Source organism: Lolium perenne, chromosome 7, assembly GCF_019359855.2.
Source record: "Lolium perenne isolate Kyuss_39 chromosome 7, Kyuss_2.0, whole genome shotgun sequence".
Lineage (NCBI taxonomy): Eukaryota > Viridiplantae > Streptophyta > Magnoliopsida > Poales > Poaceae > Lolium > Lolium perenne.
In genome coordinates this window covers 216,276,407-216,347,197 of record NC_067250.2, presented here as the reverse complement: position 1 = coordinate 216,347,197, position 70,791 = coordinate 216,276,407, and the positions used below count along the sequence as shown (strand labels likewise).

At 44.6% G+C, this 70,791-nt stretch overlaps 5 protein-coding genes, 1 non-coding gene and 1 pseudogene across 9 annotated transcripts; 3 read left to right on the top strand and 4 right to left on the bottom strand.

Moving 5' to 3' along the window:
• Positions 1-5,307: 5,307 nt before the first annotated feature.
• LOC127314196 (uncharacterized) lies at positions 5,308-9,662 on the bottom strand. Of its 4 annotated transcripts, none has more exons than XM_051344651.2 (7): positions 9,419-9,662; positions 7,773-8,136; positions 7,353-7,483; positions 7,123-7,273; positions 6,719-7,019; positions 6,541-6,641; positions 5,308-5,785 (listed from the first exon to the last, which is right to left on the bottom strand). In XM_051344651.2, the coding sequence occupies exons 1-6, from the start codon at positions 9,618-9,620 to the stop codon at positions 6,552-6,554; spliced, it is 1,239 nt and encodes a 412-aa protein (XP_051200611.1). In that variant the 5' UTR covers positions 9,621-9,662; the 3' UTR covers positions 5,308-5,785; positions 6,541-6,551. The 4 variants fall into 4 exon arrangements, with proteins under 4 accessions (XP_051200611.1, XP_051200612.1, XP_051200613.1 ...); XM_051344652.2 differs by having other exon boundaries at positions 5,308-5,759; XM_051344653.2 differs by having other exon boundaries at positions 5,308-5,756.
• A 27,923-nt stretch (positions 9,663-37,585) lies between these two features.
• Positions 37,586-41,460, bottom strand: LOC127315568 (protein CYPRO4-like; annotated as a pseudogene).
• Positions 41,461-44,092: 2,632 nt separating this feature from the next.
• On the bottom strand, positions 44,093-44,165 carry TRNAF-GAA (transfer RNA phenylalanine (anticodon GAA)). The gene has a single exon. It is a non-coding gene; the product is annotated as a tRNA-Phe (tRNA).
• Positions 44,166-48,884: 4,719 nt separating this feature from the next.
• Positions 48,885-52,515, bottom strand: LOC127314198 (GDP-mannose transporter GONST1). Its single transcript, XM_051344655.2, has 9 exons — positions 52,359-52,515; positions 51,405-51,630; positions 51,113-51,252; positions 50,487-50,616; positions 50,208-50,306; positions 49,919-50,073; positions 49,520-49,636; positions 49,334-49,431; positions 48,885-49,240 (listed from the first exon to the last, which is right to left on the bottom strand). The coding sequence occupies exons 1-9, from the start codon at positions 52,367-52,369 to the stop codon at positions 49,182-49,184; spliced, it is 1,035 nt and encodes a 344-aa protein (XP_051200615.1). The 5' UTR covers positions 52,370-52,515; the 3' UTR covers positions 48,885-49,181.
• Positions 52,516-57,700: 5,185 nt separating this feature from the next.
• Positions 57,701-59,383, top strand: LOC139833850 (putative F-box/LRR-repeat protein 23). Its single transcript, XM_071824206.1, has 2 exons — positions 57,701-58,026; positions 58,954-59,383. The coding sequence occupies exons 1-2, from the start codon at positions 57,701-57,703 to the stop codon at positions 59,381-59,383; spliced, it is 756 nt and encodes a 251-aa protein (XP_071680307.1).
• A 1,304-nt stretch (positions 59,384-60,687) lies between these two features.
• Positions 60,688-63,171, top strand: LOC127314199 (uncharacterized). Its single transcript, XM_051344656.2, has 4 exons — positions 60,688-60,925; positions 61,029-61,134; positions 61,226-61,452; positions 61,541-63,171. The coding sequence occupies exons 1-4, from the start codon at positions 60,734-60,736 to the stop codon at positions 63,032-63,034; spliced, it is 2,019 nt and encodes a 672-aa protein (XP_051200616.2). The 5' UTR covers positions 60,688-60,733; the 3' UTR covers positions 63,035-63,171.
• A 1,337-nt stretch (positions 63,172-64,508) lies between these two features.
• On the top strand, positions 64,509-67,295 carry LOC127314200 (protein mago nashi homolog 2). Its single transcript, XM_051344657.2, has 3 exons — positions 64,509-64,830; positions 64,929-65,105; positions 67,032-67,295. Exons 1-3 carry the CDS (start codon positions 64,591-64,593, stop codon positions 67,095-67,097), a joined length of 483 nt encoding a protein of 160 aa, XP_051200617.1. The 5' UTR covers positions 64,509-64,590; the 3' UTR covers positions 67,098-67,295.
• Positions 67,296-70,791: the final 3,496 nt, after the last annotated feature.

The following is a 70,791-nucleotide window of genomic DNA, read 5'->3' as shown; positions in this document are numbered from 1 at the left end:
TGGACCCGGATCAATGTCATCTCCATTCTTTTAGTTAGATTTTTTCCATGAACATGCAATGGAATCCCATGGTACTACTAATTATGATTGGTGGTGTATGTGCCAAATCAAATACTCCGTACATTATTAAAACAATAAAAGCAAATGTGTACATGTAATCGGCCTGTTGTAGAGGGGGCTGAAGCCTCCACGACGCGGAAACGTAGTCGGGCTGTATTAGAGGGGGCTGAAGCCTCATCTGAAGTTCATATTGACATGATCAAAGGTAATGAGCATCTCTTATATATGAAATCAAAACTCCAAGGGATGTCGTACGGTGCACTTTATGTGCTTGCCTCTTTTAATTCTTGATAGAACTCAAGGTTGTCCTTTCTGGCCTGAGCTATTTTTCTCTCTGCATGGCATTGGCTGAAGATTCATCCTTGCTTAAGCTATTAATCTCTCTACGTGAAATGCTATTTTTCATCGTTTTGACTGAAGAAAATAGTTTCCACCATCATGCCATGATTTCTGATTTTATGCTCGACAAATATTTTGTATGTTCACATGTGCTTTACAGGTTTAGATTAATAATCCAAACCAAAGGTAAAGCAACAACAATTTAGAATTAGGAACCATTTTGAACCAAAGTTTGATACCGCAGTCCCATTTCGAGAACTCTTGGCAGACAAGAATGGATGCTTGCTCAGGCTGTCATCTACATGATCTGAATTTTTTCAGTTAAGTAGAATGTCCTCAGGTTTTTATTTAACTCTGCAATCTTCATAGAGGCTAAGTCTCCTAACATGGTGTCACCAATTCCAATTTGTTGATAAGTTATTATTCATTGGTTCAGTTTCGCTCATTTTTTAGACAAAATGTTCATTGTTTGCTTCCATATCTGCTACTAAAAATTACGGAGTTGACAAGCTGACAATCTTCTCCATAAATCAATATGGTAAGTGTTACCACATATCCACACAAAACGAAAAAAGGGCACAATACGCCTTCCTTAGTTTCTTTCTTGGTAAATGTCATATGCTAATCAATACTTACATGCAAACTGAAGTCATGGTTCGTATGACCCTGCATTTTTTTTCATCTCTTTCCCTATATACACTATTTCATAGCGGTGTAGATAATAAGTTCGCATCCATTGTTGCTGAATAAGACAATCTACTGTTAAGCATGCATTTAGGTCCAAATGTTCTCATTCTCACTAATACGAGTGAGTTTTTGACAACCGGCTTACTAAGCATGTTTTTGTGTGGCAGTTTCCCTTTACTCTACGACCCACTTGTGAATTTCTGATTGTACTGACTGTTGAAGTTAAATGTCATAAGCATGCTGCATCCCTACACCAGTTTGATTGGGAACATTTGCAGCGCCAGGAGAATGCAAAGCTTCTATCGTATCTTACAAGTTTCTCATCCGAAACCTTTGAAGGCAATGGTTTCTTGTTTGGTACATGTAGAATTTTTTTTTTGCATGTTGGTACATGTAGGATTGTTGCTCGATGTAACTATATGTTACAAAATAGATTAACATTACTTGTCTTTCATGAATTTTTATCAGGGATTTTTTAAATGTTTGATTGTGAATTTTCTGGAATAGGTTAACATCAGTTCATCAATGAGGACCAGGCTTTACAGAAAATCAGTTGATAAACTACAAATCAGATAAGCACTACAAAAAAATATGTTGACCTACGATGTCCTGCTGGCCGGAGTCAGCTCCCATTATCAGTCAAAACATAAAGAACCAAAGGATGTCCTGCTGGCCGGACTCAGCTCCCAACCTCCAGGCATATATGCCTCCAGGTCCCCTTCTTGCTGCTACGTGATTGGGACCTCTCATGTCCACCAACGCCATGACAACCTGCCAACTTCTCCCTGTGTGCACAAGTATAAGGCTCTGTTGTATGCTCGTCCATCCATGCTGCATGACAACAACAATGCAAAGGAAAATTAGTCCACAAGTATATGCTTAACTGGTCAAGCAAACAATCAAAATCTTCAGGAAACAGAGACAGTTTCACGGTTCACACAACATTCATGCTTTCAAACAAAAAAAATATGCACCAGATTGCACTACATGTGTGCCTCTATCAGAGAAATGAGATCGTGACATAAAGTGAAATAAAGGAATGTCAGTTATGTAAATGTTATTCCTGGATAACATCATGCAGCCAATAAATTCAAAATAGAGAACTGTAGTACAGTATTTTCCGTTTAACAGAGATCATTACGACTTATCACTTATATCATAAACTCGAAAATAAAGCAACACGTACATCAGTAACCATGAAATAACATAATAGAGAATTGACCAGATCCTAATGCATGGCTATTCATAGCCTAGGTTCCATATTGTATAGGTACTTCACGCAAAAAATTGCATGGCGTCATGGCCCATCAACCAAGTAACAATGAGGTGTATGGCACTGTCGGCCGGAGCACCCCGGCACTGCTGGCCAGGATACCCCGGCACTGCCGCCCGAAATCTCTGAAGCCAAGTGTCGACCAGGGCCGGCACTGCCGCCCCAATACCACCGGCACTGCCGGCCACCCCAAAGTCAACTACATCTGAACCGTTCATTTGAATCCTATGGCTGTATTTATTTCACAAATGTCTAAGTTGCCCCTCTCCAGATCTAGACTATATATAGGGCTCCTCCAGCCACGAATTAGGGTTAAACAAGATTTGGCTTAAACTACTTTGAGCTTTGTCTTCCTAGAACTATGTTCTTTGTATCAAGGCACTCTTGAGGGATTTCTACTCTTCATGGATGATTCAAGGCTTCCCCTCTTTCATCCAAGTTCTAGTTGGATCTCCATCATCAATCTCTCACTTCTTAGATTCTACCCAAGGGTCTCTCTAAGAAGTGGTTCTATTGGCTTGGTCTAACCTACCAAGGGAGTAAATTTGGTTTGTGTTGGGTTGTGTGTGTTTTGATTTGTGTGTGTTCTTCCCCTTTCCCATCTTTCCCATCCACACATTTGGTCAAATTCGTGAGATCTGGGCACTCCCTAGCCCTTAGGCCTCATCAGGTTTCATGTCTTGGGTTTGATGTCTAAACCAAATACAAATCCATGAATATCAACCATCACATCTAGGATTTCACGTCTAGGATTTCATGTCTAAATCTAATAAAATCAATGAAAATCTTGGATGAAAAGAAGGGGATCAGAGGAGAATACTTAAGAAATGGGTTGGGAATGGAATGCACATATCTGTAGAAATCCATCAAAAAGAGAGAGGGATTTGAGTGGGGGAGAGAGGAGAGAGGTGTCGGGCTCAAGCTGGAGGATAAGGAGAAAAGAAAGAGGAAGAGTGGTGCCTAGGTCGGAATGGGCGGACTCAGGCGCCACACATAAGTGGATGCGTGGCGTCTATGCGAGCGACGACACACATTGCTGCCACGACAGCTATGCAAGCCACACATGCACGTCAGGGTGGGCATTCGGTTTTAACCGAAATTTCGGTTCGTTTTTGCGGGTTTTGAACAAATTCGGTTTTCAAAAATGGTAACCGAAATTGGCATGAAAATTTAGGAAACCGAAGATTCGGTTAACTGAGAAATTCGGTTCGGTTTTCGGTTAAAACAGAATGAACCTACTCACTTGAACAAATAGTAGGCATCACCGAAGAAAGCAAATAGTGATTGACATATCAACACAAAAAGCATCAACTGCAGAAGAAATCGACAAATGAGCACCAATCATGGAGGGATGCTATTTGGTAGGCTGCGGCACTCGTAGTACAGGTGCATCACTCGTGAGCGATTAAAAGGGGTAGCTAAGACTTCGAGCGACGTGTTCTATTATGCAGGCTTCACGCTATATTCAGAAAAAACTAGTACATCAAAAACCAAAGTCATACATTGAATGAACAATTTTTGGAACAACAAACGCAATTGGGCTTCTATGGAATGATCGGTTTATGCACAAATTGATGGTAGGTTACTCTATTCGGTCTTGTTCGGTTGGTGAGGCTAAAAACCGAATTCTAACAAATTTAATTCGGCTAGTTTAAATGGAAACCGAAAAAATAGCGGTTAATGGAAAAAAACCGAGATTTCGGTTAGTTTGGTTTCGGCTTCAGTTCGGTTTTCGGTTTCACGGTTTTTATGCCCACCCTGACATGCACGTACATGCCACTACACCTGGGCAAAACTTGGGCCAGGCCGGGTTTCGGGCCAAGCCCGAAAAAGCCCGAAACTAAAATGTCAAGCCCGAACCCGGCCCGAACTGGCAAAAGCATGGCGCGGCCCGACAAGCCCGGCCCAAACCTTGCCTAAATTGCAAAAACTGCAAGCCCAAACTGTACATGCCACGCATGCCACGGTGTGGCCCCGCTTGCACATGCGCCACACAAAAGGGTATCCATCGATGTGGGTTATTTCGTGCAATAATTTAGCTAAAGATTATTCTTATCAAAATCGCTAGCGAGAATAGCTGAGTTTAGAAAGCGTCAGACTGAAGATACGAAGGTCGCGTGTTCGATCCATGCTCACCGCATTATTTATTTTCGATCTGAAAACATACTTTTTCTATACTACCATGCTACCAATACATGCGGTCTATCTCATAGCATTGATTCTGAACATTACTTATTTATAAAAATTTGGCCGAAGTATCATATCTGTAAATCGAATGTGTGAATTTGTCCTGAAACATACTTTTACAATGTACTACCGAAGTACCTGTCGAACTTTTCTCTCTCTTACCACTGACTGATAAAAGAATATTTTGTAACTGTTGGATCCTGTTGGATCTATATTGTACCAATAATTGTGTTATTATAAATCACAAATGCTATTACTTTTATAAAATGTTGATTTACATGTTCATCCTGAACCTCCATCCTAAAATACGTGACATTCTAAAATGCTTCGTCCCAAACTTCTCCATCTCCAACCACTAATTAATCGGAATCACTTGGGATTTTAGTAAAACAAAATTGCAAGAAATTGTCAAAATTTCTCATTCCAAGCTATGCAAAATCTAAAAATTGGTATTAAATGGCATATCTAAAAACCAAATGCAGAGTTAGTTTTTGGCCATTTTGGTACTGTCGTTCCAATCTCGACTAGTCGGGCTAGCCTTGCCCCATAAGTGGCATCTATCAAATTAACCCTTTAAAATTAGAAACCCAGAAATCTGAGATGAAAACTATTGATGGGTGTAACATATAATCTCAGTAGTCAGTAACAAACTGACAAGTAATCCCAAGCATGTCGGCATCGACATAATGCATGAATACAGTCTCAGCAACATTCAGGATATTTGCCTACGTTGTTGATTTTTCCTGTAGTATCATGAATAATTAACCTCCAAAAGAAAATGATCTTTCGGTCAAAATGCTGCCTTGCTAGCAAGGAAAATTGAGTTTTGTGAGGCTGATGTTTCGTAATATGGCCACCCTAGTAAACACTCGCCTAACCTATTTTAATTAGTATCATTCTCCAACACAACCAGAAGAGTCTCCTGCTCACTTGGTTCATTGTGTAGGAAGTAATTGTTGAGGAACAGGGGAAGAAATACTTAAGACTAGGTATGTTCAAACTTCACACAGAAGAAACATCCATGTGAAATTCACTTCTCTTGAGGTGGAAGTGGCGCCGGCTTTGGAGTTGGCTGGGACTTGCACGACCTGAACTCAGCCGATGGTGGAGCTGCTTTGACGTCTGGAACTGTTACCCTTATTGTTTGACGCTTCCCATCTTTGGTGGAAACATCAAGGAGAGCATCCATTATGAGTATATACCCCTCACTCTGCTTAAGAAATGAAAACCAAGATTCAACTGCAAGGGAAAGATGCAAGACAAAATAAGAATTATGTTGTCTGGTAAATCAAAATCCATGACCACTCAATAAGCATGAATCAATATATAGAAATATATATATTTCAAAAAAAAGCATGAATCAATTACTAGTAAAAATATTTAGTAAGTTTGCTGGTGCTTCTGAATCTACTTGATGTCCCAAAAGAAAATCATGCATAAAATAGAAAGAGGAATCAACATTCTTTATCTACAAACATATGCAGGAGCACAGTACACTGCAATACAAAATTGGCCCCAGTTGTAGTCGTGGACCAATGAATGTAAAAGCTAAAGTTAAAGAGTAAACAAGGCCCAAGAATACAATCTCTGCCAACCAATTTTTACCTTTATTCACCCATATGCTGTCCAGAAATATAAATCTACCACATTATGCTGATGTGGAGTCATGTCAGCTTTCAACGATGAAATAAGGCAGTTTTATTTTGAACATAAAAATAACTGATGTGCCCTTCATCTTTCCATATAATAATAGTGCAACAATGTTTCAAAGATGTATAATTACTATCTATTGGCTGCGTACCGTAACATTGCTAACCATGTACTGAACTTGGTGTGAAAAAGTTAATAAAACATGGCAGCACGCATGACTCATAAAATCATAAGAAGTTTTGTCATAATTAATGTAATCTTCCAATTTTGACCATTCTAAACTTGTATTGCAGATTTATAATTCAAGTTAGGCAGATTTAAGTTTCTGAAATGAAGAAACTTACATGAGAACCACCTAAGATAGAAGCTTGTGTGCTTCGAGAAAGATCATGAGGTCACACAATTGGATGATATCATCTACCGATAGCTTGTTAGGTAGGGCGTCCTGCAAATAATATTGACATCAGTGCACAATTAAATAACTTTTTTAGATTATATTTTGCAAATGTTGTATTTGTTAACCTGAATTTGTTCCTCGTGCGTATAAGCGCCGCTAGCAAATCTGAAATGGTGGACCTTATTTTTACCATTGTATTTACTTTTAAACTTCCTGAACTGGTAATCATTCATGGCATCTTTCAAGCCATGAAAATGAGAACTGTCCCATGGGATGTTACAATTGTGGAACTGGATAACCTTCTTTTGAAATGTAGGGTCATTTAGTCTATTTGGAACAGTACAGGTAAAGAAGGCAGTTCGTTTCTTCTTGTCCCAGAAGAATACATAATCCAGAATCTTTTCTCGGAAGTTAGGTACAAGTTCACTAGACAAATAGAGAAAAAAAACGGATATCATCAGTAAATAAAGTAATGATCCAGTTTGAAAAAAATGGATATGATGCAATTCGAAATGTGAGATACACTTACAGAGTGAAAGACTTCAATTTGTCCACCAAATCCTGAAGTAAAAGGCACTGATATTGCTTGTTTTCAGATCTTATACGATTTAATATCACCTCAAGTTCAAACCCCAGACCATTTAAGTCTAACATCAAACCTTCATCAACATTTTTCAAATCTGAAGACACACTTATGTTACATTATTTATGGTAAATATATTTCTTGTAAATAGCAGTCCAAAACAATATATATCTTACCTTTCCGGGTAAATCCTGCAAGTTTCACGACAAAATCGTCCCCCACAATCTGATAATAAGTGTTCTCCAGTCGCAAATTCCCATGATATTCACCATTTGCTGCCAACTCGGCGAGCCCATTCACAATTTGCCTAAGATTATAAGTTATCAATACACAATACAATAACCAATATAAATTCACATAATCCTTTGAACTATTATTGCACTTTGATTTGAAAGTATAAACATGGTAGCGTAGGACTGTGTCCTATAATCAGTCAGATTAAAGTTTAATCCTAAGTGACATGTCAAAGATGGAACTAACCCTAGCCATAGGAATACAAGTCTCAAAACTGATTTACTTCAACTTTCAACGTAAACACACACAATGATTCAATGGGCAATGTGCAATAGTGTAACAGCATGACTGAAAAAACTTACCTTACTATATGCTGGAATCCCTGTGAAGGCACAATGTCAAGCTTATTCGCCAAAGAAAATCTGGTCATAAGGTAATCAAAGAGCCGACCAGAAAGTGGTTCCAAAAAAACTCCAGGTATCTTGTCGGATTTGTTTGTAACATAACCTTCGAGACGTAGAATATTTGGGTGGCAAATCCTCCGCATAATCTGCAAACAATGCGACGACGGGATGTCCAGATCCAAGATCACATCCACATTGTAGGATGGATTGATATTGCTGGGTTTCTTCATTATGAACTTTCCTCTCTGTCCCAAGTCTTTAACTTCCACTATTTGCACCTTTTGAATCAGGAAGGGGATGGAGAAAGTCCGTGTTCTCTTGCCTGGAAAAAAAGTTAATAATCCAGTATAAATACCTGCCCAAACAATTCTCTTTCTTCCATCCTCTTACTTCTAAAAAAAACACAAAACCTCGCAGATATCCAATTGTTCGAGGTCAACGGTAAACAATCGCAGCACACTGTTACAACTTAGGTACCTTAGAATGTACTAGTGCAAAACCTAAGCCTTGCTACAGCACCACATTAGATCAAATGAAAACCTTTTCAGAAAATGACAAATAATACATGTGATTTTTTTTGTTTTTGTTTCAGAACCTCCCAATTCTATCAAAAAGTTAAGAAGAATATTTATGTATTTGCAAAAAACGGAGTTGTGTTCTGCTATGTCCAGGTTATTTAACACTTACATCATGTAGAAGTCATATCTACATACCACAGCAACAAGGATATAAATACATAATTAGGCTCTTACTTGTATACTCGATTACTCGCTTGGATCGAGAGGCCCTGAAGGCATAAGGGATGCTTAGAACATTGAATTAACCAGGTGCACTAACACAATTTGCACCAAATATCTTGCACAAGAATCAAACCGAAATGGAATTACTGTCAACAATATACATAGCAAAATAACTCGCACCAGCAAACGCCAAGTGAGAGTAGAACGAAAATTACTATTAATTTCTCAAAGAATGCAATATATGTGCTGGACACACCCACCTTGGGCTCATGGACCAGGATACGTGGTTTCAGAATATGTTGCAAGGACCAATCAACACTTGATATAAAACAAGTTTTCTGAAGGTATTTCCATTTACGCGCAAGTGCAATCTATCGCCCTGTGCTATGCATGCCAAACGAAACTAGCTTGTACAAGACCTGCCAAGCGACAAACAAGTAACCTGGAGGTATATTGGTTTAGTAAAATTACGCAAGTCTATCCCTATCAAACAAAGAAGTAGCTGAAAGAGGCACTCAACTCAAACTATGCTCAATCAATTCAAGCTGTGGTTACTGAAGCTTCCAACCAGAAAGAATACCAAGAAGGGGCGGGCCTCTTGAGTATGTCAAGAACATAAGAAGAAAACATGGGATGGTCTGGCACTCAAGAGGACATGAACACGAACAGAGATAGCATCAAGAATTTCTTTACCCGCCCCAAACAAGTCTCCTACTTACATCCTGTTGCTTCTATTTCGCGTGTGTGCAACTCGAGAAAACGCAAAACCTCACATAGTCAATCGTCGGAGATCAAGAGTAAACGATCTCACCACGCAGTTACAACTTAGAACTTATTTTCCAATTTATTACGGCAACAACTTACCGAGGGATTGCGCTCCAATGGCGGCTCCGCCCCGCCCGCCCCTTCCCGCTCCCGCCCCTTCCGCCCCGCCATGACCGTGCGGCACCGGAGATCCGCTTTGCCCTCCGCCACGACCCCCGCTTCTACCACCTCGTCCCCCGACGGCTCCTCCGGTTGGGGCGCCTCCGCCTCTCGCTCGTCGTCGACCGCCGCCACGGGGCATTGCAGCGCCGCCGTGTATTTTTTTTTTTCTTCCTTTCGAGATGGTCGGGCAGGGGAAGGAAAAATAATGTAGCCGGCTCGATATATGGGACTCAGGCCCAGCGCAGCGACCCTGAGTTCCGTTAGCGGATGGACGCTCACGTCCGGCATGAGCTGGGCCGGTTTTAGGCAGTTCACGGCCAGGCTATTCTTCGGGACCTCCTTTAGCGAGCTGGTGAGCCTGCGTTGCTCACTTGGGCCGGCCCACAAAACCGCAACCTCGCCTCACCGCGTTTTGAAGTTTTTCTTTTCAGTTAACAACGGCCAGCCGTGGAGCAGAACAAAAATAGCCTCATCACTAACTGAAACGTGTTCGTCTCCAATACAAGCAAATCTAATCAAGTCCGAATTTAAACCATAAGGATCAGCTTATTCTAGGCCCGGAGCGAAGCTCTGCCCCTATCACCGCCGCTATAGTAAAGGGTTGGCTGGCCATCTAGGCTGAGCTCCATTAGAATCTAACGGCATGCACTGGAGGAAATGTCCTCGACAGCACCTTTGCCCTCCTTTGGCTACTCCATCTACCCCTATTCGACAGTTCCTTCCGCCTCTCGTACGTCCTCCTCTTCCTCTTCTGACCCCTTAGAATCACCCAATATCCTTACCGTTAGGGGTGTGGACCGAACATATATTAAGCAAACTAAAGAACATTTATTTCATACAAGCGAAAGAAATATTAAATAGAATAGCAAACATTTATCAAGCAAAGTAACAAAAGAGATGTTGATTTTATACATATACATTCAACCATTTTTCTTACTCAGTGAATAGTCGTGGCAGCAAGTACAAACTAATTTATACATAAATAAAGTAGACCAGCAATATCATGGGTACAAAACATTACTTAAGGATACTACTACCATAGGTACATTATAGAACTCAAATGATGGTACTTTATGTGTGCATTCTTTGAAAATGTTCTCAAATTTATAATGGAACATTGAAGCCCTTCTCGAACGATTCTGCAGGAATTTGCTAATCATCCACTCCAGATTAACACCTCTGTTGTAGCGTTCCATCACTGTGAATGGCCCAAACTCTTCTGCCTCTGGATCCATCACCGGTTAACAAAAGGCTGGAGCTACATACAATAATAGTTGAAGGAACAGATCTTTTTTGGCGAGTCCAAATAACACTTCTATACTCAGACGTCTGCCGACGATCCTGGATGGTAACCACCTGTATCAAATATGCCGAAAGGGGTAAGCAAATCTTCAAGCAGGCAAACAAACAACTATATCCATCAACTTACGAAGAGGTCACACTTGACAGAAACTACAAAATGACAAGAAGAATAGAGTTCACATTTCACATTGACTATACTATGTCCGGGAAAGGAAAAGCAAATGATCCTCGCCAAATGAAACATAAGAACCAGGTCTAGTAGAACCTGTCATCTCATTCCTACTAAAGCATTGGCATAATCAGCCATACACTCTGAAGAATTGAAGGTCATTCACATCGCACAAGTTTTGAGTGACAGGAGCTTACTTTGGAGTCCGCCCCCGCCGTTTTTCTGAACTGCTGCACTGCACCCTGCGCTCGCCGGTGCTCAATATCATCCCACATCGCTCGAGCCACTGCCAGCATACTCGATGTTCACCGGGGTATTCTCTCCCTCCTCCAAATCCAAGCCCTACCGAAACATATCAAGAAATAAAGTTTCTGCAATTTATGCACACTACAACAATATTAAACCTCTGAACAATCTATTCTTACCCAAGCCTTACCTAGACGGTGAGGCCATGGGCGTGAGCTGCATATGCAGGCAGCATGGGGAAGGGGCACAAGTTACTTTCGCCCCATGCTTCAGCTTAACATCAAATCTTAAGTTTCTGATTGCTCCGCCATGCTGTGGCCACACCTTAATATTAATTGTTCATGCCTGCAGTAGATATTCACATTATCTATCCTGGGGAAGGGGAGCAACACCAATATTCACACATTGTATTTCGTGAGCTTTATACTGAACCATAACACACTCAATCAACACTCAATCAATCATAGATGTATAATCATGTAGATGATCCTTAATTAATTTTCAAAATATGTCATTTCTGCACTTTTAAGGAAGCTATACCATTATCAACACCATGAGCCAGTGCATCACTAATCAGGGCATTCGCTTGCAGCTCACCGACATACGCAGATTAAAAAGGTATACTGTATCCCAAATATTACACCGGCAGCATTTTGGGTCTCCTGAATGTGGGACATTATTATTAATTTTTCAGTTGAATAGGTCCTTCCAAACGATCAGCAGAAAGCAGAAGCAAATGTAAAGAAAGAAGCTGCCAACATCGGTAAAAGCTAGTTTCATCTTTATAAATTATCCAACTACCGGGTAAAATATTTTTATAGCTCGGAGTGCTTTATGAAACAATAGGAACACAGATCTAGAATGAAAAGGAAACACAATGGAAGGACAAAACTACCTGACAAATGAGAGAAACTCAGAGAGGAGTACTGATTGGGTTCATCAAAGTCCAATCTTGTTCAGAGGGGCAGCATCTACTGCCAAAAATCAGCCATCAACGAATTATCTTAAGAAAACAAAGCCAGTTAGTAAAAACAATATATTCTAATTCCAATCTCGCTTACAAATCTAGATAGTTACGCAAATTCTTAATAGTACTTTTTTACGAAAACAACTTGGTTGATTCATTAATTAAGCTTAATACTGAGATACCAATCCAGAAATCGCCATAATCTTATCGAGAGTGATATTTTCCACACCTTGATGGAGGGCCTGATCTGGAGCATGAAGGAGGTCATGGATCAGAGCTGAAGTGCTGAACCCGCCTCACCCAGACTACCTCGAGACCGAGCAGTGCTGCAGCAAACCCTCTGCAAGTGGGAAACAAATGACAAAAGTCAACAAACCTACAAAATTGATTGGGAAAAATAGAGAAGGCTCTCATGCTTTGATTATTTGTAGAACGGGAACATTTCATCAGTTATATAGATTTCATTGGCCTCTTCTAAATGTAAGTCTAAGCTACAACCGCATACTACAGCAATGTTCTGGAAAATCCAGATCTGTGGCGTTTGGATAACCACTTCACAACTCAGAGATATCCCACGCAATGCAAGCACCTGTACAGATTACTTTCATGCACTACCTAAATGTACAAACGAGACCAGGAGCATATGAGGAGAAGGGTCGGGAGATGCTCACCTTGACGTTATAGGCATCAGCCGAGCTCGCCCTCAAGCGAGTGCATGTGGTCGCATGTGGACGCGTCACATGCTCCGTCCCCAACACCGTGGTGCCTAGGAGAAGCGTGCGGCAGGCCGGCGGCGAGGGTCAAGCTACGGGACGACGACGGAGGCCGTGTAGTGGCGCGTGGAGGCGTTCCCGTGAGCGCAGAGACCCGCACAAGGATGCCGTCCTCCAAGAGAACGAGGACGAGCTTACGAGCGTCGCCGAGACCACCATCGTCCAGCCGTCGCGCGCGCGGCCGGCCACCATCATCCACGCGAGGAGTGCCGAGGACGAAATCGAGCGCGCGCGACCGCGCGTCCAGCCGCCGCCGCTCTTTTGCTCCCTCCTGCCGCCGCCGCCGCTGGACGCCTGGACGAAATCGAGGGTGCGCGTGGCCGGCAGCCGCCGCCGCTCGGTTGCTGCCTTCCGCCACCGGCATGCGCGGCCAGCCGCTGCTGGATGAAATCGAGGGCTCGCGGGCAACCGCGGCTGGACGAACTCGAGGGCGCGCACGGTCAGCCGCCGCGGCGGCTTGGGGAAAGTGTAACACCCCGTCCTACTGAGATCGACGTGGCATTACACAAGTAATAGACCTGGTCGTCCTGGCCCACTTGTAAGGCGGTAGCGTGTGCTGGTTGTTGTCCATCTAGTCGAGCATTGTTATAAGCTCAAGGACATCCTGTAATCCGCATGTGATCTGAAATCAAAGGGAAACTCTGTCTTCTTCGTCGTGTGCTTCCTCTCATCCCCTTCTGTCAGCGGTCCAGCCATACACGAGGGGAAGTCCACTTCGTCTGAAGACGGAGGTCCAGCTATACACGAGGAGAAGTCCACTTCGTCAGAAGACGGTGGTCCAGCACAGGCCCGGCCCAAGCGCGACAAGCGGGCCCCTTCCTGGCTGGCAGATGGCCATTGGGTCACGTGAACAGTAGTGTAGCTATATAAGGAGGATCGCTAGATCCCAGGAACCTTGTCGAGTATTATCCTGATTGTAATTAAGCGGCGATGCCGTGGAGCACTGGCTGAAGGGGTGGTTGGTTGCAGCCAGCCTCCTAACAATCCATCGTTGAACTCCGAATCTCGCTACTACTTGAGAAGATCTAGTTAGTTGTTCACAATTGGTAATCAGAGCCATACGATCTACGGATCTGGAGATTCCCTCCCACCCACACCACACCCGGTTCGCCGGCCGACGTAGAGCACAAGCCATGGAGAACCTCTCGCCGGAATCCAAGGCCTTGTACCAGCTCCTCCGATCGGAGACGAAGGAGGAGTACGAGATCCGCTTCGCCTCGTACAAGAAGGAATTGCTCGATGCGGTCAAGGTGTTCGTCGACGACACTACGGAGCAGATCACGGACGTCCGCACCACCGTCGACGGCGTTCGCACGGCGGTGAGCACAGATCTTCAGGCGGCGAAGGAGTCCCTCGGCGCCGAGCTCGACGCCGTCAAGACCTCCCTCAGCTCCGAGATCGCCGGACTCGCGGCTGCTGTGGATCGAGCGATGCGCTGCGATCCAGGAGCCGTGGCGGGAAGGCCGTCGTCATCCGCATCCAAGGAGATCGACGCTCGTACCGCCGGCCCTGAAGGGCGCCACTGGGATCCACAAAACCGGGGAACGAATTGTGCCCAGCACACGAATTCCCCGGAAGGAGGTACAAATTTCGACCGCAACTTTTTTCCCAGCGCCACTACAACAACTCGCGTTTGCCTGGCAGTTATTCTCATAATTTTGCTTCTGGTTTCCGTTCCGATCTGCCTCACTTCGATGGAGCCAACCCTAAACTGTGGCAACGGCGTTGTGAGGAACAATTTCGGAGGAACCTGACGACATCCAACCTCTGGGTCACCCTTGCGGCTGATCAATTCATGGGCGCAGCAGCAACTTGGCTAGAGGCATTCTTACATCAATATCCGCAACCCAGTTGGATGCAGTTCACAGAAGCAGTCCTGGCTCGATTCAGTAGAAACCAACATCCGATACTCTGTCGGCGTTTGTTCCACATCAGGCAGGAAACTACTATCGAGGATTATGTATCTCGCTTCTCCGAGTTGATGGATCAGATCTCTGTATATGAGGGTAAGCCAGATCCAGTTCATTACATAACCAAGTTCATCGATGGTTTACATTCTTCAGTACGGGTTCTCGTGGCAATTCAGCAGCCGAAAACATTGGAAGTGGCTTATTCCTTGGCTCTTCTGTATGAGGAATTGGGCGATGACAATCAGCAACGATTTCAGCCAATAGATGCATCTGCTTCGAGAAGGTCCATCTCTGCACCACCACCTCCACCGCCACCACCTTCCAAGTGGGTTTCTCGAACAGTGGAGGAGAAGAAGGTTGTCGACAGTCAGAAGCCTGCTAGTGTCGACAAATGGAACAGCCTCAGAGCCTACCGCCGCTCTAAGAATTTGTGTTTCACTTGTGGAGAGAAGTACAGTCGTGAACATCAGTGCAAGTCAGCTATTCAGTTACATGTGGTGCAGGAAATGATTGATTACATGAGATCATGCACAGATAGTGATGAAGATACTCTAGAAGCTGATCAAGAGCCTGTAAATCAGCAGGTGATGATGCTTTCTGTGGCAGCCGTTAGCCCAGAGGTTAGTGCGCCAAGAACTATGCAGTTAAAGGTACACATTCAGGGACACGATTTCCTATTCCTTGTTGATTCTAGGAGTTCAGCTTGTTGCATCGATGAGGAGAAGGCCAAGCTTCTGACAGGCCTGCACCGTTTACCTATCCCAGTGTCAGTTAAGGTAGCGGGGGGTGCTGTGTTACAGAGTACCACTTTTTTCCCTGATCTCCAGTGGTCAGCTGATGGTGCCAAGTTCTCGTATACCTTCCGGGTGCTGCGTTTGGGTAGCTATGATGGTATCATAGGCTTGGATTGGCTGGGCAAGTACAGTCCTATGACGACTCATTGGGAGCAAGGATGGCTTGGCATTCAACATGAAGGGCGACAGGTCATCCTGCATGGTGAAGGGGAAATTCTGTCGACACATGCCTTGATTGAATTGCATCTCATCAGGGAAGGCCAAACAGATCAGCCAGTTGAGCTACCTCGTGAAGTACAGTCAGTCCTGGATCAGTACTCGACAGTTTTTGATGCACCTACTGGCCTGCCACCGCGCCGCCTCTATGATCATCATATTCCATTGATTCCAGGGGCACGTCCTGTCTCGGTTCGACCCTACCGCGTGGCACCTGAACTCAAGACAGAAATTGAGAGGAAAATCAAGGAGCTACTCGATCAAGGTGTTATCACACACAGCAACAACGCTTTTGGTTCTCCCATCTTGTTGGTTAAAAAGGCAGACCATACTTGGAGCCTGGTGGTGGATTACCGTCACCTCAATGCACTGACGGTGAAGGGAAAGTATCCACTACCAATAATTGATGAGTTACTGGATGAGCTCGCCGGCGCGCATTGGTTTTCTAAGCTCGATCTCAGGGCTGGCTACCATCAGATTCGACTGGCGCCTGGTGAAGAGTATAAAACGGCTTTCCAATCGCACAATGGCCACTATGAGTTCAAAGTCATGGCGTTTGGACTGACAGGCGCCCCAGCCACCTTCCAGCACGCCATGAACGCGTCCCTTGCCCCTGTTCTCAGGAAATTTGCCCTCGTCTTCTTTGACGATATATTGATCTACAGCGCTACCTATGAGGAGCACCTGCAACATCTATCAACAGTACTGGGAATATTGAAGCGTGATCAGTGGCAAGTAAAGCGTTCCAAGTGCGCTTTTGCTCAGCAGCGAGTTGCTTATCTGGGACATGTTATCTCCGGCGAAGGTGTCGCAACAGATGACACTAAAATTCAGACGATCAAAGAGTGGCCGACGCCTACAACACTCAAGGAACTAAGGGGGTTCCTAGGCCTAGCTGGGTATTACCGCAAGTTTATCAAGCATTATGCTAGCCTGAGTCAACCTTTAACCAATCTCCTGAAAAAAGGTGTGCTGTTTATTTGGACAGAGGATACTGAAACTGCTTTTCAAGTTCTGAAGTCTGTGCTTATGTCGGCACCAGTCTTGGCACTTCCCAACTTCTCGCTGCAGTTCACCATTGACACAGACGCCTGTGATGTGGGTATTGGAGCAGTACTCTCTCAGCAAGGTCATCCATTGGCTTATGTGAGCAGGGCATTGGGTCCACGGAATCGCACACTCTCAGTGTATGAAAAGGAGTACCTGGCTATTCTCTTAGCAGTACAACAGTGGCGCTCCTATCTGCAAGTTAGAGAGTTTATTATCAGAACCGACCACAAAAGCTTGACTCACCTCACTGATCAGCGCTTGCACACCGAGTGGCAGCAGAAGGCTCTGACCAAGTTAATGGGGTTACAGTACAAGGTGCAGTACAAAAAAGGAATTCACAATGGTGCAGCTGATGCTTTGTCGCGCAGACCAAATTCAGATTCCCAGCTGTTCTCTGTTACGACAATCCAGCCTAGTTGGTTGTCCAAGGTACAAGCAAGCTACAGCTCTGATGCCACAGCTCAGAAAATTTTGCAGAAACTGGCGGTCGACCCCGAGTTGGATGAACATTATACTTTGAAGCACGGTATCCTGCGCCACAAGGGAAGGATTTGGGTGGGCAACGACTTGGTGCTTCAGCAACAGATTATCTCTGCCTTCCATGACAGTCCGCAAGGGGGTCACTCTGGGTTTCCAGTTACCTATCGTCGGCTCATTTCCCTCTTCAGCTGGCCAGCAATGAAAACCATGACTAAGGATTATGTCTGCTGCTGTCGCATCTGTCAGCAAGCAAAACCTGAACGATTGCCACCTGCTGGTTTACTGCAACCGCTCCCTGTTCCATCTGCACCATGGGAGGTAGCTACTATGGATTTCATTGATGGACTGCCCAAGTCCCGGGGCTACAACTGCATCTTGGTAGTCATTGACAAGTTCAGTAAGTATGCACATTTTATTCCTCTCAGCCACCCTTACACAGCTAGCAAAGTTGCAGAGCTGTTCGTTGACAATGTTTATCGTCTGCACGGCATGCCTAAGTCCCTGGTATCTGATCGTGATCCCATTTTTACAAGCATTTTCTGGCAGTCCGTTTTCCGAGCAACTGGAACACAACTCAAAATGAGTACTGCTAATCATCCTGAGACTGATGGCCAGACAGAGCGAGTGAATCAATCGCTGGAATGTTACCTGAGGTGCTTCATCAGTTCACAACCACATCACTGGAGCAAGTGGATTGCCTTGAGTGAGTTCTGGTATAATACAAATTGGCATTCCTCGCTTGGTAAAACTCCCTTCGAGCTGTTGTATGGGCGGCAGCCTCGTTACTTTGGCGTTACCGCGACCGACAAGATAGCTTCCCAGGATGTGCAAGAATGGCTCCAGGAGCGTTCCCTGATCATTGCGTCCGTGCGTCAGCACCTACTCCGGATGCAGCAGAGGATGAAAGCGCAGGCTGACAAGCATCGCACCGAGAGGACATTCGATGTGGGTGCTATGGTTTTCTTGCGACTCCAGTCGGTTGCTCGCCGCGCAAATCACAAGTTAGCATTCAAGTTCTTCGGTCCCTTCCGTGTTCTGGAACGTGTAGGGCAAGTGGCGTACAAGTTGGAGCTGCCTAGTACGAGCAAGATCCATCCCGTCTTCCATGTGTCCCAGCTGAAGCAGTGCATTGGACCGGCGCAACAAGTATCTCCGGTCCTTCCTCCACCTGACGCTTTGTTTCAGATTCCAGTCAGAATTCTGCAGCAGCGCGTGCGCCAGAAGGGAATTCGGACGGTCGCTCAAGCTCGCGTACAATGGAGCGGTGGCACTGAGGATCAAGCAACCTGGGAGGACATGGACGCTCTTCGTCAGCAGTTCCCGTATGCACCTGCTTGGGGACAAGCAGGTTTTCAAGAGGAGGGGATTGTCAGCGGTCCAGCCATACACGAGGGGAAGTCCACTTCGTCTGAAGACGGAGGTCCAGCTATACACGAGGAGAAGTCCACTTCGTCAGAAGACGGTGGTCCAGCACAGGCCCGGCCCAAGCGCGACAAGCGGGCCCCTTCCTGGCTGGCAGATGGCCATTGGGTCACGTGAACAGTAGTGTAGCTATATAAGGAGGATTGCTAGATCCCAGGAACCTTGTCGAGTATTATCCTGATTGTAATTAAGCGGCGATGTCGTGGAGCACTGGCTGAAGGGGTGGTTGGTTGCAGCCAGCCTCCTAACAATCCATCGTTGAACTCCGAATCTCGCTACTACTTGAGAAGATCTAGTTAGTTGTTCACACCTTCTCTATTTCTCCGTTTCCTCATCCAAATTCTCCCGTGATTGTGCTCCAAATCAGGGGTCATCACAAATTGGTATCAGACTTTGTTTCGATCCGGCTCGCTTCTCCTCTCGGTGCTCATCGCGGTAATATCGCCCAGTCCCTGATTGGCGTTCGCGTGCTCTCGAGGAAGTTGCCACGGCTCCGCGACAAGTCAAGCCCGCGGCACAGACGAGGTTCGTCCTTGAGGCCATGGATGAGGTCCAGAAGGCCATCGCGGATTTGGCGGCGCAAGTCACAGAGAAGTTCGACTCCATTACCACCGACGTCAAGCGGCTGGCGACCCACGTCGTTGACGTCCAGGACGGCATCGACAGCGTCAAGCGCGCCCAGGTGGAGCTGACGTCAGGCGCGGTGCCGCTCCGCAACATCACCAACACGGTGAGTGGTATCAGTGCGATCGGAGGTCACGTCGCGGCTGCAGGCCATGGCGCGGCTGCAAGCCACGGCGCGGGTGCACGTCCAGGGGGCGGGCCAGGGAGCATCGTGGGTGGCCAACGCCCTGCTCTGGCCAACAACGGGCCGCCTCTCCTGCATCGACCCGGCGACGTTGACGAGGTGCTCGACGAAATGGGTGAACGGGCTCCACCCAGGTATGCAGCAAAATTACCGAAGCATCACTTTCCACGTTTCTCTGGTGAGAATCCCTCCCTGTGGCTGGACCTATGCGATACATATTTTACCATGTATCAGACTCCTTTGCATCAGCGTGTGAGTTCAGCTGTGCTATACATGGAGGGGCATGCAGCCTTGTGGTTGCAGGCGTATAAGCGCCGTACAGTTCTGGGCACTTGGGAACAGTTTTGTGATGCTGTTTTGACAGAGTTTGGAGAGGACGAGTATGATGGTCAGATGAGTAAGCTATTGCAGATCAAGCAGACTGGTTCTGTGACTGAATATCGCAAAGAGTTTGAAACTTGCATGTACCACCTGATTTCTCTTGATCCTTCCTTGAACACAAAGTTTTTTGTCTCCAAATTTGTTCTCGGCTTGCGGTCAGATATCCGTGCTGTGGTCCGCATTCAAGCACCTACTAGTGTTTCTCGTGTGCTTCCTCTCATCCCCTTCTCTATTTCTCTGTTTCCTCATCCAAATTCTCCCGTGATTGTGCTCCAAATCAGGGGTCATCACAAATTCTCCAAACTTGATTTGAGAGCGGGCTACCACCAAATTCGCATGTGTGACCACGATGAGGTGAAGACTGCCTTTAAAACTCACCATGGTCATTTTCAATTTCGTGTCATGCCTTTTGGATTGACAAATGCCCCTGCTATCTTCCAGTGCATCATGAATGACATATTTGCTCCTTATATCCGCAAATTTGTCATTGTGTTTTTGGATGACATATTGATTTACAGTAAGTCTTGGCCTGAGCATTTGTTGCATTTGAAGGCTGTGTTGTGTACACTCAGGGAGAAGCAATTCCTTGCTAAGAGCTCGAAGTGCAGTTTTGCTCAAACTTCCATCAGCTATTTGGGCCATGTTATTTCTGCAGAAGGGGTATCTACTGAGCCTGAAAAGACTATCGCTATTGCAAAATGGCCCATCCCTGCTACAATCACTGAATTGAGGGGTTTCTTGGGATTAACAGGCTACTACCGCAGATTTGTCAAGCACTATGGTCTGCTAGCCAAGCCTTTGACTAATCTACTCACTAAGAAGGGATTTACTTGGTCCGAGCATGCTACCCAAGCTTTCAACCTTTTGAAGCAAGCTTTGATGACTACCCCAGTGCTGGCTCTTCCTAATTTTAACCTTACATTCACTATCGAAACTGATGCATGTGACACTGGTATTGGTGCTGTTTTAGTTCAGCAGGGACACCCAGTTGCTTACTTAAGCAAAGCTCTTGGACAACAAAATAGTAAACTTTCTATCTACGAAAAAGAGTTTCTCACGGTGATGATGGCCATTGAACGTTGGCGTCCTTATCTGCAACGGGGCCAGTTTACTATTCTGACCGACCATAAGAGTTTATGCAACGTAACGGACCAACAATTGCATTCTGATTTTCAACGCAAAGCTATGTCAAAATTGATGGGATTGCAGTACACTTTCCAGTACAGACGTGGTGCAGATAATAACGCTGCAGATTCCTTGTCCCGCGTTGCACATGTTCCGCAAATGGAGGCACTCACTACTTGTCGTCCTGACTGGGTTAAAGAGGTGTACCACTCTTATGAGTTGGATCCACATGCTCAAGCTCTTCTAACTGAATTGGCTGTTTGCAGCCCAAATGATAAAGGCTATGCACTTGAGCAAGGATTGATCAAGTATCAAGGACGTGTTTACATTGGTGCTCACTTAGCCCTACAAACTAAGTTGATCTCCAATTTACATGACAGTGCAGCCGGTGGTCATTCAGGGATTCATGCTACTTACCTGCGTGTCCGGAAGTTGTTCTTTTGGCCAGGTCTCAAAGCTGCTGTAGAGGATTATGTCAAGCAGTGTCTTACCTGCCAACAAGCCAAACATGAGCATACTCATCCTGCTGGCTTGCTGCAACCACTCCCGGTTCCATCAGAAATTTGGCAACATCTTACCATGGATTTTATTGAAGGCTCGCCACTATCTGATGGTGCTGATGTTATTCTGGTAGTGGTTGATCGTCTTACCAAATATGCTCATTTTCTTGCACTTCGCCATCCTTATACTGCTCAGCAAGTGGCCCATTTGTTCTTGGATAATGTTGTCAGGCTACATGGTGTACCTACTTCAATTGTTTCTGACCATGATGCTATATTCACCTCCACCATGTGGAGAGAGATTATGAAAGCTTTGGGCACTACTCTCAATTACAGCACGGCTCACCATCCTCAAACGGACGGTCAGAGTTAGCGAGTTAACCAATGTCTGGAGCAATATCTTCGTTGTGCAGTGCAAGATCGACCAACAAAATGGCGACGGTGCTTGGCTATGGCTGAGTTCTGAACGGCAGTCTTTAACTGAACTACTCCGTTCACAACTGGCACGTGCGCAGTCAAGATTGAAACGCCAAGCCGACAAACAACGCACTGATCGTGAGTTTAGTGTGGGGGATTCAGTCCTGTTGAAGCTACAACCATATGCTCAATCAAGTGTGGTGAACCGTCCTTGTCACAAGCTTGCCTTCAAGTTTTTCGGGCCTTTCAAGATCATGGACAGAATTGGTGCAGTGGCATACAAATTGGATTTGCCAGCAGGTTCTAAGGTGCATCCAGTCTTCCACATTTCTCAATTGAAGCCTTTTATTCCAAAGTATTCTCTGGTATTCACTCAACTACCTGTGGCGGATTTGCAATCGGAGCTGATGGTACCTGAGTGTATCCTGGAACGTAGAATGGTGAAAAAGGATAATGCTGCTGTTGTGCAAGTTCTGGTCAAATGGTCTGCCTTCCCTGCAACTGAGGCTACCTGGGAGGACTACTATGGTCTCCGTGATCGCTATCCTGAAACACCATGCTGGGAGGGGGCTTCCAACTCAGGGGGGGCAAGTGTAACACCCCGTCCTACTGAGATCGACGTGGCATTACACAAGTAATAGACTTGGTCGTCCTGGCCCACTTGTAAGGCGGTAGCGTGTGCTGGTTGTTGTCCATCTAATCGAGCGTTGTTATAAGCTCAAGGACATCCTGTAATCCGCATGTGATCTGTGTAAGGGTATTTTACCCTTATCCATTATTTTGGTATCTATGACACCGTGCTAGAGTATTTGGACTAATACATGCCTACAAGATGACTTTCAGGTATTAGCCAAAGAGGTATGATGGTGTTGCAATGGAACAAAAGGCAACGGGAGACCCCCCCAATTCGACGAAAAATCAGCTAGTTTTTACGAGCCAGGGCCGGTCACAGATCCGGTTGGACCGGCCCTGGCACCGGGCAGCCCGGTCGCCAACCGGACCACTGAACCGGTGCCATCCGGGCGACATCCGGTAAGAAAGCAGAAGCCATCCGGCGCGCGTCCGGTCACCAGCCCGGTTTCGGACCGGCTGCTCCGGTCCACGGCCCGGTCTGACCGGGCGCCTGACCGAGCGGCCCGGTCAGCAACCGGGTTCTGCGCCTGTGACATCCGGGCCACATCCAGTAAGCACAGAAGTCTGCCCAGTCAAGTCCCGGTCCCAGCTCCGGTTGGAAACCGGCCGGCCCGGTCTGTGGCCCGGTCTGACCGGGCTGTGGACCGGCCTGTCCGGCGCAAAATCCGGTTGACCGGGTTTCTCGAAGAATCTGCTGATGTGGCAAGTGACCAACGGCCGTATTTAGAAGAACACTATAAATAGGTCTTCTCCTACCTCTGAACAGTTGGGCACTACACTACAAGCTGTTCTTGAGCTCTCTCTCTCATACTCCATTGCTAGAAACACCAAAAGCCTCAGATCTCCCTCCTCCTCCACCCAAACTCAAATCCCTCCGGGGAATCATTAGAGGAGGACCCGATCTACCGTTCTACCAAGCCAAATCTCATTCCCCCTTGTATTCATTGAGAAGCTTGCTTCCTAGGGTTCCTAGGAAACCCTAGGTAGGCAAGAGGAGTCCGGAAGCATCCGGGCTGTGGATTTGCTCCGGGCAAGATTGTGAAGGTTTGGAGGCTACCTCAAAGTCTACCACAAGTGAGTGAGCTATTCCTTCGTGGGATAGGCTCCGGAGAATAGGGTGAGCCTTCGTGGCGCGGGGAATCCTTCGTGGGACCTCCACTCCTCCAAACGTGACGTACCTTGTTGCAAAGCAAGGGAACACGGGAATACATCCTCGTCTCCGCGTGCTATCGGTTATCTCTAACCGAACTACTTCTTGTGATTTAACTGCCTGTGAGAGCCTTCGTGCTCGAGTTGGTTGTATTCTCATATAGGTTGCTTCACCTAGTTTGCATTAGGCTCATCTTTATATTCCGCAAAGCCTAATATTGCAAAGAAAGAATTAAAATTTGTAGAAACCTATTCACCCCCCCCCCTCTAGGTTTACCATCTCTATACTTTCAATTGGTATCAGAGCCTGGACTCTTATTAAGGGCTTCACCGCCTTAAGAGTAAGATGGATAAACTCTTCGAGGGTCTAGATGAAGACTCTAACCTTTCGGTTAAAGAGATGAAATCTAGATTCTTGGCATATGAGGCCGAGAAGAAGAAAAAGGAGGATGAGCTACAAAACCAAATGGCAGAAATGACTGCCATGCTTAAGAACCTAACTGCGGGTGGAACTTCTAGTGGGGCTTCGGTCTCTAAGGAGTCCTACCATGATGTTAACTATAACTATCCTAGAAACACTTCACCCATGCCTCATATAAACCATAGTGGGACCGTTCCCCATTACGATGGAACTCACTTTCCACATTGGAAATCTGCTATGGAATCTCATATTCGCAGCTGCAGTGTGGAGCTATGGGAGCTCATTGTTCATGGATATCCGGAGCCACAAGATCCCACTCGGTTGACATCCACCGAGTTCTACAACCGTCAACTCAATGCATCCGCACGTGACAAGATTAGAAGTGGCATCAACCGCAAGCTTCTTGATCAAGTCGATGACATTGTCTCCGCTAAAGAGTTGTGGGATCGGATCGTAGTACTACAAGAGGGAACCGATTTGATCCAATCAGCTCTCTATGAGACCGCAAAGCAAGAGGCCTACCAATTCATGATTCGGGATGGAGAATCCATATTTGATGCCTATGCTAGGCTTGGTGCTCTGAAAGTAAGGGTCAAGGGACTTGGTGTTGAGAAGTACAATGACGGATTTGAGATGAACGAAGCCTTCATAAAATCCAAGGTCATTGCTATGATTGCCGTCAAACAAGAAGACACCAACCTTGGACTCAACTTGCAAATCATGACCAAGAGTGCCGATCTCAACTCCGATGATCTAGTCTCCTATGTGGCCGCCAATGAAAGCATGGCCAAAGCCGGGAAGAGGCTCAAGGCAATGAACCGTGTTGATGAAGCCTCACACAACCATGAAGCGTCACACAACCTTGCTCTCAAAGCTAGAGCCGACCATGAAAGCAACGAAGACTATGAGATTGAAGAAGATGAAGAGATGACTTCAACTAGTGACATTGCTACCGACTTTGCTTTCTTTGCCAAGAAGTACAAGGCAAAGTTCCCAATGCTCCTCAATGACAAGAAGAAGAAGAGAACTTGCTACAATTGTGATGAAGATAACCACTTTGCAAATGAGTGCCCTTATGAGAAAAGGGTAGACAAGCCAAAGTTCATCAAAGGGGTCAAACCAAGATTGAAGCCGAACCCAATCAACGATCGGTACAAGAAGAGCAAGGGAAGAGCTTTTGTTGGGGCCGAGTACTTGTCCGATGAAGAAGAGGAAGATGAGGAGAAGGAGGCGGAGTGGCCGGTTTAGCATACTCTAAGCCCGGGTCACTCTTCACATATGACTACTCCAAAGATTACTCCACGGAGAATGATGTTGGCTCTTCCTTCATGGCAAGAACAACTCAAGATGATGACTCCGATGACTCTCCCTCCTCTTCAATCATTGGCTCTTGTCTTATGGCAAGGGAAACCAAGGTAATGGAACCTCCACCTTCCCTATCTAGTGTTCTTGATGATGAAAACGAAGATCAAGAAGAATTAACTATGCTTAAGGAACTCTATGATGTTAGATGCACCCTTCGTGGTGAAGCTCTTGTCAAGTTTGATTTCTTGATGGACTCACTCAAAGAGAAGGATGAGTCCATTGAGGAATTAGAATATCAATTGAATGAGAAGGAACGGAGATTCAATCTCCTAAGACAAGAGCTAAAAACCGAAAGGTGCATATCTCAAGGCCTTAAGCAACAAATTGAAACTTATGAACTTGATAAAGTTAAGGACCTAGAAACTATTGATAGGGCTCAATTATTGACCCAAGAGCTCAATGCTTCAAAGGAGGAACTTGAAGTTGCTCATGCTTCTCTCACTAGGGATCTTGACCACCTTGAAAGAGCTAACAAGCTTGTCAAGGATGAGCTCAAGAAACTTGGAGAGAATCATGATCTACTTCAAGAATCCTACAAAAGGCTCTTGGATCAATGAAGGATCCCTTTGATGTTGAAAAGCTTGCTTGTTCCTCCATTTCCTTTACTAGTGAGCATGCTAAACTTGTTGAGGAACATGTTCGTTTACAAGAGGAACTTTCTTTGCATGTTGAGACCAATGCATATCTTGAGTCCTTGGTGACCAAATATGGTCTTGACTATCATCCTAATGAATCTTCTTGTGAGCAAGCATCTATTCTTGAGGAAAATGTTAGGCTAACAAAGGAACTTGCAAAGTTCACCACCGCCAAGAACAAGATGGGATTGGATGACCTCTTGAGTAAGCAAAGGTCAAACAATCAAAAGTATGGACTTGGATATACTCCCAAGTCTCACAAGAAGAACAACTACAAGAAGGAGAAACCCGCTCAAGATAAGAACAAGAAGGTCACTAACAATGGCAAAGCCTCAAAGGGCAAAGCCACTAGTGGTGCCCACACGGGGCCAAACGATCACTATGCATTATTTGTTGATTATTATGGTGATGTCTATGCTAACTATGTTGGCCCTCCTAATGGCTATGCTTATAGAGAGTACTCAATTTGGGTACCAAAAGATATTGTTGCCATTGCAAAGGAACCCATTAATCGATGGGTTCCTAAATCCTCTACTTGATCTTGTAGGGGTATTCCTCCGGTGGTCCAAAATGGGTGTTTGATAGTGGATGCACCAATCATATGACCGGAGGAAAAGGTGTGCTTGATCAATTCATTGAAGATATCCACAAGAAGTCAAGCATTACCTTTGGTGACAACTCAAAGGGAAAGGTACTTGGGTATGGCAAGGTAGCAATCTCTAAGGACTTGTGCCTTGAGACGGTTATGCTTGTTGAACACCTTGGCTATAACTTACTTTCTATATATCATCTTGCCGATGCCGGTTACAATTCATATTTCACTAAATATTATGTGCAAGTCTTTAGGAGTGACAATCTCAAATTGGTCCTTGTTGGATTTGTGGAGAACAACCTTTATGTGGTTGACCTCTCGAAAGAGAGTCCCTCCTTCTCCACATGTCTAATGGCGTCCAAGCATGACGAAGGATGGTTGTGGCATCGCCGCCTTGGTCATGTTAACATGAGGAATCTTAAACAACTCCTAAAGGGTGAGCATATTGTGGGACTAACCGGTGTTTCTTTTGAGAAAGATCGTGTTTGTAGTGCATGTGTAGCCGGAAAGCAACTCAAGAAGAAGCATCCCATCAAGAGTATTGTTACCACATCTAGGCCTTTGGAGCTCCTTCATTTGGACCTCTTTGGGCCATCACACTATGATACTCTTGGTGGAAGCAAGTATGGACTTGTCATTGTTGATGATTACTCAAGATACTCTTGGGTCTTTCTCCTTAAGTCTAAGGACGAGACCCATAGAGAGTTCATCACCTTCGCCAAGAAAGCTCAACGTATGTATGAATCCGAGATCAAGGCAATTAGGACCGACAATGGCACCGAGTTCAAGAACTACACTATGCAAGAGTTTGTGGATGATGAGGGCATCAAGCATGAGTTTCGGCGCCATACACCCCTCAACAAAATGGTGTTGTTGAAAGGAAGAACCGGACTATCATTGAGATGGCAAGAACCATGTTGAGTGAATTCAACTCACCCCACAACTTTTGGGGAGAAGCCATCTCTACGGCCGTCCACTACTCCAACCGGCTCTTCCTCCGTCCCTCCACAACAAAACCCCATACGAGCTCCTTACCGGTAACAAGCCTAATGTCATGTATATTCGTGTCTTTGGATGCAAATGCCTTGTTAAGAACAACAAAGGAAAGCTCGGTAAATTTGAAACTAGAACTATAGAGGGGATATTTGTTGGATATGCGGAGAACTCTCACGCCTATAGATACTACAACCGGTCCTGCGGGACTATTGAAGTATCTTGTGACGTGGTGTTCTTGGAGGATAATGGCTCCCAAGTGGAGCAAGTTGTTCCATGTGTTGCAGGGTAATGATGTTGATCCATCTAGTGCCATCAAGCATATGGGCATTGGACACATCCGGCCCATGGAGGTTCATAACGATGATCAAGATGATGGAGTAGATGTCTCAAGCACGCCACAAGTAGAGCCTAGCTCAACTCAAGCCGAACCATCAAGTGCAACTCAAGAACCATCCTCCACTCAAGATGAGTCTCAATCCGAAGAACAAGAAGAAGATCCTCATTCCATGGAGCAAGATCATGATGACGATCAAGAAACATCATCTACTCATGACCTAGCTCAAGTGGTCCCTCATGATCAAGTACTTGCAAGAGATGAATTCATTGATCATGAAGGAACCATTCGGAAGATCAAGGCCGCTACAAGGGCTAGTGACATGAAAGTGGATCAAGTCCTTGGTAGCATCTCAAGAGGAGTGGTAACTCGTAGACACCATGCATTACTTATCACTTATTGTCAACATCATGCTTTTGTGTCTAGTTTTGAACCACTTAAGGTACATGAAGCCTTGGTTGATCCGGATTGGGTAATTGCCATGCAAGAAGAATTGGAGTGTTTCACTCGTAATGAAGTATGGTCTCTAGTTGAGAGACCCAAGGATCATCGCATCAATGTCATTGGGACCAAATGGGTATTCAAGAACAAGCAAGATGAGAATGGCATTGTTATACGAAACAAAGCAAGGTTAGTGGCGCAAGGGTTTGCCCAAATAGAAGGTATGGATTTTGAGGATACCGGTGCGCGGTAGCCCGTCTTGAAGCTATTCGTCTTTTGCTTGCATTTGCATCTTTCCACAATTTCAAATTATATCAAATGGATGTGAAAAGTGCATTTTTGAATGGTCCCCTAAAAGAAACCGCATATGTGGCTCAACCCCGGGTTTCGAAGACCCATGCCGACCCAACCACGTGTATTTACTCCATAAGGCACTCTACGGTCTCAAGCAAGCTCCACGTGCTTGGTATGAGTTCCTTAGGGATTTCTTACTACATGATGGGTTTTGCATGGGTACGGTCGATTCCACCCTTTTCACCAAGCGGGTTAAAGGGGTGGCCTATTTATATGTCAAATATATGTTGATGATATTATTTTTGGTGGAACTAACCCCAATCATAACAAAGCTTTTGAGCTATTGATGACTAGGAAATTTGAGATGTCCATGATGGGAGAGTTGAAGTTCTTTCTAGGCTTCCAAGTGAGGCAACTTGCAAAAGGCACCTTCATCTCTCAAGAAAAGTATGTGAAGGACATGCTCAAGAAATTCAACATGACCAATGCAAGTCCAATGAAGACACCCATGCCCGTAAAGGGGCAACTTGGTTCATGTGACGGTGAGAAGGATGTGGACATAAAGGTATACCGCTCCATGATAGGATCCTTGCTCTACCTTTGTGCCTCTAGGCCGGATATCATGCTAAGTGTAGGGATGTGTGCTCGTTTTCAATCCGCTCCCAAGGAGAGCCATTTAGTGGCGGTCAAACGGATACTAAGATACCTTGTTCTCACTCCTACTCTCGGGCTATGGTATCCAAAGGGGTCAACCTTTGAACTCATTGGCTATTCGGATTCGATTGGGCCGGTGATAAGGTTGATCGGAAGTCTACCTCCGGGCTTGCCAATTTATTGGCCGGTCATTGGTGAGTTGGTCATCCAAGAAACAAAACTCCACCGCCCTATCCACCGCCGAAGCCGAATACATATCCGCGGCATCTTGTTGCACTCAATTGTTATGGATGAAGCAAACCTTGAAAGACTATGGTGTGTCTCTTGGTACGGTGCCTCTTCTTTGTGACAATGAAAGTGCAATAAAGATCGCCAACAACCCGGTTCAACATTGTCGCACCAAACATATTGACATTCGCCATCACTTCCTACGTGATCATGTTGCCAATAAGGATATTGATCTCACTCATGTGGGAACAACCTACCAATTGGCGGATATTTTCACTAAGCCTTTGGATGAAGCCCACTTTGTTAACTTGAGAGGAGAACTTGGTATTCTTGATCCTAAAAACTTGGATTGATTAACTTCTTGCACTATATTCTTGCATTTATCTTGCTATCTAGCTTAGAGGCATAGCACATGTGGGGATAGTCATCTTACCATGTCTTGGTATGATGCATACCTATGTGTGCAACATAAATAGACCCAATGTCATTATATGGACCCAAGCATGTCTCTTCGAGGTCTCATGACATTTGCGCTTTTCACATAGGGGGAGTAATCCCCCGCCCCTCATTGAGCCTTCATTACAACTTGATTTGACTACATAAGGCCAAATGATCTTATTGCAAAAACTATTTCAAAATGCTCTTATGATTCTTGATATACTTCGAATCATGCCCATTGTTGCTATTCACATCTTGTTTGGATTTTCTCTCCAATGGGTATGCCTAGAGAACTTTGTGCTTCCAACTCCATGTCTATGCTCATCTCATCATTATCTATCTATCTATATGTACATGTCATCATATGAGCACTCACACACATTTACACAAAGAATAGGGGCAAAACGAGGCAAAATGACACATTTTTGGGAAAATTGTCTCTGGCCGGTCAGCGGCCCGGTCGGACCGGCTTTGTGCGCCGGGTCGTCCGGTCACTGGCCCGGTCGACCGGGTGCCCGACCGGCCGTGCGGGCTGTTATGTTTTGAAGAGGATACCCCTTGGGGATCTTCTTCCTCATTATCCCCCACCTCTCAAACCTCCATGGCCGCCGCCTCCACCATCTCCACCACATCCTAGGCACTTCCCACCACTAGATTCTCCCCAAACTTCACACAAACATAGATCGGGATCTCGCAAGCATCTTCACCAAAGCATTTGGTCCCTCTCAAGCTAGTTTGGGAGATCGTGGGGATTTGGTCCTCAAGCCTTCTTCACGAGTTCCTCTTGCTCATTTGGGCCAAGAGGACAATGTCTTCGGGTAAATCCTTCTCCCTATCCCCCTCCCTCTTGCTTTCCCTCCCACATTGCTCATTTTTGAGGAAAGTTGAGAAAAATTAGGGTTAGGGTTAGGGTTAGTAAGTCCTCATGCCACCTAGAGTGTCACACCCCTCCTATGCACATTGTTCACTCTCCTGGTATAATCTATGTTCAAGTTTGTGAGTTTTGCATGATTTTATGTCGAATTTCTGGGCAAAAACGTTACAACTCAGCATGACCCGGTTCACAGCCCGGTCGACCGGCCTCTCGACCGGCTGGTCCGGCGCACAGCCCGGTCAAACCGGATGGCCAACCGGCTCGTCCGGTCTGTCGTCCGGTCGGACCGGCTCCTGCGCCGGCTCGCTCAGCTTTTTCGCATGATCTCGTCGAGACACTTGAACCTAGGCTATGCTTTTGGCTTCCTCACATATGCTGATGACATGTACACTTACCTCTTTGCTATCCTCTCCCTATTATGCTGATTCACGAGGTGATGAATGGATTGAAGCGAACCACGGCCATGTTGCCAAGAGAGGGAGGAGCTCCGGGGTTCCACCCCGGCGCTCTCTTGGTCGTGCTCCTCGACTAGGGGTGGCAGCTCAGCTGGAGGCCGAATCAAGAAATCTGCCAATAAGAGGAAAGATAAAGAGGCAGCACAGGATGGTGATGAGGTAGTGCGCAGATTTCCATGTTGGCGAGTGTGCATATTGGGGCATGGAGAAGACTCGGAGAGTCCAACCCTATCGCTTTGCGGAACCCACTTACACGGGGGAGATCAATTCTTGGACCAACACACGGCAAGTCATGTGGGAAGAATTCTATGTCTCCCGCTAATACATGAAGAAAGGCACAATTGTGATGCCCATGGCCATCAAGTATGTCTTTGGAATGTATGTAGCCACCCACTTCCGCTTTGTGGTTGCGACCTTGAGTCGGATGGGGTTGTATGATCTTATGTGCTTGACACCCTCTTGATGGGTGCTATTGTCCAACCTTGGTGAGACGGTTCCACTTTGCACGATCTTTTTCCATGATGATGCAGCTCGGACTATGACTTGGATGACGGGCAAACAGCAATACACTTGCAACTATCTTGATTTGTGAAGCCTTGGGGTTTGGTGGAGGGCGTACTTACGGCTTCAAGATATATTCTCAGCAGAAGTTCAACCGTGGGGACATTGCTGGCTGCTATCCGCCGGAGCCCACACTGGACCTCCCACCATATCCGGGATGTACTACTCCTACCTCTTACTTGCCAAGCTCTTAGTGAGACTCTCATCAGCAAGTCCGGCGATACAAGTGAATGCCGTGCATACCATCCGAACTTGATGTACTCTTGTCTCCCGAGCACCGGCAACCTATTGATGGCTGTGATCTCATCTCTGCGAGTTACGGCGCTGTGTTCGCGAGAGGTTGACTCCTAACCTTGCCCGATGCGTTCAGCTGCTCATCAACAAGGTTGTGCCCGCACCTCTCAATGTTTTAGGTGAGCGGGTCGGGATGGAAGCATTCAAAATCCCGGCCCAAGGTGATAACCCGGATGTTCCGGAAATGATGCCTTACGAGCGCCGGTCCAAGGCACGCCATGACCATGCTAGCTCCAGCTCCTCTCGTCGCCCACGGCGTGGTGTCGCACGGTTCTTCTCTCGCTTATGGCGAGATGTGCAAAACTACACATCATGATCCACAACAAAGACTCACTTTGAACCAAGAGACAAGGAGGCGCCAAAATGAGTTCATGGCTGCTAGGAATGTGCCTATCCCACCACCTGGCCCTGAGTTGGAGCTGTCCATGCACAAGGCGGGAGATGCCTCCTCTCACCGATGAGATGTTCCAGAACTTTGATCCTTCTCTGTACTTTGGTGGTAGATTTGCTCCTGCACCCTGGCGATGATGATGATGAAGAGGATGATGACGGTAATGAGGATGATGATGAAGAGGATGATGATGAGGATGATGATGACGAGGATGACGATGGGGATGGTGATGGCAACTCTCCATCTGCCGTGCCCCACTTCTATTGATGGGACGCTAGCATCTCTCCTCTTTTCTTCGCCTTTTTGGTGTTCCGATGCCAAAGTGGGAGAAGAGAGTAGAGTCTAGAATTACGGGGTTCTTTCGTTGTCACAAGCCATGGGAGTTGCTTTATTTGGATTTTATATGGCTTGTGCGTAATTGCTTTGATTTCTCAAGAACCATTTGCTACTTTGAATGATTCATGTATGGATATGTATGGACGACTATTATGTGTGCTACTCTATGTTAGGATAATTATGCTTTATGGATAATCATGCTTTATGCTTATATATGTTGATATACTTGTCCATACCATGCTTGTTTCCTAAAGATATTGGGGGAGCTTCTCATATTCCACAAATGGTGCACTTTGCATTCAAACGCAAACTCTCCAAGTGCACACATTATGGGGGAGCTGTTGTAATATCTTCTATGGAATCAAGGTTTAGAGCTTATCATAATATCTATGTGTTACTCTAGCTCGGTTTGTCATCGTATACCAAAAAGGGGGAGATTGTAAGGGTATTTTACCCTTATCCATTATTTTGGTATCTATGACACCGTGCTAGAGTATTTGGACTAATACATGCCTACAAGATGACTTTCAGGTATTAGCCAAAGAGGTATGATGGTGTTGCAATGGAACAAAAGGCAACGGGAGACCCCCAATTCGACGAAAAATCAGCTAGTTTTTACGAGCCGGGCCGGTCACAGATCCGGTTGGACCGGCTCCCCCAACACCGGGCAGCCTTGTCGCCAACCGGACCCTGAACCGGTGCCATCCGGGCGACATCCAGTAAAGAAACGAAGCCATCCGGCGCGCGTCCGGTCACCAGCCCGGTTTCGGACCGGCTACTCCGGTCCACGGCCCGGTCTGACCGGGCGCCTGACCGAGCGGCCCGGTCAGCAACCGGTTTCTGCTGTGACATCCGGGCCACATCCGGTAAGCACGAAGTCTGCCGGTCAAGTCCGGTCCCGGCTCCGGTTGGAAACCGGCCGGCCCGATCTGTGGCCCGATCGACCGGGCTGTGGACCGGCTTTGTCCGGCGCAAAATCCGGTTGACCGGGTTTCTCGAAGAATCTGGCGATGTGGCAAGTGACCAACGGCCGTATTTAGAAGAACACTATAAATAGGTCTTCTCCTACCTCTGAACAGTTGGGCACTACACTACAAGCTGTTCTTGAGCTCTCTCTCTCATACTCCATTGCTAGAAACACCAAAAGCCTCAGATCTCCCTCCTCCTCCACCCAAACTCAAATCCCTCCGGGGAATCATTAGAGGAGGACCCGATCTACCGTTCTACCAAGCCAAATCTCATTCCCCCTTGTATTCATTGAGAAGCTTGCTTCCTAGGGTTCCTAGGAAACCCTAGGTAGGCAAGAGGAGTCCGGAAGCATCCGGGCTGTGGATTTGCTCCGGGCAAGATTGTGAAGGTTTGGAGGCTACCTCAAAGTCTACCACAAGTGAGTGAGCTATTCCTTCGTGGGATAGGCTCCGGAGAATAGGGTGAGCCTTCGTGGCGCGGGGAATCCTTCGTGGGACCTCCACTCCTCCAAACGTGACGTACCTTGTTGCAAAGCAAGGGAACACGGGAATACATCCTCGTCTCCGCGTGCTATCGGTTATCTCTAACCGAACTACTTCTTGTGATTTAACTGCCTGTGAGAGCCTTCGTGCTCGAGTTGGTTGTATTCTCATATAGGTTGCTTCACCTAGTTTGCATTAGGCTCATCTTTATATTCCGCAAAGCCTAATATTGCAAAGAAAGAATTAAAATTTGTAGAAACCTATTCACCCCCCCCCCCCTCTAGGTTTACCATCTCTATACTTTCAATCTGAAATCAAAGGGAAACTCTGTCTTCTTCCTCGTGTGCTTCCTCTCATCCCCTTCTCTATTTCTCTGTTTCCTCATCCAAATTCTCCCGTGATTGTGCTCCAAATCAGGGGTCATCACAGAAAGAGGAGAACCGGGGATTTGGGAGGAGAGGAGACGCGGGGATTAGGCGCCCCGCGATCTAGGGTTTTTATTGCCGCACGCACGTAGGAGAAAGAAGGTGACTCAGACGAGCGGGCGTGGCTGCCTCCTGACCCGTGGGTACCACAGACAACTGGTCCCATAAGTCATTGACTCGTTTCAAAGAGAAAAAAGTGCACAAAAATTTACCACATCGAAGGTTGTAGTGAAAAGCGGGAGGAGCAATTTACCGTGCGCACGGATCGGACGACTAACAAGCGTTTGCCCCTCCCAGATGGCCTGGTTGGCCGGGTCTTCTTGGGACATTTATATGAAGGAATGAAGATCAAACACACACAAATAAAATCAACCATAAATAGTTCAATTATTATTACAATACAAATAACATCAACAATGAATAATTCAAATGAATAAGAGTTGTTAGCATAGAACGCCACATTTGCAGCTAAATCTTTATTTTAGCACCACTTTATGTTTCGAAAGAAAAAAAACTACCGTATTTTTCGTCGGTTTTCTCGAAAAACACTAAACCGCCTTTGATCACGAATTGACATGAATTGATGGCCAAACTTACAACGCGACCCAAGGCAGACGTGGCAGTGCTACACAGTGCATTGTTTGCCGTTTTGCAAGCAGGTCCTCAAATTTTATTCGCAAATTAAGCACATGCCTCTCACACCCCGCAGTTTTCAGAAAACATACTATTTATTTTTCAAACATTCGTAAATGTATGAATATTTCAAATATAAATTTTTTCCAAACATTCATAACTTTAAATACTAATTCAAATGAAAAAAAATTAATCCGAAAAGTCCTCAGAATGTTTTGAATATTTAGAATATAAGTTTTTAAAAACCTTTATAACTTTTAAATAATAATTCAAATGAAAAAATTATTAATATGAAAAGTGCTTAGAAATGTTTGAATATTTTAAATAGTAAGGTTTTCAAACCTTCATAACTTTTAAATACTAATTCAAATGGAAAAACTTTAATTTAAAAAGTGATCAGATTTGTTTGAATATTACAAATATAATGTTTTTTCAAAACTTTGTTACTTTTAAATACCAATTCAAATGGAAAAACTTTGAATTTGAAAAGTGCTCCATAATGCATAGTATAAGCACTTTTCATATTCAAAGTTTTTCCATTTAAACTAATATTTAAAAGTTATGGCGGTTTTAAAAAAGTTGATATTTGAAATATTAAAAAATTGAGCACTTTACATATTGATTTTTTCATTTGAATTAGTATTTAAAAGTTATGAAGGTTTGAAAAATGTTTATATATGAAATATTCAAACATTTTTAGCACTTTTCATATTAAAAGTTTTGCCATTTAAGTTTGTATTGAAAAGTTATGAATGTTTGAAAAATAAATAGCAGATTTTCTAGAAAAAACTGCGGGGTGCGAGGGACCTGCGCGTAATGTGCATTCAAAATTTGAGGACCTACGTGCAAAACAGCAAGCGGTGCACTCTCTAGCATTGCCACGTCAGCCTGGATAATGGGCCATACTGTCAGTTTGGCCATCAATCCGTGTCAATTCTTGATCAGAGATGGTTTAGTGTTTTTGAAAAATTCGACGAAAAATCTAGTAGTTTTTTGCTACCGAAACAAAAAGTGGTACCAAAATGAAGATTTAGCTGTCAATGTGGTGATTTTATGCTAACAACTCAATGAATAAAGAGCCTAGCGGTCTTCAGCATTAGGGGCTCTTAAGTAGTGTCCGCCTAACACTTCCACAATGGCTATTTCAAAGTGTTTGACGCACTCAATTGCTTAACTCTCACCCATTGACTGATAGTCATCAAGAAGATCTGCTGGAATTTTGTATGCCAGCATACGCAAGGCGGCGGTCACCTTTTTGGTAAGTACTATACCCAAGCTCGCAGCAAGCATTCCTTCTTTACTCAAAAAACCGATCATGTTTCGTCACCTCCTTGCATATATGTTTAAAAAAGTTGATACTCTTCCTAAAACGGTGACGGAAGTGATGGGATTCGTAGCATAGAAAACAAAAAATTTCCTACCGCAAGAACGAATAACAAGCCAAGATCCAATCTAGAAGATGGTAGCAACGAGAAGATCATGAGACTAACCCTCGAAGATTTCCAAAGCCTACGAGATTAGATCTCGTTGTTGCTGTAGTCGATCACTTGCCTCTTTCGAAAGCGCGTAGAAGATCTTGACGGTGCCACAGTCGGGCAACACCTCCGTACTCGGTCACACGTTCGGTGTTGATGACGGCGTCCTTCTCCCCGTTCCAGCGGGCAGCGGATGTAGTAGATCCTCCTCGGAATCCCGACAGCACGACGGCGTGGTGTCGGTGGTGGTGGAGATCTCCGGCAGGGCTTCGCCGTAGGCGCTACGGGAGAGAGGTGGAGGAGGGAGTGGTGCTAGGGTTTGAGAGAGAGGGAGGGGTGCGGCCAAGGGCAGCCTTGATGTGGCCGGCCAGCCCCCCTCTGGGCAGCATCACCCTCGACCCACCTCCAGGGGCTTGGCGCACGCCTAAGCCAGGCGATAAAAGCCAGAAGCGCATCTCGTCAACTCCCACTAATGTATCTTGCCAGCTCCCAGCAGCATCTCGCCGGCTCGCTCTTTGCCCATTCCTAGCAGCACACCCCACCAGCTCCCAGTAGCGCAGATCACCAGCACCGGCAGCAGCAACACCTTGACAGCCCAACAACAGAAGATCGCTGAGATCAAGCTGTTTACTACCCCAGTACCTCGCTAGGATCGAGCCCTTCAGTTCTGCAATCTCTAAACCAAATTCTGGTTCCAATGTTACACTAAGACCTGAATATTACTTCAACTGGAGTACCTGAAGAAGAGAGTATACCAGTTAAGTTCAGAGAGAAGACAGAAGAGAGTACATGCTATAGTTCAGTACTTTTATTCAGAAAATGACAGAAAATGAACCACGATTCAAGAGATACCATCTTAGATGCAAATGCTTATATCCAAAATACATCAACGAACAATCAGTACACCCATAACCAAAGGAGGCAATGAAAGGTCCAGTCTTTCTGGCGGACGCACCTTCAGCCCTGGACGTCGATGCACATGATGTCCATGCGTCCAGTAGGTGGGCGATGGACCCGTGGCGGAGGGTGTTGTCCATGATGACGCGGTTGAGGTCGGTGGAGATCATGGACTGCAGCGAGTGAACACCGTCAGGGAACAACATCCGGAAACACTCTGACTGCTACGTCCCTGTCACGCCCTTGGCGTTGATAGGACACATGTCCGCCACCTATCCTTCACCGCGCCTGAGATCATCTTACACACTTCTTTTACAACATGAAGCCTGCACATACATTTTTATAGCAGATACATTACACAGATCAACACCCCGTCCAAAACTCCAGCCTGTGTTATGGTTAACCAGCTTGTACGGTGGGTAGGGAGCATCTTACGGGAATTCCCATCTGAACGAGCGCAGGAATCTCATGTGAATTTTACAGTAAACTACGGCGATATCTGCCTGACGCTGCGTCTAGCGTAATGTAACCATGGCCATCTCCACGGTTATAGGAAAGTGATTGGATGTTCCAGAGTCAAGAGCGAGCACGTACGAGTGGTAACTGACACGAGAGTAAGTGACAAACCCTGGTGACAAACTGACAATTAAGATGGCGTGCGTGCGTACGTACCGACGAAGTGGCCCCGGAGCTCGCCGTCGGCGGCCTCCCAGCCGCCGTAGGGCGCCCCCTGTGTCGGTAGCTAGCCCGGCCACATATACATGACGTACCGGAAATTGGCTGGACCTAGACATTGCCCTAGTATATGCAGCATGGGATTCACATTTTTTATATGAAGCTAAAGCATTGTACTAGCTTGATGTAGATACTAAAAATTTGTAAGCACCCACATCTTATGATTAGAGTAGCCGTGGTACAATAAGAATAAAATGTTTCAAAGCAAAGTACAGATCAAAATATTAACTGATTTCTGGCAGCATTGATTCCCCAAGCTTACCCAAAACTGTCCACCATGGATTGTCATTCCCAACCAAGATCGATGCAACTGGACTGAGCTTCAGCAAGCTATGTGTTGCGATCCAATTTCCCATACGCCCATGGAACCCAGTATTCTCTTTCCCATCATAAAGACAGTGCAAATCAAGACCAAGTATGTGTCTATCATGCCCAAAATCTACTTCCCATCATATATAACATCCACATGAGTAATTGGTGATCCAAGCACAGGTAACACTGTCTTCGCCATCTTTCATCGAACTCTTTGAGTAGAGCATGATCTTGCCATCCACAGAACCAACAACAACTGAACCATTCCTAGTACTTGCAGAGCACTGGAAGTTGATGCCCTACGAGAACGGATGGCCCTGCGGATAATGCAGCACTGGTGACTCGGAGGAGCTACCACTGCCTACAGGCTACATCCCACATATCACACCTACATAGCCAGTTGTCTTCCGGTCCCAAGAAGGTTGTCCCGGAAGGTTCAAGCTGCACACTTCTACTATCGTTGGCAATGTCTCGCATCGTGATGTCAGATCCATCCTTCTAGAATCGCCACTCCGTGAGAACCTTCCCGGTGTTGATGTCGACATGGTGGACGACGTTGGAATGGGAGCGCCCGTGTCTCCAGGGATCATGAGCAGCATGTTAGTCTCGTTGCGCATCAGCAGGGCCTTCTTTAGAATCGAGTAGGAGCTGGTCTTAATGCCAACGCGGCCGCCGGAGATCTTCACTGAAACGCCCTACCCGTGCATGTTGTGGCAGAAGTTCTTGACCACCTCTATCCCAGCGCCACCGACCAAGAAAATGTTGTCGAGCGCGCCAAGCGTCAGGCTCTGGATGACGCTGTCGTCGCCGGCCTCCTCCTCAAAACAGGGTGATAAACTGATAATTAAATACTGCAGCCATAGAATTGAAATCTTAACCGTTTGATGATTGAAGTTTAAGCTAATTTGACTTTTGAGGTAAAAGGACATGTTCCTGGGTTGTTTTATCAAATCAACCAGATTTATGTCTAAACAGATCATATTAGACATAGAATTTTTTAAGTAATAGGAATTTCCTACCAGCATCATTTCTAATGTCACGGTAATTATTGATGGTTCATATAACAACTATAGGTATTTCCAGAAAACGAAATAAAAAACATCAGAACAACTGAAGCATGACTTGTATTAGTCAAGCATCAAGAATAAATATCAGTTTGATCTTACACTTCTTACAAATGCAGCAAGATGAACTGCACCCTTTTTTTTTGTTCATATAGTTGGCATGCCACATTTGTCTGAATGAACAAATTATTCAGGAGTCGGTTAATGAATAAAGATAAACTGGGTGAGAATTCAGACATACCATTCTCAAGAGATTCATGCGCTCTCTGAAGTAGTAAAATAGATTCGGCATATTCATCACCACCTGAATTCCTCCTCAATCCATTCTCACTCTTCCCAACAGTCCCCTCATCCAATATGTCGTTGACATCAACATCCCACTTCCCTGAACTAATCTGCCCGCCATCAGTATACATGAGAGGAATGCTTAGAGTAAATTTGAACCACCTCTATGCACCATTGCTGAATCTAAAATATATAGCAAAGCTAATCATTCTTGTTTGATAACTGCTGCTTGTATAATTGCACGCACCTCTAATAAATTAGTATTTGGTATGCTAAATCAAACCATTTAGCAGTGATGCTGACATACACAAAACACATGTACTGTGACTGAAGTACTGAACATGTGCTTAAGTAACTAACAATCCAAGTCCTAATGATTAGTTATGACACCTTCAAATACAAATAAGAGGGAGTTAGCTGCACCCATTGGAAATTACATGTTTGATAACTACCAGAAGATCTCCCTAGCCTTATTCCCTGGATCGATGGAATTGAGTGAACCAATCAATAATGAGATCCAAGTTAAATCCTGAATTCAATCTGTAAAAGCCAGGAGCAAAACTTCAGTGTTCGTCCAAGTAAGAAGCATCAACCAGACCAGTACGTTTGCATCTAGTGCGACCTTCCGAACCGTTGAACAAAGGATATCAACTGCAAGAGAGGGTACCCACTGACTCACCGGCTTGGGCTCGACCTTAATCGGCAGTGATGAGGCACGACAGCTGTACAGAATCTGCTACAAGTGCATCATGAAGCTATCCCTATACACAACCCAACAAACACATGGTAAGAGTGAGAACAGATCGAGGATGAATTCATACAGAATGAAAGAGATAATAATTACCTCTAGAGGGCATGGCACAGCATGAATGTCGCCGTGACTGCTATCATCCTCGGAAAATTGCCGTAGCATATGCAGAACATCATCAGACAGGTCCAATTCGTAGATGGTAGCTAATGTTGGAGGATTCTTGCCATCTTCCTGCCGCTCAACAGCTCCCGCTGATCGATTCACACGGCCACGGCTCCACCCATCCCCAGCTGGCCCCATTAGAGTCCACGCTGCCGCTACCTTCGCTCAAGTCCGCCGGCCGCCGCCTCCCCTCTCGTGCCTGTTGGAACCTGGTGGGGCTCGAGGAGGGGAAGGATTCATGTGGTGAGATATGAGCGCCGGAGCTCCTCGCCAGGAGGGTATCCGCCGGCTGTTTCCGGTGAGGGATAACGGTGGCGTGGTAAGCTATGCTGCTGTGGCCGAGGAAGAGCTAACGATCTCTCTAGATTCCTCCTCCTGCTTGGTGTCGCCCCAGCCACCACAATGCACCGGTGGGGGTTCTCCGTGCTGACCTCGATCTCGAGCTGCTGTCTACCAGTCGTCGTGGCGGGGTCTTGGCGGTGAGGATAGTGTAGGGTGGGGGCGAGCGGGTGCCGTTGCCGTCGTTGTGCTCGGAGATTTTGCAGGCCGAGGATGGAGGACGGCAGGGTGGAACCCTAACTCGAACACACAGCTCCTCCTCTAATATTGTAGTAACTGTTTGTGGAGGTCGCCACGCGGTCCGGGAGCGAAGATTTTGGGCCAGGCCCATAGGAGCGATGCCCAGGTGGGCGACGGGAACGACCAAAAGGACAACGAAATAGGGGGAGAAGGGGCAACACGTTCCTTATGAATAATATAAGTTCACAAACCAAATAAATCTAAATAGTTTAAAAACAAATAAAAAGGAAATTTTAATTCGGCTCGCAGGTGCATATGCTCCCACCGCCCAAAAACCATATTTTCATTTGTCAAAAATTCCAACAAAAAGTTTCGCATGTACATCTCGATAATCTATGTGTTCGTATGGTTTCAAGTAAATGGTATTTTTGTGGGCCATGTAAAAAATCAGGTGTCACAGAAAGCCTTATTTTTATCACCAATTCTTTTACACGCTCAAACGATAAGTCGATTTTTCATGGAAAAATTTTATGCGCATGTAGCATGTACTGCTTGAAATTTTTTAACATTTCAAAATGTTGAAAGATGCATTTTAAAATAAAGGGAGCAGATGCACATGAGAGGCAAAACATCACTCCCACATAAACAACATAGTGCACATTCAAATAAAGTTCACACACAAATAAAATGAGAGAAGATGATTATTGGTTTCCTAGGTAGACTCACATATGCCCAATCAAATCCGCTTGAATTCGATCTTGAGTGTGGTGATCATGGATCTAATTGTGCACGTGGTGGACCTATTCAAATGATGTTGTCCTAGGCTTCGGCCCAACCAATTAACCTTGAAATTATCACTCTTGGTTAAAGAGGCTATCATGCGCTTACACCATCGATCATAATGTGCATGATCACACAAGCAATCATTATCTCCCACATGGTCTTAATGTTTCACGTTCTATTAGGGGAACAAACAATGGTGCATGATCACGCAAGCAGTCATTATCTCCCGCATGGTCTTAGTGTTTCATGTTCTATTAGGGGGCCGAACAATTGCCCGTCGAGATTGGAGCACGCCACCTGCTTCCCAACCTTCCTACAAGCATCTTGTTTTTTGTGTGCAAACCTACGACATTTCTCTTCTTAGGGGTTGCGGATTGTCTTTATAGTTATAAGATCAGTCACTGCTAGATGTCATCAGCTAGATAGTACGTCTCGGTGTATGCATGGCACCCGATATCGGCCTACCGTTAGACTCATCATCATGACATCATCGCACCGTGCAACAAACCATTTTTAACTTTGACTAGGAGTTGTTAATTTTTTATTTGTTTCTATCGTTTGTCATATGTTTGTGTTACGTTAGTGGACCTATCGTCGGGCAAGACCTATCATTTCTAAATAATATATATGGTTGTATGCAACTGATGCAGAATCTGTTGAATTTTTTTCCTTTATTTAGCTATGGTTTGAAGTTTTGAAACCACACTCACACTTATAATGGTGTCCCCACGTTCATTATTAGACGGTGTAAATGTATTGTTTCACGAAATTATTAGCTAGATTTTCATCTGGTGGATAAGAAAATCATTAGGGCTATGCGATAGAAAAGCTTGACTAAATGTATTGGTAGTATTATTGTAAAAAAATATTATACGCTTCTTTTCTGGGAAGTGGTGATTCTGTTTAAAAACTAACTCCACATTCGGTTTTCGGGTATGCCACTTAATAACAATTTTTAGATTTTGCATAGCCTTGAAGGAACAACTTTGACCATTAATTTGTGTACATATAATATCGTGAAACTATTTCTTTCAAGTTTGGTTTACTAAATCCCAAGTAATTTCCATCAATTAGTGGTTGGAGATAGAGAAGTTTGAGACGAAGCATTTTAGGATGTCATGTATTTTAGGATGGAGGTTCAGGATGAATATGTAAATCAAAATTTATAAAACTAATAATGACATTTGTGATTTATAACGACACAATTATTGGTACAATATAGATCCAACAGATACAAGATATTATTTTATCAATCAGTGCTAAGAGATAGAAAAGTTTGATAGGTACTTCGGTAGTACATTGTAAAAGTATGTTTGAGGACAAATTCACACATTCGATTTACAGATATGATACTTCAGCCAAATTTAAAAAGTTAAGTAATGTTCAGGAATCAGTGCTATGAGATAGACGGCATGTATTTGGTAGCTTGGCAGTATAGAAAGAAATGGTTCTCAGATCGAAAAAATAATGCGGTGAGCGTGGATCGAACACGCGACCTTCAGATCTTCAGTCTGACGCTCTCCCAACTGAGCTATCCCCGCTTAGACGAAATTATGTCGCGGTTAAGATTTATATATAAACTTTAAGATGTGTGCCTTTTCAAAATGCGGCACAGACATGATCTTTGTCCATCTAGACCAATAGGAAAAGAACAGAATACAAATCGGATGATTCGGATCATATGTTACTGTAAATTCTATCGCCTGCCCTTGTCTAAACAGAAATACAGTATTAATTACAGACACCTTATCTCTTAGAGAAGGCCACACCAAGATGACTTGTTCCTGAACTCTTCACAAGGTGGAAGGAAAAAACTTCACGCGCTCTCCTCTCCATGCGGAGACACGCAATGCCATGTAACCTGACGTCTTATATCAACGTTTCTCAAAAAGATCCCTAGCATCGGCCCACGCTGCACATCCACACCGGCAATGTCAATTGAAAGGACATAGCTGATCGTCGGTAGCGCTGTGCTCTTCGGTCATACTTGTAGTCCGAATCGTGCATTGCTTGGCCCTGCAGGATAATCCGTGCAGGACCTGCAGGATAATACTTGCATGTCTTGTAGGGATAATACACTGTTATTAGTCAAACCCATCCGTGTCCTAGGTTTCGAGACACGTCAAGCCTGCAAGGTGATTTACACAACAGCTTTCTTTTAGACCAAATAAACGTGAACAGTTACTAGAAATTTTGACAGATATATAGAATGTATAAAATACGCATATGCATACTTGTGGATACAAGCCTATGTGTTTAGCAATCTCCATCTTCCTTATAATATACTGGTGCCACATCTTCGGTTTATTAAGCTGAAAATGAAAGATGAAACTGAAAATGAGTTGCCATGTTCTTCCAGAACACACAAGAACAAACATGCACACCTTATTCCAAACCGCCCATGTAATCAGCTCACGTGCTCCATCCTGGGCTGCCTAAATAAAACAACAGTGTTTGTGCCATTGATGTGATTAATCAGTATTGCATTCCGATTACAAATTCATGTCCACTATGCATCGAACTTACGTCATCAGGGATGCCTTCCACGCAGGTATCAAACTAAACAAGAGACAGAGCATATGAAAGGCATTAGCAAAGATCACGCACGGTAAGTAACCAGAAATCAAAGGATCAAGGTGCGAATCGCAGACCATCTGCCAATTATAAGAACAAATACCTCTAAAAACAGATCAGAAATGTCACTACGATCCAGTGCAAACTGGATTTTTCTTCGATATCGAGGGAACATATCCTGTCGATTGACTTCGACCAAAGCAGATGTGGAATCAATCTGAGCCACGTTCGAGAAAGGAAACATAGATGACCAAGCATATACAGCAGGCACAAAAACACAGATAAACGCTATTGTTGCTTATTCCTAAATAAGACCAATATATGTTTGGTTCCATCAGTACATCACACATGCTAACCTTTTGCTAAGTCATACACTTCCACATCTCAAAAAAGAGACGATCAATGTCTTCACGGCTCCAATAATCAAACATCACATCCGACACGTGCTCCTGAGCCAAAGGAATATTGCTGTCAAATACAACAAAGACCTGCGTTGAGCGCAAATTAAATATATTGATAGGCTAATGTATTTACCTTAAAGGCCATTAGAACAAAAAAATAGCTCATGCGCGGAAATCCTGCCGCAATCCTCACTGCTTGGCGGAATCCTTTATTGTTCATCTCCATCCACTACAGAACAAAGTTATCATGGTATTATACTATGTTTGTACTTTTACTCCACTATTTTCTTTAGGGCATACTTACCTCGCAAGATGTTAGTTCACACTCCATGTAACGTTTAACCCACTGCTCATAAGATATAGATTATCAGCATCCCAAAAGATCATGAAATTAACTTACTTTCATAGCTTTGATTGTATACCTTGATTTTCTTTGATATTTCTTCACTGAGCTTTACATATTCTTCATCAATTTCATAGCTAGTAAATGATGAGCGGTATGTCACCCAATCGAAGTACCTTATACCGTCCTGCAATCCAGAGGGGAAAAGAAATAGATGAAACACATAACTGCATTGAAAATTAAGTGAACGGTTTCAGTACTGTTTAAGCTACGGAAGTTAGCAGAATCGCCATGGTTCTAAAAAATAACATCATGATGTACAATGTAAAACTAACAAATTAACCGTGTAATAGGTGCAAAATCAATTAGCTACTTAGATTAGTAGCTATCAATCTGGGAAAGGCAAGACCATGAACAGCTAGGAAATGAAATTGCCAAGAACCAAATAATTTTACTGGAAACTCGTGTTAAACTTGAGGTTTTCTTCTCTAAATCTATATATAAATATATAATTAACAGCAAACCCAGTAGTACCCACCTATGTAGTTACCTATGGTAGAAGACTCTAGATTGTGTTCACTAACTAAATGAACTTGGTTTTTTTAGACGGTAGCTCAACCTGGTCAAATACAACATGTATTTCTTACCGACAGAGCTCTAAGAATAGCAGTGCGATAAATCACATGTTGAACATAATCCTCATAAACCGTAAAAAAAGAAGAATATGGCCATGTCATTTTAACGGGGATTCTGGTTTTAGGATGCATTAACATGAGAAAAGGCTGAACTAGTCATCATTACGAGTATGAGCATAGACACTTACATCTTTAAGGACAAGGCGATGGTAGTCGCCCAAGTCAGCGAGCGAGGAGTAGTTACGGTCAAAGTACCAATCGACAGCGTCATCTTTCTCATAGTCAGCAAGCAAGGCCTTCAGATTTCTGGAGAGTACTCCTTTGTCAGTGTCACCTCGTCCAGATCATCTACGCAAACTCCTCGGGCCAACTACGCACAACATAAGGATAAGCAGTGAGGGATAAAGTTCAGTCGCAAAACAGGAGGATTGCAAATTACAGACTCACACACGACATGAAAGATGTGGATGAGAAGGAACCTTGGAAGCCCTGACACGGTAGAGAGCGAGGCGCTCATAGAGCTTGCGTTGTTCATCATTGTCCAGACTGCCCACAGAGATGGTGATAGGAGCAGGCCTGGTGGCCAAAACCTTGAGGTATCCAAGGAACTCCTCATCGCTGATAATGTCATTTTCCTCCAGCTCATCCCGTGACGCGACCGTGACCGTGTCCATGCCAATGGCACGCGCGATCTCGGTGGAAGGTTCTTGGTGATCCGGGACGGCATGAACGTCAGAGGATGATGAGCTAGTACGGGCACCGGCAATCTCGCCGGAATCCCTGGTGGGAGATGGGCATTGGTGCTTGGGCCTCTTCTGTCCCGTCCACGCCCCTTCACCATCACTGGCGCCGCTCGCCGGATCGTGCATCTCTTCTCCGGCGATACCCTGATCCATTTGGGGTGGGAACGAGAGAGAGAGAGGGGCAAGGGTTCCTTCCCACTGGCTGACGAACCCGATCGAGACGGTGTGTCAGGGTGTTTTTAGAGTTTTTTTTGTGAAGCGGATAAGGATGAAGGATGGCATACAAACACGAGTACACATGTCCATTGTTCAAAAAAAAAAAAAACACGAGTGCACATGTCCAGAGGATGCAGCTGCCTCCATCAATTCAATGTACAAGTCCTGTATTTATTTATTTATTTGAAAAATCAAGCCAAGTAAAGTTTGACCAAACTTAAGAAACAATCTACCAACAAATATGATATTCTATATATATCATATGAAAATATATTTTATGATATACCTAATGATATTGGTTTTGAATTTTGCATGTTAACGGCTTTTTTGTAAAAACTTGATCAACTTTACATGGTTTGAGTTTTCAAAAATAACGTAAGCATTACTCATGGAAATAGATGTAGTACACAAAATGCACACAAACCCTTAAAAAGGGCCCACAAGTATCATTTTCGAAAAAAATGCCCACAAGTTACGAAAGAACATAAACATCATAAAAGGTAGTTGTGCAGAACCCGGTGGTTGTTCTGTGCACGGAACCCCGTATATGTTTTTTTTAGAAAAACCCCCGCATATGTTTGTGTCATTGGATTCACCCAGTTTCATGCTTTAAGATTTGTGTTGCCATGTTTCATTCACTTCCGTAAAGATTCAAGGATCTCAAACGGATTGGCACACAACGAAACTGACTGATTTCATGCACGGGACAAAACATTTCACTATTTGTGCTTGCTATTGCTAGGTCGCCGACCATCAGTCATTCTTTGTCGCAGTTGAAGAAGCCATTGGAGAAGAACAGTGAAGATCATCCCGGGAACAAGAAAAACACCATGGCACAATTGATTTACAAGCCGCACTAGCCATCCATCTTTGGACACTGGATCAAAGTGGAGCGATCTCAGATTTGGGTTAGTCATAACCTTGCCAATCTGGCAAGAGTTAATCATCAAACTGTATTTTGGTTAGGCTCAGGACCTGATGACATTCTTCAGATTCTTGAGAATGATCGCCTTGTAACCCTTGGTGAGTAATAAAGCTCCTTTTTACCCGCAAAAAAAAAAGATGTTGGAACTATTGTGACTTGATACTTCTTTAATAAAGCAGCCGTGTGCATCTATTGATGCAGAGGCTGGGGCTATGGTCCTTTATCGAAAAAAAACATGGAAAAGCGCAGGTTTACCTGTGCGGCTGTACTTTTTTTTTTCAGAATTTTTGAAATTTTAAAATATCATTTTCGAATTTTAAAAATAAAGAGATCCTGTGAGCTCGGGCTCCGATAGCATTTTATGGAGAGTCCAAGGACTACATGTTCATTTGAGCATTTTACTCACTTATCCATAGCAATGCATAGAGCAGACCCACCCAACCAGGTATATTTGAGCAGTATCTATCTGTATGACTGTATCATCATGCAACAATGGAGCAACAACAGGGTTCCAGCTTTCCAGGTCGTTGCCGAGAAGAAACGAAAAGGAAAACTGTAGCACCAGGCTAACTACATGTTGTCTGATGCCTTTGCCAACTGGGAAAGAACCTTCGCATATGCACAGATTTCCCAGACTGTAATCTGAGGGAGCATCCTGCTTCTGATGATCAGGAAAATCCTAGCTACCTTCTTCTACCACCTGTACACCTTGGCAGACAGCTAGGACTGGGAGCTGTCGCGCAATTTCGCCCTGGCGAAAAATACTCCCGCTAATAGACCTGCAATGGTCAAAGTTTCTTTTTGTTAGGCAAATGTGATATGTATGAACCCAAAAGTAATGTAGATTTGACATCATTGTAGACAAAACCTACCAAGCAGTATGCTTATGGAGTTCTCCATGCTTGTGCGGACTTTGAAGAGAAGGATTCCGGCCATAGAAAGGGGGATCTTGTTAAGAGACCCTACAAGGCTGTACCAGGAGCAATATTCCTGTTAAAGAAGCTCACGAAGAGTGAAGTGCATACATTCAAGAAAGGCTGGTAGGATTCATTTGGTACCTATATGTTGTTGCGCTTGTCTGACGAAGAAACCACATCGAAGTAAAACTGATAGCAAGCCCCAAAACTCCACTGGCAGTGATGACTAGCCAAAACATGGGCATCCTCAGCAGTGGCCTGCAATTCATTTTCCATGAGACTAACGAGTAAATAGTTGCAATTATAACTAGTTTTTTTCTAGATAGCAGATGGCATGGCCATACAGTAAAACTTTTAGACTCTGTTTGGTGTTGGTGTGTCTAAAAGGAACGGACTTGAATGCCAGGGAGGACATGAAAGTTGGAAGGAACTTTCCGGGTGAATAGTTGCGCAAAGATGGTGGTTCCACAGTTTGTATGTTGTTCATTAGGTTTGTGCTATACAAAAAGTGAGAGAGTTAAGTTTAAATCACGAACTTACGTTTCTAGCAGATACTCCACTTCGTTAAAACCAAGCACGAGGATAATTCCCAATGGTAGTGAAAGAGCGTTATTCAGTAAAACCATTGAAAGCTCATTCAAATTCCCAGACTTGGTGGCTTGCTTAGCACTGTCCATTACATGCCGCAGTGTAAGCTGGAAGAAAACAGGTTATATGGAGGCACCTCAGAACAGAAGATATTTGTCTTGTAACTTGTGTTAATCTATGGGACTGGAGATGGGAATCTAAAACATTTGGGAGGTGTAACAGCTGGCATCAAGAACAATACCGAATATGATGCTGTTAGAAAACAGTTTAAGATCTGCCATGTATAGCCGACTTTGTGAAATGAGAGATCTGTTATTCCTCCTGCAATGGCTGAGATTATCTACAGAAAAAGAGAGGTGAGTCAAGTCTTCGATACACCTGTTAGTTCGAGCCAGCGTTTCCTGAGCACCTATTGTTAGATATAAGGCAACAAATAAATTACGTGCAACTATTCAGCAATTGAAGAAGAAAATAGGGTTCTAGTCCTACGAAAACATTTATAACTTATAATTAGACATACCATCAACATGAGAGAAATCCAAACTTGTGTACCATGGTGCTTTTTAAAGAAGTAGGTTTCCCCAGAAGCAGTAAGTACATTCGCGACATTCTTCAATATAGTCAGCATCGCAACATTGATGTACTTCAAACTGAAAGGTAGAAAATATTATAAGGTGCAGGAAATAAAATTCAGCAAACACTACAATCTTTCTTTCCTTAATATAAGTTGAAGAAAAATTCTTCACAGCTCACACGGAAAAACTCAACTCAAAATTTTCCTAAGCCTAGAAATTGATCCAAGTTTTCTGCTGTCCTGTCTAACTAACTAATAGACCATGGACAGACCCAGAGCAGATGAGCTGCACCACCCACCAAGCTAGTATGAGCACAACAAACATTTCTCCCTAACTGAACTTTATGAGCTGTCAAATATTATCAAGCACTAGTACTGAGAGTGGGAAGGAAGAAACAGAGTATGGTTTTTATATTTTACTAAATGGAGGAATAGATAACTTTTAAAACTAACTGCTCAAATTTAGTAAACGGTCCATGCCCAATACCAAAGAGGATACAAGTACTGACCAAAGCGAAGTGCACAAAAAACAGTGCTCCAAGCTCAAAATGATCGGGATATCTGAGACATACCTAAACATGCTTGTGATTAGCATTCCGACAAATATGATGTTCACAGGCAACCAAACCTTGATTAATTTCCATGTTAATGGTTCAGTTGAAATCACACCGGAGAGGGACAATGTAGAAACAATGGTCACTGAAACAATGTTCTGAGTAAACCATGATGAAGGAGACATGTCAATGCCAACCAAGCAGCACAGACAAAACCCAGAAGGAAAACACAATTAGCATGAGAAGTATACAGCCAGTAAAGCATCAGAGATATTCCAGCACTAAAACACAATTAGCATGTCAATGTTACCTGGTAAAGCATCAGAGATATTCCAGCACTAAAACCATAGCCAGATAGAACAAACTTGTTGACTAAAATCATGCTGCAGGACGCTATGCAGTAAGCCAGACCGGACAGAAGAGACTTGTTCTGCATGTTTGGGAGCCTCAGGAAGCGTGAAGGGCCGTCTTTGTCTTTTGAAACCTTGACATCTTCCAGGTCAGTGGCTTCAACATCGAAGGACCCCATCGTGGGCCTGGGGAAATTATGAGACAGAAACACAACGGATCGTGTTAGCTTGTGCGATGATTGCTTCTAATCAGAACCCATGGATCGAGCATGTGTATGAAACTAATGGCACTTAAAAAAGCATCATGCTGGAGCAGAATTGTTAGCATTTGCATTCCCCAAAAAGGGTCACCACCAAAAAGGATGAACTTCAGGGAGTTTTCCCTGTTACAGTCAGCTACAGGACTTGTACTACTACTGGAATCCTGCAGTAAAACTATCCTGCCAAGTGCAAGGATAAAATTCGGGAGGACATAACAAGTACAGTGGTCAACCGAGAACGGGCCCCAGGTAATTCCGGTTTGTTTGGAGGGGCTAAAAGCCAAGCAGAAACAATGAAACATTCCCATGCCCACACGCTTCGAAAGTACAGTAGTAAAGTACTAGTACCACAATGGACGGAGTACTAAATTGGATTCGAGCTGCGCAGCTAATCGACAAAAAAAAAAAAATAGCAAGGAGGAATCCGACTAACAATTTGGCACCAGAGGAATCCAATCGCGAGCTTCCCCATCCCCCAGGCACCACAATCTCCCCGAAATGAAGCGAAATTGGCAGTAGGCATACTAGACCGGCTGCAGGCGTAACATCTGAACCCACGTATCCGAAGGGAGCATCGGAGCTCAGGGGAACCACCGGGGCGGGCGAGGGCCGTAGGTGGAGTGGAGGTTGCGGGAGGTGGACAGGGGAGCTCACCTAGAAGCCATGGCGCCGGAGCCGGGTCCCCGGGAGCTCCCTCGCGGCTCCCTAGCGTCCCACGGCGGCGGCGCACGACGGCGCGGCGCTCGACGGAATGGGAGCGGCGGAGGAACTGGACACGACGGCGACGAGACGAGCAACGGAAGGGGGGCTGCGGCTTTAAAATATCCGGCGGAAAAGGGAACGTTCGCAGGCTGCGCTGTGGGCCCCGGCCGTGCCTATCCAGCTGACACAGCGCGGCGCCGCTCGCTCCGCATTCTTCGGCGGACTCGTGGCGCTGACCCGAGCGGTCGCTGAGCACCGGGTCCCGCAGGATCGGTGGCCCACGGTACGGTGACTGTGGAAGAAAGGGCGCCAGACACGTGGGCGCTGCTGCGGAGGCTACTTCTGGTATTCATTTTTCTTCTCCCGTTGTTTTTGGGGCGTGCACGATTTTCGTGGCTGAGCAAAATGAGGTGTGGCATGTTTTGTGTGTTGCGCACTGGCCGTGGACATGTTGGGAATAGATGGACTACATTTTGAAAACCCAACGAATGCTATTTTACAAAAAAATGTTAGAACTGAAATGATTTTTCCAATTACAAAATTGGTACACCTAAATTGTATCCGCCAAATGCTGGTTACAACTTGGAGCCCTTTTGTTAAAGAGTAAATTGCACAAAACCAAAGTTTCTGGTAGACTTGGGGCATCTCCTGCAGAAATCCCATTTAGTTTTTCCGTGTCCATTTTTGTCGGAAGGACAAACACAAGTACCCAACCGGGCACCCAAACGGATAAGCAGTATGCTTTTTATTTGTCTCGCACCATTTAGGGTGGATTTCTGTTGATGCGTACATGTCTGATCATGTCTGCCTCGACCACAAAACCGAAACTTTTCATGTCCTTTTTTTTGTGGTCCATCTGTTTGAGGGACATATCAGCTGCAAATGCCCAAGTTCTGGAAATCCGATTTTTTTTATATTCCTAGCCCTTCGATTGTGTATCAATGGTGAGATTTCACAACAAAGATGAGGCAAGATGTTTTCACATAACCCCGTTTTCATGTTCTAGGAAATCGTTACCGAGTTAGTTTGGATATTAGCAACGCTAAAATTAGCTACGAAGAAGTTGAAGAACAAAATCAGATATGATCAAACAATGTGCCGGTTTTGAAAGAAATTTTGAATGTGAAGACAAAAAAAAACTTGAAAAAAATGTCACAATAAAAAAAATCACTGTCCAAATGAACATCCAGAGCCGGAACAGACTTTTCACCTTTTCAGAGAGAACACAACAAAAGTTCTTACCAAATTTGCGATCATTTAGTTAGATCTGTTACAGCTTGAGGGGAAAATGGCAGCAAACAAACTGATGAGCCATGTGTTCTAGCTAGCAAAATCATGCCCCAATGGGGAAGGAGAAGGAAGTAAATGTTGCAATCTTGCTTGTCTTCCCGCTGCTGGTTTTGCTATCCACTTCTCCTCCGTTCTTCGAACTGCCAGCGTGTTGCCTCACTGGGGAGGGATTTGGCTAGGGAGTGGTGAAGATGGGAAGAGTGGTAACTCGAAAACTCAGAGAAATGTGTGAGAACGGGAGGGAAATATGATTTCAGAGTTCATTTTGCAAAACGGTTGGGGTGGGATAGAGCTGGGCAAATCTCTGCCTATCTACACCATCCAACGGTTCAGGCAGGCATTAGTCAAAACTGCAGAATAGGCCATTTTCACCTGATACATCTCTAAACTGTTTTCCCTAACTTTTGAACAAACTTTCACAATGTCACAACATTTAAGCTAACTAGGAATGATCCATCCAAATCCAGGCATTGACGACAAAACAAACATTTTGGGTCTCACATCTTAGGCCAGCGTGGTGTACATGGACCGACCTAGCCTCAAGATTGAGCTTGCTCGAATGCTAGCTGAATGAGTTGGGTCGGTCCTTGCTGGCATGCATGCACGCAATGTTGTCCTAATGGGTGGGATTAGAATGTCAGTTTTGTCAATCAAAGGGTGAATTTGGGTGAGTTGTTGACTGCTAGTTAGATATTGCTTTAAAAGAAGATGTATTGTGAAAGTTTGCCCAAAAGTTGGGGAAAACCTTTACGAGTTGACTTGAAACTATGGCTATGTGCAATTTTCTCTTTATTTAAAAGAATTTTTAGAATATTTTAGAATTTGAAAATTCTTAGAAATAAGTTTGATTTCCAGGATTTTGGATCCTTAAGAATTTATTTAGAGCTTCTTTGATTTTCATGCATGAACTTTATAGGTGTACTCAAACTTTTGTTATTTCTCTTGTGCGTCAATACCTCTTTGATAAGTAGAAATTCCTAGGGATCTTCCTTCCGCATGTCATTTGATCCCCACCGTTGAGTCATTATGATCTTTCTTCTATGGACTTTTCCCTCTTTATTTTAAAGAAAAATCTCATCCCCTCGTACCTCTTATGGTGATTCATTTGTTTTCATGAGGTATCAAACACCGATTCAAATTCATAGGAACAAATAGGACATGACCATCATATCATCTGATTTTTTTTGCGATGGGCACGGCGCCCTAGGTCGCTGGTTTGTGCGGCACGGTGGTGCGGCACGGTGGTGCGTCTACACGCGACATCAGTTAGGGTCGCAAGCTCAGTCATGGTGGAGACGGGAGGGTTGTTGCGGTGGTGGTAGAGTGTAGGGTCTTTATGTGGTAGAGCGTTTTCCTCGAGCGTTTATGCATCCGCACGGCAGTGTCGGATGGGCACTATGGAGAAGGCAGTGCGGTGGGCGACATTGGTGGCGGTGTGGAGGCATGGAGATCTGGTGTCACTGAGGTGTCGTGCAGTTAGGCCATGGAGTTCCTTCCTTGATGCGCTCGTGTTGTGTGTCGGCTCTGGCCGACGGGAGCTCTTCGGTATGGCCATCTCCTCGGAGGAGAGACGAACTTCATGAACTTCAATCCGGCTGGTAGTGCTAAGGTTCGGAGATCCTTGCAGCCAAACTGGTTTGGTGGCGGTCTCAGGTCTGATTCTACAAGCGAAAGCTCTGTGTCGGCGCTCGTGTGTGCCATCTTCCTCATTGGAAGCACCGTCGTGGGCCTCCCACACACCCGATTACCCTAAGTATTATCTAGGCCAAAGCCATAGATCTTTCTTTAGATTAGACAAAGGGGTTGTCTTTGACGTCGCTACCTCCTTAGAGGCGCCATCTTAGAGCCACCTAAACTGGGTTGGTCCTATGTTGTTTCTATCGCAGTGTTGCTTGTCGGTTTGCGCAAAGGGTTTTGTGATGGTGGTTATAGGTGGTTGACCGTTTTGTGGTGTTCCCTTAGGTCAGTCTGATGCTCTCATCGGAGCCGGGTTAGCGAGCTTGGCTTCCTTCTTGGATTACCTCATTCATGTTTGACACCCCTCCCTCTTTTTTGGGGTGTTGTCGGGTGGAAACCATGAGACCAAGTTCATATTGGCCGCTTGCTTTGTCAGATGAAGATGGAACTTCCATGAGCAATGCACTAAATCTCAACTTGTTCAACACATACAAGAGGAGATATGTATTCGGGAGTTGGCTCACACTAGAGGGAGTGCCCCACCTTTGCGAGAGTAGGCTTAGGTTTTCTAGTATGGGTGTGTGTGTGGGGTTCTTGGATTTCCAAGATTTTGCATCCTAGTTTAGCCGTCTTGTAAATTGTGTTCTTCTCCTTCTACAAAAATAAGGTATGTCTTTGGCATGCCCTCAAAAAAAGATGAAGATGGAAGGCAAGGTCCTCCTCCTTGAATGTTTGTGTCATGCGATTTTTCTCTGCGTGCTCTCTGTTGTTGGTTGGTGTGAGGTTTGCTTGTATTGTTATTATTGTTGTGGGGTTGGTGTTATTGTAATTGTTGATGTAGCTCGATGTTCTGCCATGCTTCGGTGCATGCTGTTGTTCTAGTTTTGCTAGGTGTTGTAGAATTTCCTTGCCGCACCATCCTTCTTCTTAATATTCATGAATGGCACCGCTAGCTGCTTTTGGTAAAAAGTAATGACGAATCTACGATACTAGTAACAATGAAAAGTATCGTACACTTTTATCATGCATAAGGTACTAATTTATGATACCACCCCGCTAATGCATAATATCATGAGGTACTATCATAGTTCCATCATATTTAATATTTTGTAGAATCTCAATTCAAATTTGTGTACATGATGTATTTGATATTAAATTTTCTAATTTTAGGTGCTGTGATACAGTATCTACCTATGATACCACTTCACATCTCTCCTTATTAATTGTCGTGCCATATCAGATTTTTACCGACATGGCATGCATGATACTAGCCATGATACTCCCATTGTGGCTATTCTAAAGTAAAGTGAAGGTCCCCTTCCTCCTGAGCTAAGCGAGGCCGTGTAGACACATGACAAATTACACCGATTAAAGAGTTAGGGCGACGACAAGCAGGTTGCACTGACTGATTTTTTACTACTTATGTTTCCCGTTTGTTTCCATTTTGTTGTTTTCTATTGAGCGGATTTTATCACTTTGTGCATGTTGTGTGTAGATGTAAATACTCCATCCGTTTCATGAAAGTTATCTAAGATATGTTCAAATTCGAATGCATCTACACACTAAATAGCATCTACATACATCAGAAATTTTGACAAATCTCAGACAAGTTTCATGAGACGGAGGGAGTAGATCGAATCAAAATAGATATTGCTATTTTCATATCTTTTACCAGATTTTTTGGTGCATTTGGATCAAACCGGATATATTCTTTTTTTTTTGAACAAACCGGATAGATTCGAATGCGACTTTATATTGGATTGCAAATATGAAGCGGATTTGAGCTGGACTCGGGTCGGACGTGACTAATCAAAAAAATTCACACATAAAATTATAAGTTATTTCTTTTATGTAAAATCATGACAAAAAGCATGTAACACTAGACTGTAGGCAAAGTTACATACTTGTTTATATAATACAGTTGCTTGCGTCCTCCCTATAATCCAAATACAACACTGAACATTAGCTATAAGCAACAATAATCCGTGATAAGTATTTAGGGCCGGACAAATACCATATTCGTCGGATATCCGTTTAACCAATATTCACATTTATATCCATATCCATCCATATTTAGCGGATTACTAAAAAATGCATACTTGTGTATCTAACAACGGATCCGCGTGCAGATTTGGAGCCTAAATTATGATCACTTATTGGTACCATTTACTGGCGACTAAATTCGAGCCGAGGCGGTATCTTGTGCCATTTTGCTTGGCACCGAGGCCATAATAAGGCCCACGACAGAGGCTGATCAGCCAAGTTATAAGAGCAGGAGAAGTCCCACGACAGGGGCTGATCAGCCAAGTTTCTGGTATCCCAGAGAAATGGACGCCCCGCCGTCGCCGGAGCAGCCTGCCAGGAACTGGTCGGAGCTGCCTCTTGAGCCCCTCCATTCAGTCTTCTCCAAGCTTGGGGTTGTTGATCTGCTCATGGGCGCGGGCCTCGTTTGCCACTCATGGCTCGAGGAGGCCAAGCAGCCTGATCTGTGGCGATCGGTGCACACGCGGCACCACCACAAGGTCCTCGACATGAGCGCTGGTGATCTGCGGGAAATGTTGAAGGCGGCTGTCGACCGCTCTGCTGGGGGGCTGGAGGTGTTTGTGGGAGACTGGTTTCTTACTGATAACCTCCTCAAGTACATAGGTGACAGGTACTATTCTCTCGGTACTAGATTGTCATACTAAACTATATGTCGGCAAATCGATTCTGGATATACTGGAGGATTTACTTGCAAACAGTGTGATAATTCTTGTGTTAAAATCATGTCCCGATTCTTATCATCACTGCCTTTTTCATAAAACACAGGAGGATTTATGTTCTTAGAATTTAACTAGATTTCACGTATTTCTAAAGCTAGGTAAGGCCCTTTATGCTGCCTTTACATCGTAGTTGTGTTTTAAACTAAATACAGGCACATATTTTCTTTTACTAAACTGAAGGTTCATGAATGATGAGCCATGACGTCGACTATGAGTCAAATCAGTTGTTTGGATGTGTATACTTGTACCACGTTGATGAAACAACATTGTAATTGGTCAGTGCAGTTATACTGCACAACTGGTCAAAATTCTTGGTAGAGAAATGAATTTTGTTGCAAGAAAGAGATTATACTCGTGTAGAATTCAGGTGGCAGTCCAATTATCACTAGCGGTCAAATCAGTGATGCATAACTTGAGCCTTCCATAATCAACCCTCTCAATTTATTTCTTGGTGCCCTTGTACGGATGGTTTAGGAAATGCAAGCCAACTAGATCCAACATGTAAAATCGAATTGCAGTCATCCTTTGCAATTTTTAGTACCCGCGCTGGGTTACCTACCGTTTTACTGCGTAGCATTCTACATAGCACGGCTAAGTTTTTCCTATGAAAACAGTGAAAAGATAGCATTATATGGATCTTCTTGTATTTAATTATAAGGAAAAAAACAAAGTTATGTACCAATTAAAAGTTACAGAGAAGGCACCACCATGATTGTAATGAGACGTATAAGCTGTGTAGCTGTAACCATGTTCATTTGGCTTCCAATAGAAGATCAACGTTTCAGGGGGTTGCTAAGAGGCTTGTGCTGCTTTTGCAGGTCGCCCTCTCTGAAGGTCCTTGACCTTGTTGAGTGCATCAACATCTCCTATGAAGGATTGGCCGAGGTGATACCAAGGTTTCCTCTACTGGATGGAATCGTGCTTTCCGGCTACAAAGAACTCGGCTACAAATACATGGGAAGGGATGTGTATCAAATCATTGGCAAAACATGCACACAACTCAGGCGTCTCGAGCTACACCACGGGAGCAGGGAGCAGGCTCTTGGGATCGCGGCATTGGAAGGGCTGCGAGACCTTGCCCTTGTAGGCGGCGCCATCGACGACGGAGACCTGGCAGTCATTGTTGATAGCTGCCCTCAGTTGGAGCGTCTTCATGTGACTGGTTGCTTCAAGATCGTCGGCAACACAGTCCTCAGAGCCAAGTGTGCCAGGATTAAGGAACTGAGGCTTCAAACCTATCGTTACTAGAAGGGACAAGGTATTTTCTCCATTAAGAAGAACAAGATGATTCCAAATATTTCTGTTACCTTATAAAAAATATATGTCGTTGTGGATCAGTTTGTTGATGAGTGGGATTGTGAGGAGTGAGGACACCTATGCAGAGATGTTCTGTAGGGTATGTTTGAAGGGTATTTTACAGAGTTTGTTGATGAGTGGGAGTGTGGCCAAAAGCTACCTTACGGATATTTTTGTCATGGGCAAATATTTGGTTGTTTATTTGGATAATAATATTAATGGCCAACATTTTGCCATGCCAATGCTATCCCCGTTTATTTTTCTTGTAATTGTTGGCCAACTCATGGGCAAGCAAAACCTTAAATTTTGTATTTTTTTCTTGTCAAGGCAAATTTGGGGTAAAATCAAACACCATGTCTGCTTGGAACAGATGTAAAATTAAGTGGACACTGTTGGACACACTATTCTTAGACCCCAATACAAGCATGTAGGGGTGTAAATGGTACATAATTTTCTCTCCGAATTCGCATCTGTATCTGTTTTTGAGGATATGATATGATATGGATGCCGATGTAAATATTGGTCAAATGGATATCCGGCGGATATGGTAGCGAATATGGTATTTGATAATATCTGACAGATATGGATTATCCAACATCTTTTACGAATTATTCGAGGTCCTCAAAGAGAATAATCCGATAAAAAAAGCCTAACCCTAACAATCTAGACAACATAGTTACCTCATCGGCTCAACTATGTATTTTAATAGCACGCAACTTGCTTTATTATACGAACACGAGTGTGCACGTTTCGTTGTAATTTACTATACTCCCTAACACTCTTTCTGCTCGTACCTTTTACATAAAAGAAATGTACTTCCAATTTTATGTGTATAGTTGCTTAACCAGTGGCGGAGACAAGCCCCAGGCTGCACGGGCGTTGGCCCGGGGCGTGGGCGGAAAACACAGGCTTGATTGTAGCAAAAGTTACACTGTATCATACTTTAGCCCACTGTAGCAAGAAGATGGCCTGGGGCGTCGTGAGATCCTGGCTCCGCAACTGTGCTTAACTATTCCCTTCCGATCCGAGTCAGTTCCAAATCCGCAACCCAATATAATTCCTATCTAAATCTGCTGAAAAACATAAAAAATATATATAGAAATAGTAAAGGAGGGCCTGGTCACAGAGGAAGAAGCGTTGACAGTGAAATGTTCGCAACTGTTTGGCGCCAAAAATTCAATTATTTCGGATGGCACGCTAAAGTAATTCGCGCTTTCCCTCCACCCAAACAAAACAGCGAGAAAACAGTGGAAAAGCCGCCGCCGCCGCCGCCGTCGTGGTGGGAGGGAGAAGAGAGAGGCCATGCCGATCGAGCTGCCGAGGGGGCTGCCCTTCGCGGTGGACACGTGGACCCCCGCCTCCGCCCTCAAGCGCCACCGCTTCCTCACCCACGCCCACCGCGACCACCTCGCCGGCATCACCACCACCAGCGCCGCCGGCGCCGTCTACGCCTCGCGCCTCACCGTCCTCATCGCCCGCCACATCTTCCCTCAGGTATCCCACCACCAGCAACCTACGCCTCGTCTCTCTCTGCCTTATCCGTTTCTTTCCATCTGATCTGCATTCTTGTGTTCTTGGAAATTTTCCCCTCTCAAAGCTTGGACCGGACGCGTTCGTGGAGATTGAGCTCGGCGCGCCGGTGCTCGTCGAGGACCCCGACGGCGACTTCACCGTCACCGCCTTCGACGCCAACCACTGCCCTGGTCCGTCCGCCGCCAATGCCGTCCTCTTCCCCTTTTGGTTAATTCCTCATCAGTGCCACCACGACTGACTCCAAAAAAAAAAATTTGGCAGGCGCGGTGATGTTCCTGTTCGAGGGCGCCTTCGGCAACGTCCTGCACACAGGCGACTGCCGCCTCACTCCCGACTGCATCCAGGGCCTGCCCCTCGGGTACATCACCGTCGAGGGATCAGGAGCCAGCCAGGCGCCGCCGTCTTGCCGCATCGACTACCTCTTCCTGGACTGCACGTTTGCCAAGTGCTCGCTGCAATTCCCGACCAAGGAGGCCTCCATACGCCAGGTACTTGTGCTATGCTGCTGCAGTCAGCAATTCAGACCATGTACTGAGCTTGTGTGTCTAATTCTCATTTCTTGCCCTCAAATTTCAGGTGATCAATTGCATCTGGGAGCACCCAAATGCGCCGACGGTTTATCTCGTGTCCGACATGCTGGGACAGGAGGATATACTGATCGAGGTGTCGAGGGCATTCGGGTCAAAGATATTCGTCAACAGGGACAAGAGTCCAGACTGCTACCACAACCTCTCGCTCGTCGCACCGGAGATCCTAACTGAAGACACGTCCTCGCGCTTTCAGGTGATGGAATTCCCCCGGTTGTCGGAGCAGGCGACGGAGATGTTTGCATTAGCACGGGCAAAGCAGCAGCCTGAGCCCCTCATAATCAGGCCTTCCTCCCAGTGGTATGCGCACTATGCCCCGCAGGAGGCATCACTGAAGCAGAAGCTGGTGCTGACGGAGCCTATGCGGGATGAATTTGGGGTGTGGCATGTGTGCTTATCGATGCATTCGTCTCGCGAGGAGCTGGAGGAGGCCCTGCGGTTCCTTCAGCCCAAGTGGGTCATCTCGACGACGCCTCCTTGCCTTGCCATGGATCTGTCCTATGTCAAGAAACACTGCTTCATGTCCAAGCTAGGCCCTGATGATCCCATCTGGAAGTTGCTTGGAATACCGCATGGGAATTCTACTGTCGTAGGCTCACTGCAGAAGGCGCCAACCGCACTAGAAGCCATGAAGCAGAGTGAGGAAGAATACACTTGTTCTGCTGTTTGCAGTCAGGTATTACAAAATGAAGAACCGGCGGTAGAGGATTTTGCAATCGAAGCGGCGCCACCGGTGACACTTTTTGGGAGAGCAAGGTTTGGGTTACTTCAGGACTGTGAACTGTGGAAAGACGAGTATGGGAGTGTTCAAGTGGATGAGGAAGTTAAAATTGAGGAGGAACTGCAGAGTTCATATACAAAATCCTTTGAGCTGTGTAACGACGTCAAACCTGACAAAGGCATTGCTGACGTGATTGATTCAACTCAGGCTGTAATGAAAGAGCTCCATGCTTCAGCAATAGAACCTGAGTTGCACAAGGACTGCAAATCCATTGATGGCAGCGAAGTAATCGACATAGCTGAAGGTGAAGTGCAAGAGCACAGCTTGAGTACAGAAGGCTGTGCTGAACTTGTCGAGGACGCGGAATGCAGTCAGGGCACGGAACGAATCAGGGCAGCTAGATTCGTATCCAGAGAAGCGATTTCAATTGCAAGAGCTAAGCTCTGGGATGTTTGCAAGGCCAGGAATAGCGTCGGATTCGTTGTCGAGGCAGTAGGTCAAGAAGATAAAGTAGAACTAACAGAGAAACTGCCTTCGGAGGATCGCATTGTTCTAGCAGACATTAGCAACAGATCTGAAGGCTCTGGTACTGACAGAGCAGATACTGCTGGAGTTGGGTCCTCGAAGGTTCTGAACGTGAAGCTGAGGAGGCTGTACAGGTCGATGAACGTGGCAGTTCCTCGGCCATTGCCGTCATTGGTGGAGCTCATGGGAGCCTCCAAACGACCAAGGATCTCATCCCAAACTCTGCATCTACGATAGATTTTTTTTATCAGAGCATAAGATTACTTTTAGAGCTCTAGATTTGCCCCTGTGCACCTACATATTTGTTGCGAAGCGATTCTGTTGGTACAAAATTAAAGTGATTTAATGGTTGTTAGTACAGAAGTTTTTCTTGATATGATCTTGACATTGTTGGACGATGTAGTTGATCCAAGTTTCATGTTTACTTTTGTAGAACAAGTCCATATTACTGAATCCTTTTTATTTGCATTTATCTGATCTGTTTGGGCTCTCATGTTCAGATAAGCGGACTATCTCCAATCAAAACAAAGTAAGCATATTGTAGGCTTGAGAAGCTTGTAAACTGAGCTCAGTTTCAATGAAATGCACTTGATGGCCCGGCTTTCAATGATTGGCCTGTGGTGTATGTGTCGTGTGGATTATGGTTTATGCACGTGTGCGAGACTATGTGTTGAGGTGTTGGTGTGTTGTAAACTTGTAATCGAATCTTTATGCTGCCGTGTGGGGCGTTATATATAAAGCCGGGCCAACAGGCCTTCTATTTAAAAAAAAAGTTTCAATGAAAAGCGAAATCTACATGATAATTTCAAATTTGAACATAATGTTTTTTTTTCTGGCTGCTACTATATGACAGAGTTAATACGGGGAACCTACTCCAAAGGGAAAAAGTTCCATTTACCTAATTATAACTGTGTTTTATGTGAAAAAGAGGTTACAGAGACCTAGCTGCATCTTATTATGGATTGGTCTTTTGCACAGGACTGCCGGAACTTCATTTTACGAGCACAAAAAAGAGGCATTTCGTTCTTTGCTGAAATTAGCTTTGCTAATCAGAGTATTCACAGAGATAATTGTAAGGAAATCATCATGGGATGCTAGAAAATTTGGAATGAAAGAAACATAAAGGTGTTCAAGGGAGAAATACCTCTCAGTTCAGAACTGGAAAAGACAATTAAAGGATGATCTTTGCTTTGATTATCCATGGAGAAAAAACAGAAACAAAAAAAAGCCCAACACTTTTATGGAGATCATCATCATGGGATGCTAGAATACTTGGAATGAAAGAATCATAAAGGTGTTCAAGGGAGAAATACCCTCAGTTCAAAACTGGGAAAGATAATTAAAAGATGATTTTTGCATTGATTTTTGATATAGCAAAAACAGAGAAAAAAAACTCAACACCTTCAGGACTGGATACAGCTGAATCTCTGAATTTTCTCCCTGCCTTTTATCTTTTCCCCTTCTTTGTATATCTGTACATATGTAAATATTCTCTTGGTATTAAATTACACAGTAGGGGAAAAATCTACTGTTACAGCGTCAATTTCTTAAAAAATTTGAATACATATTCGAACCTTTTTTTTTAGGATGAACGATAAACGGGCCTCAGACTGAATTACAGAGGAGAACGTATCAGACTCCAAATGAGGGCCTTACATCGGCCCAAACATGAAGACAGCCCATAAAAGGAAGAACAGGCAGAAAAGGGAGGTCCAGTAAGGTCTCGAGGTCGACGACGAGGCAAGCACGAACAGGAACAGAGCACCTCCGCCCCCACGAACCAAGAGGAGACCATGGCGGCGGCCGGCGGCGCGGGCGGCGAGGATGCCAGCGGGGCGGAGTTCTACCTGCGGTACTACGTGGGGCACAAGGGCAAGTTCGGGCACGAGTTCCTGGAGTTCGAGTTCCGCCCCGACGGCAAGCTCCGGTACGCCAACAACTCCAACTACAAGAACGACACCATGATCCGCAAGGAGGTCTTCGTCTCCCCCTCCGTGCTCCGCGAGGCCAGGAGGGTCATCCAGGACTCCGAGGTCTGTATCCCCCTTGCTAATTACCAACAGGAAGGAATCTAGGGTTGCGGGGTTTAGTTACTGACGGCCGAATCTGTGGGTGCTGGAATTGTTGGCAGATAATGAAGGAGGACGACAGCAACTGGCCGGAGCCCGACCGCGTCGGCAGGCAGGAGCTCGAGATTGTCATGGGCAACGAGCACATCTCCTTCACCACCTCCAAGATCGGCTCCCTCGTCGACGTCCAGACCAGCAACGACCCCGAGGGCCTCCGCATCTTCTACTACCTCGTCCAGGTAATTCCACCCTCATTATTTCCCAACAATCGCCAGCACACTTCGCTTCATGTCGGCAATGTGGATTATATGTTCTGCTTGCTTTTGGAACATAACCTAACCGAACATTAGTCTCAATTTTGTGCTAATTTTGTCGATTATGTCTTGGATGTACCTTCCAGTTTGACAAATATGTGTTGTCATTGGCATAGATAGACTCGTCAGACGAAAACTTTACGCATAGCATCACAGATTATGTGCTTAGGTTTGTTCACTTGGGAGTGGTTATACTGGCACTGGCTCATTTATAAGCTTGACTTGATGGTTAAAAATCAGCTTAGCTGAAGTAGGTTCACGACAATGCCCCTGCAGAAATTTTGTTGTTTAAACTGATGGAAAAACATCAGTGTCTGCTAATGTGCACTTTGGTAACACATTTGTAAGTAGATTCATGTATTCCGTCTGTACAGTCATAGTGGTAGCAATTAAGAATGCTTTTCTAATGGTACTGATAACTAATAGAAAATGCTAAGCCCCTTAACAGGTTTGCTGTCAATTTGTGATGGTCCTGAACTATCCTTTTGGCGAACTCATTCGCTGTACACTGAGTTATATACTTAACGACAAAATTTGAAGTTTGGGAACACTCTGATATGTTTATGGAAAACGCTGTCAATATGTTTACCAGTTTGTAATTTCATTGTAATATGTTATCTATCAGCTGCAAGAGGAGTAAAGCCATATCTTAACTTGCATTATGTCTAATTCAAGCTGACTGATTTTGAGATATATTTCTGGTGAATGGCTAGCTTAGATGTCAAATTGTCTTATTTTCTCTGAAATTTGGACCCACCCCATCCATTACAAAAAAGGGACAACCAATTTGTCACAACCTTTTAAACCCAGTCATTAAAGCATGGTACCACAATAAGCACCCTACCTGCTATCTAAAGGAAGCAAAAATACACATGCCACATCACATCAACCTTTTGGTGTCTACGAGCTACCAAGATGAAAACTGAAAACACAAAAATACAGTTTGACATCTGCTAGTGTCCTTTCCTTTTCTGAGGTGTTCCTGGTTCCATCTTGACAAGCAAGCATGGCATGTATGGAAGTTGTAAAAATAGATGAACTATATAAAGTCAAAGAAAGAAATATTTAACATGATATGACATTCACCTATTAAACTCTAGTATATGCTTGCAATTTTTTTTAAAAAAGAGCAAGACATTTGCTTTCGGTTTTGTACTACCAAAGACACTGTTGAAACCCAACCAATTTGGTAGTTTTCCTGACCTAACAGAGTATTCCTGTACATGAGTATAATTGATTGCGCATCAGGGTTCCTTAGAAATACTCCCTCCATTCGCAAATATAAGATGTTTTAGGCATTTTAAAGTGACGTAGATACACCATAGTGAGTGATTCTACACACTAAAAGTAAACTAGATCCATACCAAAATAGATGAATCTACTACACCCTAAAACGTCTTGTATTATTGAACAGAGGGAGTACTTTCAAGATGCTAGGTTTCCACCCTAGAATAAACTTAATTGAGTTAATAATAGTGCACTTCTGATGGCATTCTAATTTGATTATTTCTACGTAATGAAAAAGACTAAAATTGTCTGCCATCTATTGAATATTGATCATTAAATCCCTGATTTTCTTTTAGGTTGACTTAATGGACAAATGCCATGTGCGGCCATATATTAATAATTCCTTGCCTACATTAAGGAACTGTTAGTGACACATGCATTGTACTCAAAGTTTAAAGCTGGGCACAAAACCATGTTACGAGCTGCTTCTGTTAACCCCGCCAAGATTAATGACTAATTGGCTCAAACAGTTGTGAGGATAACTAGTACTTTTTGTTTTGCACCACTACTCTGTACCTGTAACTGAAAACTATTCCTAACGTTTATTGGTGTTTTTGCGTGCAGGACCTGAAGTGTTTCGTGTTTTCACTTATCAACCTCCACTTTAAGATCAAGCCTATTCAACTTTGAGCTCCTTTTGGTCTCCCAGTTGTGTTATGGTATTGGAAGTGTTAGAGAATTCTGTATTTTATGTAATATGAAGTGAGTTGCTCGTGATGTAGGGATGTGCGTGAAACACTGGTTGATATATTTTGGTATCACCTGAGGTTGTTGGATTGTGCAAACTTTGAGTGCCCATTGATATTTATGCATGCTTCTTTTCCATTATCTGGTACTATGTATCTTATTTTTATATCAACGTGGCTTTACTTTCTACAACCTTTTTCTTGTTTATGACCAGAGCTCCTCCTGCTGCCCTCGTGACTCTGTTCGTCACTAGTTTTTTTGATTCATCACTTCATCAGGACATTATTTATGTTTGTCTGCCTGATGTTAACTTTGATGCATATCAACATGCTTACAAATGTTGGAGAACTGCACTTGTGTTCTTTTTGCCAACGCAGCATTGAAGATATTCTTTTGATTTCTACAGATTCTTTTGTAACTCACTAATAAGAGAGATCACCAAGTAGGGATGGAGCCTTTATTTTGGAAAGCAGGATAGTGTGATTAAAGGCTCCATTGGCCTATGAACCTTCATCTTTAGCCTGTGATTAAAGGATCCATCTTTAGTGCGGTTAATGGCATCTTGGATGCACTGTTTGGTTGTCAGCCAGCCAGCCTTCTTTTGGCTTTTGCAACAGCATACCGGAGGTTACTTTCTTACATGTAAAGAGGAATATAGTGAAGGAAAAAAGGTCAGATCTTATTACGTGAGAAAAGTCACATGAACATGATCGTGTTCTCCATCATATAGACATGTTACCTCGTGTTGCCAACAGTAAAACTTTGTAGTTGTGGATAACAGAAGAGTAGTTTTGAAAGGTAAACTCAAAACATAAGAGTAAATTGGAAGAGGAGGAGGTCATTGGTGCGAATGGCAATCTCGGTCGAATGACATCGCCCACGTATAATTTTTTTTGTACCGGGTGTGCTTAGTAATATGCAACTGAGCTAATCAGTTAAAAGAAAAAAGTACTCCCTTTCTCTGGTCCATATTAGTTGCCGCTGATTCATGAGGTGCCATAGTGTAAAAATGAAGAAAAAAAAACTGTTGAAACCAGTATATATACAACTGAAGAGAAAACCAGTTCAATACTGGAAAAAAAACAGTTGTACCCATGTTTCAGCCGGAAAAATTTCGGTTGCAACCATACCAACATTAATCTATGTGACAAATCCAACAGTAAAAGACTTGACCGAGCTCTAAATAAGTTATATCTGACCAAGAATTAAACAGTCAGGTTACTGCCGAGGAGGAGAAAAAAATAGGCAGAGAAAGAACACGTTTATGAATTGAAACTGCTTCTTCAGGTGCACGTGCACCCAGTACGGCGGGGAACAATTGGACGACCATGCTTTGCTGCTTTTCAGTTTTATTCCCGATCCATGATAAAATCAGGAGTAGCAGCATGTTACTTCACTCGCTACTGCTTTCCTTTTCTCAAAAAACCCAAATGGTCCAAGGAAACAAGATCCATCATCTCGATGGCCCAAACACATTTTGAGTTTACCAACCATCATTACTAGTTCCACAATTCTTTGATGGCTTTTACCCTATTGTACATATTCCCATCCCAATGCATTGTCTAGTTAGGCTTTTTTGTGTTCAAATTCAGTGCAATGGCCAGCTAAATCAGTTAATGATGTGGAACATTGTACAATGCAGTGCAATGGTCTTCTTTTTGCTGCTACCATTGTACAATGATGTATGGACCTCTTTTTTTAGAATACAGTACAACACAGACGCTCACAAACACGCACAAACACCCCTATGAACGCACGCACGCACACCCTACCCTTATGAGCACATCCGAGGGACTGAGCCGGCATATCTTGAGGTTGACGAAGTCACCACTGGTGCCTCGCTGTTGATGGGTACGTCACCTACCACTGAAAGCATAGCGCCAGTTAAATCCTGAAATAAATCCAGGTAAATGCAAACACCCATGCCAAGTCTAGGACTTGAACCTGGGTGGGATGGTTCCACCACAAGGGACCTAACCACTATAGCCAAGCTCTGTTTGCGGACCTTTTCTTTGTTCTCGAAGAAAACATCTGGGATCGTTCTAATTCTTTGAATTTTCAATATTATTTATGTTCACGCAAATCTTTATCTGCATTTTTCCATATAAACCGAGCCAAAAGTATTGGTCTTTCCATAATTAATATCACAAGTTTCTATTACAACACAGTTGAAAGGACACGGATGTCGCCTAGAGGGGGGGGGGGGGGTGAATAGGCGATTTAAAACTTTTACGAGATGGGCTTAACAAATGCGGAATAAAACTAGCGTTTACTTTGTCAAGCCCAAAGCCTATATACTATGGTTCACCTATGTGCACCAACAACTTATTCTAAGCAAGAGTTCACCTATGTGCACCAACAACTTATGCTAAGCAATACAAGCAAGTATGTGATAGCAAGATATATATAACTTCAAGCACGATGGCTATCACAAGGTAAGGTGCATAAGTAAAGAGCTCGGGTATAGAGATAACCGAGGCACGCGGGAGACGATGATTTATCCCGGAGTTCACACTCTTGCGAGTGCTAATCTCCGGTGGAGAGGTGCGGTTGCTTAGTGCTCCCGAACGCCACAAGAGGCTCACCTTGAGGTGTGGTTGCTCGATGCACACCAACGCCACAAAGGCCTCACCCCAAGATGCGGTACTCACACCACACACCGAACGCCACGAAGGCGCCTCACCTAAATCTCCGGTGACCCTCGCCACAAAGGCCTAGGTCACGGTTCCACTAAGGGATTTCCTTCGAGGCGAAAACCGGGCCTTACACAAAGATTGGAGCACACATCCACAACTTAATTGGAGGCTCCCAACAAATCGCCACAAAGGCCTAGAATCCGTCTAGGGTTCCAAGAACCCAAGAGTAACAACTTTCTTGCTTTCACCTCCACGAATCACCGTGGAGAACTCAAACCGATGCACCAAATGCAATGGCAAGAACACCACAAAGATGCTCAACTCCTTCTCTCTCAAATTCCAACAAAGCTACAAAAGCTATTGGGGGAATAAGAGAGGAAGAACAAAGGAATTCACCAAGAACACCAAGATCAAGATCTAGAGAGTTCCACTCACAAAGAGATGGATTTGATTGGTAGAATTGTAGATCTAGATCTCCTCGTCCTTTTCCCTCAAATGGATTCAAGAATCATTGGAGGAGTAGAGGGATGTGGAAAGCTCTCAAGGTCAGCAATGGTGGAGAGCCAAAGGAGGAAGAAGAAGTGGGGAGAAAGAGGAGGAAGAAGGCCTTAAATAGGGGCCTCAGATTTCCTCGCCCGTTGGGGCAAAAATCGCGACCGGCAGCGGTGCGGCCTTGTGCCACCGGCAAAGGTGCCGGGGTGGCCGGCAGTGCTGGCCATTTTCCACCGGCAGTGCCGGGTGGCCGGCAGTGCAGGCCTTGCGCCACCGGCAGTGCCGGGGTGCTCCCGGCGGCAGTTCCGGCGGCAGTTCCGGCCCCCCAGTTTTTTTGCCCAAACACCCGATACGAAAACTTTAAGAACTTTTGCATCCGGACTCCGATTTTGATGATCTTGGGCTCGTTTCGAAGCTAGTAACAAGCTCTACAAGATTATGCAGGGAACCATCATAGTCCAGTAAGGTAGGATAGAAATAAAAGACGAAAGGTTTGACCTGTCTAAAAA

Coding starts and splice junctions, on each gene's coding strand:
- LOC127314196 (XM_051344651.2), bottom strand. CDS start 9,620: ATGCCCCGTGGCGGCGGTCGACGACGAGCGAGAGGCGGAGGCGCCCCA. Junction 7,484..7,772: donor GGATTCCAGCATATAGTAAG/GTAAGTTTTTTC, acceptor TTATAATCTTAG/GCAAATTGTGAATGGGCTCG. Junction 7,274..7,352: donor TGCAGGATTTACCCGGAAAG/GTAAGATATATA, acceptor GTGTGTCTTCAG/ATTTGAAAAATGTTGATGAA.
- LOC127314200 (XM_051344657.2), top strand. CDS start 64,591: ATGGCGGCGGCCGGCGGCGCGGGCGGCGAGGATGCCAGCGGGGCGGAG. Junction 64,831..64,928: donor GGGTCATCCAGGACTCCGAG/GTCTGTATCCCC, acceptor AATTGTTGGCAG/ATAATGAAGGAGGACGACAG. Junction 65,106..67,031: donor TCTTCTACTACCTCGTCCAG/GTAATTCCACCC, acceptor TTTTGCGTGCAG/GACCTGAAGTGTTTCGTGTT.
- LOC139833850 (XM_071824206.1), top strand. CDS start 57,701: ATGGACGCCCCGCCGTCGCCGGAGCAGCCTGCCAGGAACTGGTCGGAG. Junction 58,027..58,953: donor CTCAAGTACATAGGTGACAG/GTACTATTCTCT, acceptor CTGCTTTTGCAG/GTCGCCCTCTCTGAAGGTCC.
- LOC127314198 (XM_051344655.2), bottom strand. Junction 51,253..51,404: donor TATCTCTGATGCTTTACCAG/GTAACATTGACA, acceptor TGGTTTACTCAG/AACATTGTTTCAGTGACCAT. Junction 49,241..49,333: donor CTCCATAAGCATACTGCTTG/GTAGGTTTTGTC, acceptor TGACCATTGCAG/GTCTATTAGCGGGAGTATTT.
- LOC127314199 (XM_051344656.2), top strand. CDS start 60,734: ATGCCGATCGAGCTGCCGAGGGGGCTGCCCTTCGCGGTGGACACGTGG. Junction 60,926..61,028: donor CCCGCCACATCTTCCCTCAG/GTATCCCACCAC, acceptor CCCCTCTCAAAG/CTTGGACCGGACGCGTTCGT. Junction 61,135..61,225: donor CGACGCCAACCACTGCCCTG/GTCCGTCCGCCG, acceptor AAAATTTGGCAG/GCGCGGTGATGTTCCTGTTC.